We start from the raw sequence: 72,089 nt of genomic DNA, 5'->3' as shown, positions 1-72,089 counted from the left end.
TACACCAGCTCTGTCTGGAGGAATGTGCCAAAATTCACCCAACTTATTGTGGGAAGCTTGTGGAAGGCTACCTGAAACGTTTGACCCAAGTTAAACAATTTAAAGCCAATGCTACCAAATACTAATTGAGTGTATGTAAACTTCTGACCCACTGGGAATGTGATGAAAGAAATAAAATCTTAAATTCTCTACTATTATTCTGACATTTCACATTCTTAAAATAAAGTGGTGATCCTAACTGACCTAAGACAGGTAATTTTTTACTAGGATTAAATGTCAGAATTTGTGAAAAACGGAGTTTAAATGTATTTGGCTAAGGTTTATGTAAACTTCCGACTTCAACTGTATATGTGAATAACTCACGTCAGAGAGTTTAAATAAGTTCCGATCATAATCCTTTACTCGGGTGTTACACGTTACAGGTCACGACATCCTAATCAGACACTCATAATGCACCTGTTTATCTATCCTAGATAGGTGCCCCACTTGCGCCATCTCTGAGTTGGTATTATGCCTATTATCTCAACACCTACGACATTGTTATAGAATTTAACTCATGTACCGGTAATAACCCCCTCCCTTCTTGTGTCAGTCTGCAGATGGAGAGGCTGCAGGTCCTGGAGGATCGTCTCTGGTCAAGAAGGGGAGGACTGAAGTAGACGACCCACAACACAGCAGAGAAATCCAGACTGTAGACACGGGGGACCAATCTACCACCGCCATGCCCCAGCCCAGGACCAGACGCAGTATCACGGCGGTCAGTGGAATGCCGAACGCCGACCTCAAGTCAGAGACAGACAAAGAGACTTTAACTGTAACCAAAAGGCTTTTACACACCCAGAGAGACTGGGGCTGGGGCCGCTGGGCTGTCCTACTGTTCCTGGCTCAGAGTACTTACCATTATTTCGTCAGAGCCAGAGGACGGATCATTCCTGTGGAGATGGGGATCGTGACGCGTTAGACACAGGCAGTGATGATCCGTCTTGTTCTTACATTAAAGAGATGGACCCTGGCAACATGCCCTTGCGTTTAGAGACACAGACTGATCTGTCTAGAGGGGACTGGAACCGGTACAGTAGTAGTGTATACTCTGAAGGGTGCCTAGATAAGAAAGGGGAGGGTCTGGTCGTAGATGAAGTGACTGTGAAAGTGGAGGGCGACGTTCCTCCCACACGGAATGGAGATCGTCACCTTGGAGACGGACACTCACAGGACAGAGTCTTCTTAGATTACAGGGAAAGCTTAGAGACAAATCCAAATGTCACAACCCACTCCACTTTGCACGCATTCAGGGATGGTGACCCAGTGTACACGTCAATGGGGCCTTCCGATTCACATGGCCGTGTTCTATTTGATCAGATATTCAACTCAAACGACATGGCTAGAGCCCAGGCTGAGGGAGGGGAAGCCACATCAGGCAATAGCAAAGAGAAACAGTTCCTCTGCATGTTCTGTAACAAAGGCTTCAGCTGCCTCCAGAAGGTGGAGATCCACCAGAGGGTCCACACAGGGGAAAAACCCTTCAGCTGTACCCAGTGTCAGATGCGCTTTGCCCAGACTGGTGACCTGAAAAGGCATCAGAGGGTCCACACGGGGGAAAAGGCATCAGAGGGTCCACACGGGGGAGAAACCATTCGGCTGCCACTTGTGCCAGGCTAGTTTCTCCCACTCCTCCAGCCTGAAAAGGCACCAGAGGGTCCACACAGGGGAGAAACCCTACAGTTGCCCCCAGTGTGAGAAGAGGTTCTCCCACCAGCACCATTTGAAGATTCACCTGAAGGTCCACACGGGAGCGAGGTCGTTTGCCTCTACGCACTGCGGGAAAAGTTTCTCAGGGCGGAGCTACCTCAGAATGCACCAGCAGAAAAAACATTCCACTCTATAACATAGAAAGTAACCATTCTGCTCCAAGTTTAGATCAAACCTTGCATTAAAGACAAAGATGAATGTATTGTTGTCAGCAGAAAAGAACTAGAGATGCATTTGGTATAACGAGAGTTACAGATTTCGGTGTTGAATATTCCTGAGTAGAATATTGCATCCAGACAGTGTGTGATATATAAGTGCCTACGGGAAATATTCAGACCCCTTGACGTTTTCCACATTTTGTTACATTACGGCCTTATTATAAAATGGATTAAATAAAAACATCCTCAGCAATCTACACACAATAACCCATAATGTGAAAATAGGTTTTTAGACATTTTTGCAAATGTATTACAAATAAAAAACATACCTTATTTACATACAGTACCAGTCAAGTTTGGACACCTACTAATTCAAGGGTTTTTCTTTATTTTTACTATTTTCTAAATTGTAGAATAACAGTGAAGACATCAAAACTATGAAATAACACATGGAATCATGTAATAACCAAAAGAGTGTTAAACAAAGATTCTTCAAAGTAGAGACCCTTTGCCCTGATGACAGCTTTGCACAATCTTGACATTCTCTCAACCAGCTTCTCCTGGAATGCTTTTCCAACAGTCTTGAAGGAGTTCCCACATATGCTGAGCACTTGTTGGCTGCAGAGGCAGGGACTGGGAGACTAGTCAGTATCGAGGGAAAAGTTAACGGAGCATAGTACAAACAGATCCTTGATGAAAACCTGCTCCAGAGCGCTCGGGACCTCAAACTGGGGCGAAGGTGCACCTTCCAACAGGTCAACGACCCTATGCACACATCCAAGACAATGCAGGAGTGGCTTCGGGACAAGTCTCGAAATGTCCTTGAGTTGCCCAGCCAGAGCCCAGACTTGAACCCGATCAAACATCTCTGGAAAGACCTGAAAATAGCTGTGCATCAACGCTCCCCATCCAAACTGACAAAGCTTGAGGGGATCTGCAGAGAAGAATGGGAGAAACTCCCCAAATACAGGTGTGCCATGCTTGTAGTGTCATACCCAGGAAGACTCAAGGCTGTAATTGCTGCCAAAGGTGCTTCAACAAAGTACTGAGTAAAGGGTCTGAATACGTATGTAAATGTGATATTTCAGTTTTGTTTTTGTAATAAATTAGCAAACAGTTCTAAACCGGTTTTTGCTTCGTCATTATGGGGTATTGTGTGTAGATTGATGAAGGAAAAAACAATTTCATCAATTTTAGAATAAGGCTGTAACATAACAAAATGTGGAAAAAGTCAAGGGGTCTGAATACTTTCCAAAGGCACTCTAAGCCTAAAGTCTGTTAAATATTGTTTGTACTGTAAGCTAAACCATGTTCACGAATGCCTGTTTCATTACTTCCATTCAACTATGGTTTTGACATTTTTTAATAAGAAAATGAAGGCAATTTATCAAGTACATGCAGATTTTTAGTTCAAACATGTTTGTGTGGTTTTCATATGGTGTATTTAAACTAACTTTGTTTAATAAACACAAAATGGGATTTTTCATTCTAAGACTTACATCCAACAGCGCTTTATAACCATTATAGACTTACTAAATATACCTACACTAACAAACACCTACAATGCACATCAAAATAGTTTAGTCAGGTTTGTCTGACTTGACTTATCATAGCTGAATTATTTTTACCCACAACATATTTACAGTGCCTTCAGAAAGTATTCACACCCCTTGAATATTTCCACATTTTGTTGTGTTACAGCCTGAATTTAAAATTGATTAAATAGAGATGTATTGTCACTGGCTTACACATAATACCCCATGATGTCAAAGTGGAATTATGGTTTTTCTAAATGAAAAGCTGAAATGTCTTAAGTTAGTTTTCAACCCCTTTGTTATGGCAAGCCAAAATAAGTTCAGGAGTAAAAATTTGCTTAAAGTCACATAAGTTGCATGGACTCGCTGTGTGCAATAATAGTGTTGAACATGATTTTTGAATTACTACCTAATCTTTGTTCCGAACACATATAGTTATCTGTCATGTCCCACAGTAGAGCAGTGAATTTCAAACACAGATGAAACCACAAAGACCAGGGAGGTTTTCCAATGCCTCTGAAAGAAGGGCCCCTATTGGTAGCTGGGTAAAATATAAAACGCAGACATTGAATATCCCTTTCAGCATGGTGAAGTTATTAATTAGGTGTATACAATACACCCAGTCACTACAAAGATACGGGAAGGAAACCGCTCAGGGATTTCACCATGTGGCCAATGGTGACTTTAAAACAGTTAGAGTTTCATGGCTGTCATAGGAGAAAACTGAGGATGGATCAACAACATTGTAGTTACTCCACAATACTAGCCTAATTAACAGAGTGAAAAGGAGGAGGCTTGTACACAATAAAAATATCCTGAAACATGCACCCTGTTTGCAACAAGGCACTAAAGTAATACTGCAAAAATTGTGGCAAAGCAATGTCCTTAATACAAAGTGTTATGTTTGGAGCAAATACAACACATTACTGAGTACTACTCTCCATATTTTCAAGCAAGGTGGTTGCATTATGTTATGGGTATGCTTGTAATCGTTAAGGACTGGGGAGTTTTTCAGGATGAAACAGAAACGGAATGGAGCTAAGCACAGGCAAAATCCTAGAGGAATACCTAGTTCAGTCTGCTTTCCACCAGACACTTGGATATGACTTGACCTTTCAGCAGGACAATAACCTAAAACACAAGGCCAAATCTACACTGGAGTTTCTTACCAAGAAGACAATGAATGGCCGAGTTACAGTTTTGATTTAAAAAATCTATGGCAAGACCTGAAAATGGTTGTCTAGCAATGATCAACAACCAATTTCCAGAGCTTGAAGAATTTTGAAAATAATTATGGGCAAGTGTTGCACAATCCAGGTGTGGAAAGCTCTTCGAGACTTAACCAGAAAGACTCACAGCTGTAATCACTGCCAACGGTGATTCTACAAAGTATTGGCTCAGGGGGGTATTTTGTTTTTTGTATGAATATTCTTACATTGTTAGCGCAGAAAATATTAAGTGTTATTACATACAGCCGGGAAGAACTATTGGATATCAGAGCGACGTCAACTTACCAGCACTACGACCAGGAATATGACTTTCCAGAAGCGGATCCTTTGTCCGAACCACCCAAGGCATTTGAACTGATTCCAGAGGCTGACCCAAAACAACGTCGCCGCAGAAGAGGAAGACAGAGTGGCCTTCTGGTCAGACTTTGGAGGCACGCACACCACCCACCGCTTCCGAGTATATTACTTGTTAATGTCCAGTCTCTAGATAACAAGGTAGATGAAATTAGGGTTACTTTCCAGAGAGACATCAGGGATTGTAACATGCTCTGTTTCACGGAAACATGGCTCTCTCGGGATATGCTGTCAGAGTCGGTACAGCCACCGGGATTCTTTGTGCGTCGCGCCGACGGAAATAAACATCTCTCCGGGAAGAAGAAGGGCGGGGGTGTATGTTTCATGATTATATGTTTCATGATTAACGACTCAGGTGTAATTGTAACAACATACAGGAACTCAAGTCCTTTTGTTCACCTGACCTAGAGTTCCTCACAATCAAATTCAGACTATTATCTCCCAAGAGAATTCCCGTCTGTTATTGTTACAGCCGTGTATATCCCCCCTCAAGCCGATACCACGACGGCCCTCAAGGAACTTGACTGGACTCTATGCAAACTGGAAACCATATATCCTGATGCTGCATTTATTGTAGCTGGGGATTTTAACAAAGAAAATTTGAGAACAAGGCTACCTAAATTCTGTCAGCATATTGATTGTAGTACTCGCGCTGGCAAAACACTGGATCACTGCTACTCTAACTTCCGGGATGCATACAAGAACCTCCCCCGCCTTCCTTCGGCAAATCTGACCACGACTCCATTTTGCTCCTCCCTTCCTATAGGCAGAAACTCAAACAGGATGTACCCGTGACAAGGTCTATTCAACTCTGGTCTGACCAATCGGAATCCACGCTTCAAGATTGTTTTGATCACGCGGACTGGAACATGTTCCGGGTAGCCTCAGAGAATAATATTGATTTATATGCTGATTTGGTGAGTGAGTTTATAAGGAAGTGCATAGGACATGTTGTACCCACTGTGACTATTAAAACCTACCCTAACCAGAAACCGTGGATAGATGGCGGCATTCGCGCAAAACTGAAAGCGCGAACCACCGCTTTTAACAATGGAAAGGTGACTGGGAATATGGCCGAATATAAACAGTGTAGTTATTCCCTCCGCAGGGCAATCAAACAAGCGAAATGTCAGTATAGGGACAAAGTGGAGTCGTAATTCAACGGCTCAGACACGAGACGTATGTGGCAGTGTCTACACACAATCACGGACTACAAAAAGAAAACCAGACACGTCACGGACACCGACGTCTTGCTTCCAGACAAACTAAACACCTTCTTTGCCCGCTTTGAGGATAATACAGTGCCACCGACGCGGCCCGCTACCAAAAAGACAGGGGGACAGTGAGTTAAGCTAATTCTCATTGGCATAAACAGCTAGCAATTCGGGAGCCAGCACTGTTTATGATGCGGTGTAACGCAATACATCAGCACTGCCAACAACATAATCACCAGAGTGGATGTGAGCTTGTGCCATGGCATTGAATACATTACTGTGTGTAAAACAGTAAAGTTGAATGATTGGGTCATTGTGTGTCCTTTTCATATCATACTTACCACAATAAGATAGAAATCTTACATTATATCTTACATATCATACTTACTATAATAAATATGTAGATATTGAACTTTAAACTCCAAGCTAAGTAAATAAATAATCATACAAGTGCCATTCTTTGGTGTCACGCCATATCATACAAATATAATAATTCATCCTGATGATAATGTTGTCAATTGACCTCAAGACCTGAGCATTATGTTCCCATAGTGGGGTTTGCATGCAAAAGTTAGATCGTTGAGGTGTTGAAAATAAATTATGAAGCTATTAATGTATAACCTACCTGTCACTTTTGATAGTAAGATTAGTTATGTTTATTTCGAAGAGACACACTGTCAAGCCTTCATCTGACAGAGCTGTTGCAATTTAGAATTTTCTTCAGATGAAGGAGAAGAGCAGCTTTCACCGCCAATAATCTTTCTCATGGATAATGGCATTTCATTTGATGTTATATTCATAACATTGATTTAAAATGTTTTTCAACAGGCGAGTGACAGAGTAAGAAGATAATTTCATCAACAGCCTGCAAGCAAGCATTTTCGTTGAGCTAGCTAACACAGTTAGTTAGCTAGCTAGCTCCTATTTTAGCTTTTTACCACAATGTGCACTGTGACTGACAAAGGTAAGAATTGTTTTGGATATTAAAGTTCTGAGTTTATATGTCATATGGGCTAGATATAATTTAATTGCCAAAGCTAGTCAATATTAAATGATGCTTGCAAAGCAATGTGTTGCCCCTTACTAGCTAGCTAGCTTTATAGTGTTATATATATATATATTTTATTTTTATTTATTTAAAAAAAAATTTATGCAAAGCAAAGCTGTCATCAAGCCAAAGGGTGGCTACTTTGAAGAATCTCAAATATAAAATATATTTTGATTTGTGTAACACTTTTTTGGTTACTACATGATTCCATATGTTTATTTCAGAGTTTTGATGTCTTCACTATTATTCTACAATGTAGAAAATAGTAAAAATAAAGAAAAATCTTGGAATGAGTAGGTGTGAATGAATATATATATATATATAAAAATATGAGGGATTGGAAATTATGCAGACAATTAAAAAGAAATAAATAGTTTACTGACTCTCTGTCTCTGCATTATCCAATTTGGAATGTCATAGCCAAGGGGTGTGAATACTTATGTAAATAAGATACAGTATTTCTGTTTTTCATTTTCAATACATTTGCAAACATTTCTAAAAACATGTTTTCACTTTGTCATTATGGGGTATTGTGTGTAGATGGGTGAAAAACAAAATCAATTGAATCAATTTCTAAAAAAACATGACCCTTTTTCAAATGCAATTTTCTTGTTGTTTGCTTGTTTTAGTCAATTACAAACTACATTTAAGAAAAGTACAACATGTCTAAAGATTACTTTTCAGCATCGCCTGCTCCTGAGCGTTCTCACTACTTGGAAAAACGTAATATTCCCTCATGCCCCTTTTCATGACGGTGCTAGCAGCCACGAATGAGTGCTGGCTTGCGATCGACTGGAACATTAAGCTAGCCAAGACCGACCAACAACACAAACAAACGGACTATTCAAGTAGTGAGTGAAGTTACAAACTGCCTATATTAAACAAGTTAAATGTCTTACCTGTAATGAAATGTTTTAGTAACAGATAGTTACGTATAGCCTACATGGACACCGGGTCCCCACATTTCCAACTCTCCCTCCCATGCCGAATAGCCTGAAGCCAAAGGGCTCTTCTCGCAGGCTCTATTTTCCTATGTGGGAGCATTACGAAATGTAGGTCAGGACTTTTGACCTTGTTACATGTACATTGAACAACACAGCAGCTTTTCTGCATGTTTTGTTATTTCTGTATAACAAACAAATGAACAAAGTTCGCTCTTTTACAATGGGGGTCAATGGGAAAGAATGATAGTTTTCCTCGATTTGTGGGGGCGTGGTCGACTGGAATTCCTTCTTATGACATGAATACCGACACAGAGCATACTGTTGACATGTAACCAGGTCAGAAATCCCGAACCTACAGTTCGCAATGCTCCCATGTAGGGAATTATAGCATGTGAGAAGAGCCCTGTGACTTGAGGGTAGGCCTGCAACAGTTTCAGCTTAGGTCCAGTTGCAGAGTCAAAGAAAGTCATAGCTATGGTCCCACAGTTGTTGTAAAAGACGGAAGCGGGGAACAATGTCGGACAGAATGGAAATGCTAGCTAGCTACAACGAGAGGACTAGAAGGATAAAGGGCTACCATGCCTTTTTAACACTATCAACAAGGCAGGTTCTACAGGCTGTAGTTTTGTCTCACCTGGACTACTATTCAGCCATGTGGTCAGGTGCCACAAAGAGAGACCTCGGAAAATTGCAATTGGCTCAGAACAGGGAAGCCCTTAAATGTACTCGGGGAGCTAACATTAGCAATATGCATGTAAATCTCTCATGGCTCAAAGTGGAGGAGAGATTGACTTCGTCATTACTTGTTTTTTTAAGAAGTGTTGACATGCTGAATGCACCTAGGTGTCTGTTTAAACTACTAGCACACAGCTCGGAGACCCATACATACCCCACAAGACATGCCACCAGAGGTCTGTTTAAACTACTAGCACACAGCTCAGACACCCATACATACCCCACAAGACATGCCACCAGAGGTCTCTTCACAATCCCCAAGTCCAGAACAGACTATGGGAGGCGCACAGTGCTTCCACATCAGGTAACTGATGCAAGCAGTAGAATCCGATTTTTTTAAAACAGATTAAAATACACTTTATGGAACAGCGGGGACTGTGAAGAGACACACACACACGATAAGACACACTCTACACACAAGTACACAGATTTTGTATTGTAGATATGTGATAGTAGAGCAGTGGCCTGAGGGAATGTGTTATAATGTGTTATGAAATGTAATGTCATGTAATATTTTAAATTGTATATAAAACTGCCTTAATGTTGCTGGACCCCAGGAAGAGTAGCTGCTACCTTGGCAGCAGATAATGGGGATCCTTAATAAATAGAAATACTGAATTTGAGCCCTGGTTTTAACCAAACACAGTAAGCCCTTCCCTGATACGGACTATAATCAACTGACTGGCTTTCTTGACGTCTAAAGTATTCTCTCGGGTACGCAATCTGGTTTCCGCTCAGGTTATGGATGTGTCACTGCAACCTTAAAGGTCCTAAATAATGTCACCATTGACCTTGATTCTAAGCAATGTTGTGCTGCTATTTTTATTGATTTGGCCAAAGCTTTTGATACGGTAGACCATTCCATTCTTGTGGGCCGGCTAAGGAGTATTATTGTCTCTGAAGGGTCTTTGGCTTGGTTTGCTAACTACCTCTCTCAAAGAGCGTAGTGTATAAAGTCAGAACATCTGCTGTCTCAGCCACTGCCTGTCACCAAGAGAGTATCCCAAGGCTCGATCCTAGGTCCCACGCTCTTCTCAATTTACATCAACAACATAGCTCAAGCAATAGGAAGCTCTCATCCATTTATATGCAGATGATATAGTCTTATACTCAACTGGTCCCTCCCTGGATTTCGTGTTAAACACTCTACAACAAAGCTTTCTTAGTGTCCAACAAGTTTTCTCTGCCCTTCACCTTATTCCGAACACCTCCAAAACAAAGGTCATGTGGTTTGGTATGAAGAATGCCCCTCTCCCCACCAGTGTGATTACAACCTCTGAGGATTTAGAGCTTGAGGTAGTCACCTCATTCATGTACTTGGGAGTATGGCTAGATGGTACACTGTCTTTCTCTCAGCACATATCAAAGCTGCAGGCTAAAGTTAAATCTAGACTTGGTTTCCTCTATCGTAATCGCTCCTTTTTCACCCCAGCTGCCAAACTAACCCTGATTCAGATGACCATCCTACCCATGCTAGACTACGGAGATGTAATTTATAGATCGCCAGGAAAGGGTGCTCGAGAGGCTAGATGTTCTTTACCATTCGGCCATCAGATTTGCCACCAATACTACTTATAGGACACATCACTGCACTCTATACTACTCTGTATACACCTTGCAAGACCCACTGGTTGATGCTTATTTATAAAACCCTCTTAGGCCTCACTTCCCCCTCTTAAGCCTCACTTCCCCCTCTTAGGCCTCACTTCCCCCTCTGAGGCCTCACTCCCCCCTATCTGAGATATCTACTGCAGCCCTCATCTTCCACATACAACACCCGTTCTGCCAGTCACATTTTGTTAAAGGTCCCAAAGCACACACATCCCTGGGTCACTCCTCTTTTCAATTCGCTGCAGCTGGCGACTGGAATGAGCTGCAAAAAACACTCAAACTGGATCTCTTCATTCAAAGACTCAAGCTGAACTCCAAGGAGCTGTTGGAGATCAAGTGTCCTGTCATGGGGAAGGGCTGTGATTCTCTGGATGATGTCTTCAATGGGAAAGCCTGTGATGTGAAGGTGGTGGAGGGCACACCCCAACTGCAACCGCATGGGCCACGTGGCTACTACATGCAGATGCAAATTGGTATGTTTTGCACAAGACTGAGAGAAAGTAAGGTGTTCATCTGGACTCCGTCCCAGCAAGTTTCATCCCTGTTCCCTATGATGCACAGTTCTGTGCAGAGGCTGTCCTGAGGTTGAAGGCATTCTACTCAACACACATGCTGCAATTTATTGTTGAGGAGCATCAGGAAGGCAAAATATAGTGACAAATATATGCAGCTCTGTAGACGTATGTAGTCAGATGTCTCTCCTGTTTGCAGATACTATTAACAAATTGTTTTTCTATTAAAAAGCCTGACTTAATGCATCAACAGTCTCAGTATTGTGGAAATTGTTTTTTTATTTTTTTTATTTTTTTATTAATGAGTATGTAAAAAAAATAATTAAGTCGAGTTGTTATAGAATGAATTGACATTTATTTAACATAACTTTTGACAACTTGAATTCATATTGGGAAATCGACCTTGTAAATGGCATTTGACTAGTCAGTTCATTCAGCGTCTTCGTGATTGATATCACCACGCAGGTTACACAGGGCAGCACAGATTCAAAGTATTTTGTCCATTTTAGATGAGAGGTTGATTGGCACTGTCTGTGAGATGATTCTAAACCGTTTGAGCCTTTGAATTACGCGTTCCACATGAACCCTCACGTTAGCTATCCGTCGTGTACATGTGGTCTCCTCGTCTGACAGCTGTGCGCCTCTTTTTGTGAAGGCTGGAATTGTTCATTTGACTTTACTCTCGTGTAGCAGATCACGGATTGTGAAGCCCCGGTTCAGCCATGACCTTATCACCTGGACAGAGGTACTCCAGGAACCCAGAATCCATGTTATATCTTTGTCACTACATTTACCTCCATATGCTGAGGAGATGAACATCACAAGACCACAAGGTGTAATGGCCACCAGGTACTTGATAGTGTTCTGGGCGTGGTAATTGCTGAATGACTCCCCCCTTGAATTCAGATTGTTGCACTTCTGTAAAGCAGTTTCTGAGCAGTCAACAATGCAGGTTGTTCCTGGGTAGTGGTCGTTAAAACATTGTCACATTGTAGCATGGATTGTCTCCCTTGGCAACCATGGAATGTACTCCCTCAGATTCTCTTCTGTCAATCAAATCACTCGACAGACAATACTCTGGGAAACGCCTAACCTTTCTGCTAGGTACTGCTGCAGCAAGTTAAGCTTCAGATTCATCAGTGTCATCGAAAGTTGGTCTGTCAGGTCTTACTGAAAGCTGCCTTTGTAGAGTGGTAGAAGATGTTCTGCCAGTGTAGAAAAGGCAGCAAGAGACAAGCCTGTTTGCAGTCGACAGAGTGCTTCGTTCCTCAGCAGGGTTTTGTAGAGGTGCTGCTGGGCACTGTGTCCCTGCCTCACAGGTAGTGGGCTTTACATGATCACCTGAGCTATAGAGATGGGTCTTCCTATTGGGTTTGGGCATCCTTCTCTGAAGGCATATCCATTCCTTCTATCTGTGTTGGCCAATCGCTATTTTCAATTTGAGCCTGTCATCTGTTCAGAAATCAGTATGGCTTAATAAACAAGTCAATGGACAAAACCGTACAATAAAACACCATACTGCATGAACGCTCCTAATATTTAATAATCATAATAATTAAGTCGGACAACTTTTTTGGGCCACTATAACTATTTTGACAATTGGACTGGTCCCCCCTACCACACGGAACCCCACTAATCTACAGACGGAAACGCACGAGGTGGCTAAAAACAGACCTCCCTCCATCTTCTACCAGCTTGCTACCTATGGCTCGGCTAGCTATCTAATTCTCACTGGACCCTTTGATCACTCGGCTAAGCATGCCTCTGCTTAATGTCAATATGCCTTGTCCATTGCTGTTCTGGTTAGTGTTAATTGGCTTATTTCACTGTAGAGCCTCTAGCCCTGCTCATTATACCTTATCCAACCTCTCAGTTCCTCCACCCACACATGCTATGACATGTTCTGGTTTCAATGATGTTTCTAGAGACAATATCTCTCTCATCATCACTAAATGCCTAGGTTTACCTCCACTGTATTCACATCCTACCATACCTTTGTCTGTACATTATACCTTGAAGCTATTTTATCGCCCCCAGAAACCTGCTCCTTTTTCTCTCTATTCCGGACGTCACAGACAACCAATTCTTATAGCTTTTAGCCGTACCCTTATCCTCATCCTTCTCTGTTCCTCTGGTGATGTTGAGGTGAATCCAGGCCCTGCAGTGCCTAGCTCCACTCCTACTCCCCAGGTGCTCTCTTTTGATGACTTCTGTAACCGTAATAGCCTTGGTTTCATGCATGTTAACATTAGAAGCCTCCTCCCTAAGTTTGTTTTATTCACTGCTTTAGCACACTCTGCCAACCCGGATGTCCTAGCCGTGTCTGAATCCTGGCTTAGGAAGTCCACCAAAAACTCTGAAATCTTCATCCTTAACTACAACGTTTTCAGACAAGATAGAACGGCCAAAGGGGGCGGTGTTGCAATCTACTGCAGAGATAGCCTGCAGAGTTCTGTCCTACTATCCAGGTCTGTACCCAAACAATTTGAACTTCTACTTTTAAAAATCCATCTCTCTAAAAACAAGTCTCTTACCGTTGCTGCCTGCTGTAGACCACCCTCGGCCCTCAGCTGTGCTCTGGACACCATAGGTGAACTGATTGCCCCCCCATCTATCTTCAGAGCTTGTGCTACTAGGTAACCTAAACTGGGACATGCTTAACACCCCAGCCATCCTACAATCTAAGCTTGATGCCCTCAATCTCACACAAATTATTAATGAACCCACCAGGTACCACCCCAAAGCCGTAAACACTGGCACCCTCATAGATATCATCCTAACAAAATTGCCCTCTAAATACACCTCTGCTGTTTTTAACCAAGATCTCAGCGATCACTGCCTCATAGCCTGCATCCGTAATGGGTCAGCGGTCAAACGACCTCCACTCATCACTGTCAAACGCTCCCTGAAACATTTCAGCAAGCAAGCCTTTCTAATCGACCTGGTCCTGGTATCCTGGAAGGATATTGACCTCATCCCGTCAGTAGAGGATGCCTGGTTATTTTTTTTAAATGCCTTCCTCACCATCTTAAATAAGCATGCCCCATTCAAGAAATGTAGAACCAGGAACAGATATAGCCCTTGGTTCTCCCCAGACCTGACTGCCCTTAACCAACACAAAAACATCCTGTGCCGTTCTGCATTAGCATCGAACAGCCCCCGTGATATGCAACTTTTCAGGGAAGTTAGAAACCAATATACACAGGCAGTTAGAAAAGCCAAGGCTAGCTTTTTCAAGCAGAAATTTGCTTCCTGCAACACAAATTCAAAAAAGTTCTGGGACATTGTAAAGTCCATGGAGAATAAGAACACCTCCTCCCAACTGCCCACTGCACTGAGGATAGGAAACTCTGTCACCACCAATAAACCCACTATAATTGAGAATTTCAATAAGCATTTTTCTACGGCTGGCCATGCTTTCCACCTGGCTACCCCTACTGCAGTCAACAGCACTGCACCCCCCACAGCTACTCGCCCAAGCCTTCCCCATTTCTCCTTCTCCCAAATCCATTCAGCTGATGTTCTGAAAGAGCTGCAAAATCTGGACCCCTACAAATCAGACGGGCTAGACAATCTGGACAGTTTCTTTCTAAAATTATCTGCCGAAATTATTGCAACCCCTATTACTAGCCTGTTCAACCTCTCTTTCGTGTCGTCTGAGATTCCCATAGATTGGAAAGCAGCTGCTGTCATCCCCCTCTTCAAAGGAGGGGACACTCTTGACCCAAATTGCTACAGACCTATATCCATCCTTCCCTGCCTTTCTAAGGTCTTCAAAAGCCAAGTCAACAAACAGATTACCGACCATTTCGAATCCCACCGCACCTTCTCCGCTATGCAATCTGGTTTCAGAGCTGGTCATGGGTGCACCTCAGCCACGCTCAAGGTCCTAAACGATATTGTAACCGCCATCGATAAGAAACAATACTGTGCTGCCGTATTCATTGACCTGGCCAAAGCTTTCGACTCTGTCAATCACCACATCCTCATCGGCAGACTCAATAGCCTCAAATGATTGCATTGCCTGGTTCACCAATTACTTCTCTGATAGAGTTCAGTGTGTCAAATCTGAGGGCCTGTTGTCCGGACCTCTGGCAGTCTCTATGGGGGTGCCACAGGGTTCAATTATTGTGCCAACTCTTTTCTCTGTATACATCAATGATGTCGCTTTTGCTGCTGGTGAGTCTCTGATCCACCTCTACGCAGACGACACCATTCTGTATACTTCTGGCCCTTCTTTGGACACTGTGTTAACAACCCTCCAGACGAGCTTCAATGCCATACAACTCTCCTTCCGTGGCCTCCAACTGCTCCTAAATACAAGTAAAACTAAATGCATGCTCTTCAACCGATCGATGCCTGCACCTGCCCGCCTGTCCAGCATCACTACTCTGGACGGTTCTGACTTAGAATATGTGGACAACTACAAATACCTAGGTGTCTGGTTAGACTGTAAACTCTCCTTCCAGACTCACATCAAACATCTCCAATCCAAAGTTAAATCTAGAATTGGCTTCCTATTTCGCAACAAAGCATCCTTCACTCATGCTGCCAAACATACCCTCGTAAAACTGACCATCCTACCGATCCTCGACTTCGGCGATGTAATTTACAAAATAGCCTCCAATACCCTACTCAACAAACTAGATGCAGTCTATCACAGTGCCATCCGTTTTGTCACCAAAGCCCCATATACTACCCACCACTGCGACCTGTACGCTCTCGTTGGCTGGCCTTCGCTTCATAATCATCGCCAAACCCACTGGCTCTAGGTCATCTACAAGACCCTGCTAGGTAAAGTCCCCCCTTATCTCCGCTCACTGGTCACCATAGCAGCACCCACCTGTAGCACGCGCTCCAGCAGGTATATCTCTGGTCACCCCCAAAGCCAATTCCTCCTTTGGCCGTCTCTCCTTCCAGTTCTCTGCTGCCAATGACTGGAACGAACTACAAAAATCTCTGAACTGGAAACACTTATCTCCCTCACTAGCTTTAAGCACCAGCTGTCAGAGCAGCTCACAGATCACTGCACCTGTACATAGCCCATCTATAATTTAGCCCAAACAACTACCTCTTCCCCTACTGTATTTATTTATTTTGCTCCTTTGCACCCCATTATTTATTTCTACTTTGCACTTTCTTCTACTACAAATCTACCATTCCAGTGTTTTACTTGCTATATTGTATTTACTTTGCCACCATGGCCTTTTTTGCCTTTACCTCCCTTATCTCACCTCATTTGCTCACATTGTATATAGACTTATTTTTCTACTGTATTATTGACTGTATGTTTGTTTTACTCCATGTGTAACTCTGTGTTGTTGTATGTTGTCGAACTGCTTTGCTTTATCTTGGCCAGGTCGCAATTGTAAATGAGAACTTGTTCTCAACTTGTCTACCTGGTTAAATAAAGGTGAAATAAAATAAATAAAAATTAAAAAAGTATATATAAAATTTCCTTTTTTTTTTATTGAGTTGTAGAGGAAATAAATTGTGCTATTATGACTGTGCTTAGATGCAAGAGGGAGACACAATGAGAGCAGGCAAACTGCTCAAGCGTTTGGCTTAACTGTCACTGATGACTGCCTGACCAACCCTTCTTCATGAATGGAGCATCGTAGCTAAGCCAAGCCATTTTTCTTGGTAAGGATGCTCCACTGTAGGCTTCTTGTCAAAGAAGTGGTAGGAGCACAGAAAGAGACGTTTTGGAAGTTTATTTTGGTTCAACGCTTTGAGCCAGAGCCGCAAAGGTGGATGCAGGTCCTATGGGGCTCCACAGGTACATACAGATCGACGTAGTAGAGATGGTGTTCAAAACAATCTTGTTGTAAAAACTACCTCTTCATCCAATTATTGTAACAGCCTCGTACTGAACATATAATGCTTGTCATGTTGATCGATTTTAGGATTTTGTGCGGTTCTGTCATTGTAAAACTATCAAGCTCTCAACTAAAAGTTACCACTTTTGCCGCTTTCACCTCCCGCCTCTAGCAGGCGCTAACGTCGCGCGAATGATGACGGAAATATAAACACGATTGCAACTGATAACTCGCCGCGATCACTGACGTTCCAGAATAAGGCGATATGACGAATTGAACTGCACAGCATCACATACGTACCCCATGTAGTGTTTAATTTGCGTTGAAGACAGGACTTGGTTGATAGATGTTATCTATGTCACGTTAGCTAACAATGGCTAACTGTATGGTTTTTCACACTCAAATAGCCTCCATCATGGAGGTGTTAGCGAATGCTGCGGTGGCAGAGATCTGTAAACTCGTAGACGACGACTATGCAGTGTTTCGTTTGGAAATAACTCAAAGCCAGAAAGAAAACAGGACATTGCGGAGGAAACTACAGCTACTGGAACTGAAGGTGGCACGGGAGCGCGTCGTTGCCAGTCCCAGTAGTGTCAAGATCTTCGACCGAAACAGAAGAATGGCAAGAGGTACATTTAGCAGAAGGCCGAGGCTGCGCAGCCTGTCGCCGTTCATATATAGCTCAGTGACTGTCGCCCCAATCCGGCTCTGTGTTCAGATGTATTTCACAGAATTGGGTCTTGGTCAGTTGTTGGATAGTGTGTAATAATTCCCCTGATTAGTAAGCTATCTTGCGCAAAGACACAATCATATTCTAAGCAGATTCTTTATTTAATGCATATTCTATTTACACAATGAAAACAATGTTATGCATGGAATATAATACATCAATCAATAAATATTATATCAAGAAGTTATGAGAAGTGTTACTTTACATCCTTGTCAATTGTAGACAGTGTCAATAGTGTACAATATATCATTGACGGTACCTAAACCACCTCTTTTTCCCCCCAATCATTCTCTCAGGTGAAATACATCTCACTGGAGGCCACAGGAGCTTTGTGAAGCCAGCGGGACACAATACATGCAGAGATGACCAACCAATCACTGTTGATGAGGGGAGTGGAACCTCAACCCAGCAAGTTATCGTCATAGAGGTTAGTGTAATAGTGTTACATTAAATTACAGTGCATCATATGTGACCAGTTTATTTCAGAAAGGCTCCCCTCAGCTTTTCACTTGCTTACATGTACATCCTCTTTTATCTGCCATAGGGGAGCGTGTGACTTCCCTATGACATTGTTATCCGTTAATAACCTCCACTCTTGTTGTGTCAGTCTACAGAGGCTGCAGGTCCTGGGGTCAAACAGGAGAGGTCTGAAGGAAAGGAGGACCCACGGCATAGCAGAGACATCCAGAATGGAGCGGCTGGAGCGCCCCCTGTAGCCACGAAGGACCCCACCACTGCGCAGCCCAGGACCCGACACAGCATCACGGAGGTCAGTGGAACGCCGATCGCCGTCCTCAAGTCAGAGACAGACACCGAGACTTTAACTGTAACACAAATGCAATTACACAGAGGATCTGAACACAAATCTCTGGGCCTGGGTAGACTGGGCTGTCCTCCTGGCTCAGAGTATTTACCAGTATTTCACCAGGACCAGAGGACTGTTCATTCCCGTGGGGATGTTGATGGTGACTCGTTCGACACTGGTGGGGATGATCCCTCTTGTTCTTACACTACAGAGATGGACCGTGACAACATATCCTTGGGTTTAGAGACACAAACTGATCTGTCTAGAGGGGACTGGAACCAGTACAGTAGTAGTGTACACTCTGAAGGGTGCCTAGATGAGAAAGGCGAGGTTCTGGGCATAGATGAGGTGACGGTGAAAGTGGAGGGCGACGTTCCTCCCACATGGAATGCAGATAGTCACCTAGGAGATGGACTCACACAGGGCAGAGATTTCTTAGATTACAGGGAAAGCTTAGAGACAAATCCAAATGTCGCTACCCACTCCCCTTTACAAACGTTCAGGAATCGCGACCCAGTGTCCAGATCAATGGGGCCTACTGATCCACACCGCCTCGTCCTTTTCGATAAGGGATTGAACTCAAACGACAGGGCTAGAGCCCAGGCTCGGCGTGGAGGAGCAACATCAGTCAATAGTAAAGAGAAACGGTTCCTCTGCATGTTCTGTAACAAAGGCTTCAGCTGCCCCCAGAAGGTGGAGATCCACCAGAGGGTCCACACAGGGGTGAAACCCTTCAGCTGTACCCAGTGTCCCATGGCCTTCGCTCAGGCTGGTGACCTGAAGAGGCACCAGAGGGTCCATACTGGGGAGAAACCCTTCAGCTGTACCCAGTGTTCCATGGCCTTTGCCCAGGCTGGTCACCTGAAGAGACACCAGAGGGTCCACACAGGGGATAAATAATACAGCTGACCCCATTATCAGAAGAGATTCTTGCACCAGCTGAAGATGCACCTGAAGGTCCACACGGGAGAAAGGCTGTTTGTCTGTACGCACTGCCGGGAAGAGGTTCTCAGAGTGGAGATACCGGAAGAAAAAACATTCCGCTCGGTAGCTTCTGATGGTTAGATTAAACCCTGCATTAAAGACAAAGATGAATTGTCATTGTTGTCGGCACGAAAAAGATCCACAGACGCATTTGGAATTACGAGAGTTACCGATTTCAGTGTAGAATATTGCATCCAGACATTGTGTGATATATATAGGGCTGGGCGATATATCCAATTAATTCAAATTAATGTTTTAATGCAATGTTTCAAATGCATGTTTCGCAAGAATTTTGTTTTTATTTGTATATATTTTTTCATTCTATTGTGCCTTTAGAAAGTATTCATAGCCCTTGACTTATTCCACATTTTGTTATGGCCTGAATTCAAAATGGATAAAAAAAATAATAATTCTCGACCAACTACACAATACCCCATAATGAAAATAAACAATACCCCATTTTTGTGAATACAGAAATATCTCATTTACAAAAGTATTCACACCCCTAAGTCAATGCATATTAGAATCACAGCGATTACAGCTGTGAGTATCTAAGAGCTTTCCACACCTGGATTGTACAATATTTGCACATTTTTTAATTCTTCAAACTCTGGCAAGTTGGTTGTTGATAATTGCTAGACAGCCATTTTCAAGTCTTGCAATAGATTTTCAAGTAGATTTAAGTCAAAACTGTATTTCGGCCCCTCAGGAACATTCAACGTCATCTTGGTAAGCAATATATTTGGCCTTATGTTATGTTATTGTCCTACTGAAAGGTGAACTCTTTCCCAGTGTCAGTTGGAAAGCAAACTGAACCAGGTTTTCCACTAGGCATTTGCCTGTGCTTAGCTCTATTCCGTAGTCCTTTTGCCAATTTACAAGCGTACCCATAACATGATGCGGCCATCGCCATGCTTGAAAATATGAAGTGTTATTCAGAGATGTGTTGGATTAGATTTGCCCCAAACGTAACGCTTTGCATTCAGGACTTTTATTTCTTTGCCATATTTTTTTGCAGTATGACTTTAGTGCCTTATTGCAAACAGGAGGCATGTTTTGGAATATTTATATTCTGTACATGCTTCCTTCTTTTCACTCTGTCATTTGCATTAGTGTTGTGGATTAATTACAATGTTGTTGATCCATCCTCAGTTTTCTTCTATCACAGCCATTAAACTCTGTAACTGTTTAAAAGTCACAATTGGCCTCATGATGAAATCCCTGAGCGGTTTCCTTCCTCTCCAGCAACTGAATTAGGATGAACGCCTATATATTTGTAGTGACTGAGTGTATTGATACACTATCCAAAGTGTAATTAATAACTTCACCAAGCTGAAAGGTATATTCAATGTCTGCTTTTTAAAATGTTTTACCCATCTACCGGGGTGCTCTTATTTGCGAGGCATTGGAAAACCTCCCTGGTCTTTGTGGTTGAATCTGTGTTTGAAATTCACTGCTCGACTGTAGGACTTTATAGATGATTGTATGTGTGGGGTACAGAGATGTGATAGTCATAAAGATATATTGTTGAACACTATTATTGCACACAGAATGAGTTCATGCAAGTGATTATTTTTTATTTAACTAGGCAAGTCAGTTAAGAACAAATTCTTATTTCCAATGACGGCCTACTCTGTGCACTGTGCTAAGCACATTTTTACTCCTGAACTTATTTAGGCTTGCCATAACAAAGGCGTTGAATACTTATTGACTCAAGACATTTCAGCTTTTCATTTTCAATACATTTCTAAAAAAACATAATTTCACTTTGACATTATGGGGTGTTGTGTGTGTGACACAATCTTAAAATTCAGGCTGTAGCACAACAAAATGTTGGAAAAAGTCAAGGAGTGTGAGTACTTTCTGAAAGCACTGTCTTTTTGGTTTCGTGTCCTTCGTTTCTTCTGTGCTGTGTGCATTGTGCACCTTCCCACTCGCACACAGACACCAAGCCCCTCCCCCTGCCACTCACAACAACAATGATGAAAGATAACTGAACCTTTTGAACAATACCCCTTTTTATGTCTTAACTCCCAAATTGTAGAACAGAGCAGATCCTACTAAAACGAGAGGATCAATGAACATGATTGTGTCAGGGGCCTCCCGAGTGGCGCATTGGTCTAAGGCACTGCATCGCCACTAGAGATTCTGGGTTCGAGTCCAGGCTCTGTCGCAGCCGGCCGCAACCGGGAGACCCATGGGGCGGCGCACAATTGGCCCAGCGACGTCCGGGTTAGGTGAGGGTTTGGCCGGCAGGGATATCCTTGTCCCATCGCGCACTAGAGACTCCTGTGGCGGGCCGGGCACAGTGCACGCTGACACTCCTCCGGGTTAAGTGGGCATTGTGTCAAGAAGCAGTGCGGCTTGGTTGGGTTGCAGCGATGGGACAAGACTGTAACTACCAATTTGATACCACAAAATTGGGGAGAAAAAAGGGTCCAAAAAAAAAAAGAACATGATTGTGGAAAATTAATGTTCAGTTCTGTCGCGAGCTCAGTATTGTGGTACCACGTACCGCTAGCAGTATTTTAGCCACATAGTGTTATGTGCTTGCTGTCTAGTCTGTTTTATAAATGTGCAATGAGCATTAAAAAATACATTCATAAAAGGAATTGGCAACTCGTTCTCATTCCGAGAAATAAGCATCTTCTTGTCCAGGTAGGCCACTTGATTTCAATATCTAAACAAAGTGAACAGGCTATGTTGTTCCAACAGTTGGAGATGGATAGGAGGGTGCAATCATCACAGTTCAACTGTTCTACCTTGGTAGCAAGCAAATGGATCCAAGTGAACCAATAACTTTGATTTGAAGTTGGCTAGACTTGAACTATAAAGATTAGCTGGCTACTCATTAGAATGTGGGCTTGTGCTTGAGAGATTGTTTATGAGACCTGTGTTAATTTTCACCTACAAGATGATAGTCATTATTAGTGAATGCGCGTTATGCAGGGTTCTGGTTAAATTTGTAACATAAATTGCATTTTCATAGACTTGAAAGCTAGATCAGTGATTATTGCAAAAAAAAAGCAGTTTAAAATATTTTGATAAAATAATTACATTATTTGTGGGTCTTATGGTTGTGGAAGGTCATATATTTAGCCTAGGTATAATTTTACAAACCCTGAATTCATTAGATTATTTATGACTGTTTGAAATTAATTGTATTGCCCTTTAATTGTGCAACAAAGATTATTTAGAGAGAACTTTAGAACATCAAGTTGTATATCATGAATCATCCATAAATTTGAAAAAAATCAAGAAGATTTTTAGGCCCTATCGCCCAGCCCTAGGCATATAAGCCTAAAAGGCATGTTTTATATATTGTGTTTGTACTGTATAGGCTCTGATGCCTATTTCATTACTTCCATTTAACTACTTAATTTCTTTCCCAAGACACTTTTTAAGGAGAAAATGTATGTAGTTTATCATGTAGATTTTTAGTTGAGACGTGTATGTGTGGTTTTCATATGGTATATTTAAAACTTGTGTTTAATAAACACAAAATGGGACTTTTCATGCAGACTTTAATTGAGACTCTTCAGTATACATCTGATCTCACCCTATTCTGCATACACACAACAGCGCTTTATAAACATTATACACTTACTAAATATACCTACACATACCCACATACTAACAAACACCTACTGTACACATCAAATAGTTTAGTCAGGTTTGTCTGATGGTGACTTAGAACTGATGGTGACCACAACATGTTTATGTCCACTATGATGGGTTTAACAACAATGAAATCATTCTGTAACTACAGTACAGGACTCAAACATCGTCGGGAAGGGTAAAGACTCCATGTTGAAAGTGTTTATTATCTGTGTGAACACACATGAGGGAGTGTATGTCTGTGTAATCTGTATCACCTGTCACTTCCAGGAGGAGGGTTCAGAGGTGCTGCTGGTGAAGGATGAGGGGTGTGAGGAGAGTCTGGGGAACACTGAGGGGACCATGGTCATGGAGGACAACCAGACTACACCTCCTCCTGAACCCACAGAGGAACCAGCTGAGCAGCACAGGTCTATACACAGTCTCACTGAGGTGAGCCCACTGTGAACTACTGTCTGAATGTTATTAGGTCAGGGCTCGTATCCACAAAGCCTCTCAGAGCAGGAGTGCTGATCTAGGATCTGTTTAGCCTTTTAGATTATAATGAATAAAGATATGTAGACAGATGGGGACCTAATCCTAGATCAGCATTATTACGCTGAGACGTACAAGTATTTCACGACAACCGCAATAACATCTGCTGTGTATGTGACCAATAAAATTTGATCCTAGATGAGCCCTCCTACTGTGAGACACCTTCTAGATACCGGCCCTGATGTTGACTTAGTCATCATTACGACCAGGGTCTCTTTCACAAGGAGGCCCTGCTTATACAATTTATAAGACAACATCTAATCAAATCCAATACAATGTAAAACAAACAAAAATACAGCATTACACAAATATTCAAGAAAAAGTTACGAAGGTTCCCCAATCAATATTTTAAATTGCCCGAGCGGCACCAGAACATCCAATTGTAATGTATTTTGTAGTTGGATCTAGCAATGAGGTGCATTATAACAAAAAGTGGATTTATCTAGTTTGGCGGAGACCCGAGGAAACTCAAGAGTTAACCAACCCTATGAACGGGTTTGTTATCTCATGATTTTTATACTTTAACAACAAAGTTAGGTAAGTTGGAAGCTTGTGTAGTAGAGCTTTGTAAACAAACAAACAAACAAAAAAGGAGTAATGAAGTGATCTACTGGACTTTAATGAGGACCAGCCAATTTGATACAGGATGCCGTGGTGAATATTAAAACTGTCACCTGTGATAAAACAAATGGCGCTATGGTAGACGGCATCTAAAGGTTTAAAACTAGTGGCTGCTGCAATCTTGTAAATGGTGTCACCATAGTCAAAAACTATCAGGAAAGTTGACTGTACAATCTGCTTTCTGCTATTCCGGGAAAGGAAAGATCTATTTCTAGAAAATAATCCCACTTTCAAGCTTAGCTTTTTAACTAGCTCATCCATAACTTTTTTTTTTAAACATTTAAATCTTTGTCAATCCAAATGCCCAGATATTTACAAGCGGGAACCTAATCGATGGGAGAACCAACAATCCAATTAATAGAAATGTGGTCCATCTGAAATATTTTTGCGAGAATTAGAGAACATGTATTTAGTCTGGCCTACAATTAAGTACACATTTTAAACCAACCAGGTTTTCTGTAAGGCATCAAGGTCAGATTGCAGCATTTACAGCCTGCTCAAGTGGCAATGGCACACCCGAGTGCTTGCAGAGTGACGTCATCAGAGTGCAACGCATGCTGAAAGCGGAATGAGAGAGCGCTCAGTAAAAAAAAAAAAAAGTGTTACTGAAAAATGTCCCTTTTTTTTTTTTTTTTAAACTAGCCTACCTGTTTAATTTGGATCCTGCGACGTGGTTAGCGCAGTTGCTGTGGACCGCTACTATCTGTTCCGGGACACTGCCAAACCCTGAAGTCTGAAGAGCTGCTGCTTGGCGACGCAGCTAGCCTAGTTGCTAGCTATTAAGCTAGCCAGGTTTCTTTGACAATTTGAACACAGCATGCAACGCGGTTAGCCCTTGTGGCTGGGACCGCGGATAGTCCTGAGCTTGTGGCTGTTTAAATCCCTGCTGTTTGTTGCTGTTCCCATCGGCCCTGCGAGCTGTGCTGGCTGAAATTGTGTGGAGTACCAGCGTTAGCCTACGTTGCTACTATCATGCCGCCCAAAGTCAAAGAAGGTTGGAGAGGACAGTGTAAATCAACAAAAATGTCTACAGGCAATTGTTACAGCAACAGAAAAATGGCTTCAAGAGCTTTGTCCAAATACTGGTGGACTCGACTAACAAAATAATGGACGATCTGACCAGGGAGAGGTGAATGTCATGGAAGAGACTTGCAGCAAGATGACAACAAACTAAGTCCACATGAGATGACCTCAGCGAATCATTATTACAGATGACTGGGAAAAAAGACTTATCTAGGGACAATCCAGGAGGAATAACATTGTTGTGGATGGCATACCAGAGTCTACACATGAGACCTGGATGGAGTTTGAGGAGAAAGTGAGAAAACGATCACTGAAAAGCTGCAGATGGATCAAAAGAAAGTTGAGGTGGAGCCACGCCCACAGGTCTGGAAAACATGTAACTAGCCCAGGTGACAGACCCAGGCTGATAGTGGTCAAGTTCCTAAGGTTCAAGGACAAGATGGCTGTTCTGGAGAGACCCAAGAACTTGAGAGGAACCAACATCTTCCTCAATGAGGACTTCTCTGAAGTTGTGTGCCAGAGGCAGAAAGAACTTATCCCAGCCATATGAAAGCTGCCAGATAGCATGGGGACATTGCTTACATCTGCTACGACAAGCTCATTGTCCACCCTCCGTCTCAAAAGCCCGGGAGGAGTGAGAGAGCCAAGCTTCCGGGTCAGTAGCTTCAGCCCAACATCACATACATACACCAACTGTCACTCACAGGTGCCTGATTGACTGACTCTTAGCAAAATAATAATAATTTCTCTCTCCATATTATGTCCATCTCAGGTAAGCTACCCAGGAAAGGGCTAAGATTGGCCCATATTAATTACAGTGCCTTCGGAAAGTATTAATACCTATTGACCCATTCCACATTGTTGTTACAGCCTGAACTCAAAATGGATTGAATGTATTTTTTTCTCAGTCATGTACACACAATATCCCATAATGACAAAGAGAGAACATATTTTTCAGACATTTTTTGCTCATTTATTTTAGATGAAATACGGAAATAACTCATTTCCATAGCTATTCAAACCCCTGAGTTGAAACTTTGTAGAAGCACCTTTGGCTGAGATTATAGCTGTATTAAAGAGTATTTCTTTAGTACCTTGGATGCGTGTTTTGGAATATTTTTATTCTGTACAGGCCTCCTTTTCACTCTGTCAATTAGGTTAGTATTGTGGAGTAACTATGTTGTTGATCCATCCTCAGTTTTCTCCTATCAGAGCCATTAAACTCTAACTGTTTTAAAGTCACCATTGGCCTAGGAAGGACCCCTGTATCTGTGTAGTGACTGGGTATATTGATTCACCATCCAAAGAGTAATTAATAACTTCACCATGCTCAAAGACATAGTCAATGTCTGTTTGTTTTTTTTTTTTTTCTACCAATCTACCAATAGGTGCTCTTCTTTGCGAGGCATTGGAAAAACCTCCCTGGTCTTTGTGGTTGAATCTGTGTTTGAAATTCACTTGCTCGACTGAGGGACCTTACAATTATCTGTAAGTGTAGGGTACAGAGATAGTAGTCATTCAATAAGCATGTTAAACACTTATTGCACACAGAGTGTCTTGTATAAGCAGGTCCAGTAATAACCACTCAGCTTTCATGGGCAAATCACATCAGCCAGCTGCATCCCCTACCAGCCCTCACTCAGCTGCTTCAGTCCGTCTGCTCTTCATGCGTGTCTATAACTGTCAGTTTTATTTATATATATATATATATATATATATATAAGCAATGTTGATACATTGTATAATTTCCTCGCCTTTTATAACCAAGAGCACAGACCAGTCTGAGTAGACTTTGCACTTCACTGTCACGCAGCCTCTGAGTGTCGGGGAGGGAAAATCGAGCAGTGCTTCGCGACACGCATGCGTACAGCTTTACAGCAAAGAAAACGGCTCATCTCTAGCCTAAACGGTTACAAAAAAATATTACCGGGGATGCCTTTTTTTCTTTCTATCGGGATTCGCACACATTTGACATAAATTCACAAATCGTGTCGCGGGCCATTTTAAACGAAACCCTGGTCGCAAATTTTTGCGTTGATAAGTAACAGCGTTGTTCGGTCATGTTACCTACTGTGGCTAGCTAACAACCTGGTAACTTGACAGTAAGTTTAGGCAAATTTGATTGGCACAGGAAGAAAGGAAAGGGTCTGCTACTCATGAGATGTGCTTCAAAAGGTAGGATTCATATAGCCTAATGTAAGCCTAAACTATATAAAAAAATCAATTTATTTCTGGTGCTCCTTAAATTCAGTTTGGTGCCTAACTTGTAAAAGTTGGGAGCAGTGTGTGTTTGTAGGGGAGAGAGAGTGGTATGTGTGTTTTTGAGAGTGAGGGCGACAGTGTGTGTGTGCCTGTTAACTACAGAGTAAAGGTTTCATGCAGTGTTTTTCCCCTTACTGACACAATGACATGCAGATTATTATGCATGTACGGTATATTCCTTCCTCCCATTCCTCCAGCTAAATCACAGGTAGGCCTTTGCAAATATGAGCAAATCAGCCGTTCTATGCCGTATTATATTATACACTGTGAAGTTAAATTCAATGTGTTGTATTGAGTCGAAGTCTGAGTTTCAGTGACCGATATTTGGAGAGATTTTTGAAAACGTGAACAAGCGTCCGATGAACGGGGCGCACAGGATGCTAAAACACAGATCATTTTTTCCTACCAAGGTATCGCGATACTATTCGGTGTCGTGGTACCCTGGCCTGGTATCGTTTGTAAAATGTTGGTATCATGACAACACTAGTTCAAATAAATTATGCAAAATAGGTGGCAAAAAAGTCAGCCAGGCTGCTCAGCTGATTGGTTGACATACTGTAAATGTTCTTTTTTACAAAAATTAACAAAATTATGAAATTATATTACCAAACCAAGATAAATGACATAAAACACAATGGAAAAATACTTTGGAGTACCTTAAGTTACATCATGGGCAGAAATCCTAATTCTTCTCCATCGTTCATTTTGATGGGTAATTTATAATAAAACCTTTTGATATTGCCAATCATTTCAATGACTAATCAGGGCATAACTACAATCTGTCTCCTTAATTAGCCTAGTGCACATGTGCACTAGCCCGAGCTCATTTTCCCTGGCTAAACCGTTCTTATTATACCTCAGTGGGCTAAACTAGCTGGCTAGCTGAACTATGCCAAACTTCATAAATACTGCACCCTCAACTTCAAAACTCCTTTGCTCGTTATACAATCATGTCATGTAACTAAGAAATTAGCTGGGTGAAAAACTTAAATGATGAATTGTTTTGTTGAACAGTCATATCTGGTTTGAGATGTCTGTCATAAGACGACGGTGGTGAAGGATATCATTGCTACTTAATGTGGATTCAAGTTCAGTTTTGAGATCCACCGACATCATTGGCGTAGGTTTAGCTGGAAGTTTCTGACTGGTCTGGGAACTGTAACAACGGGCAGCCTCTCCCCGCTCGGCTCAATGGGTTATGTAGTGATTTTGCCAACACAGCCAGATATTTACAGTCTTGTACCCTTTACCATTTTTTTTAACTGACTATTGAATTACTTGATTAAATCTGACTTTATCAGTATAATGAGTAATCCAGGAATGTCACGTGTCAATTAACTTGAGAAAACTCGCATAAATAGCAAATCTACAGATCGCTATGACTACACTGAATGGCTAAATTACTTCCGGACTCTCAGGTTCCGCGGAGCTCCTCTTCACCACTCTGATCGTGGTCAAGTCATAATGACAGAGTTGTTGTGAAGATGAGGGGCATGTCTGTTGTTCTGTGTTACAGTACAAATCAACTGTACTGTAAAATCAACTGTTACGGGGCTGGTCTTGGCCCATCTTGATTATGGTCAGGTAGTATGGTCAAGTGCAGCAAAGAAAGACCTAGCAAAGCTGCATCTGGCTCAAAGCACTGAGATGCAGTGCCTCAGATCGCTGCGCCACTCAGGAGCACTAAAGGGTTGACGAGACAGGAACTGCTTCTATTCTAGTTTTCATCCGAAAATATTACTGTGATGAAAATTCCCAATTGTCTGCATAATCAAATAACATTCAGCTCAGACACCCGTACATACCCCCCACAAGACATGCCACCACGGGTCTCTTCACAGTCCCCAAGTCCAAAACAAATTCACGGCAACGCACAGTATTATACTGAGCCGTGATCGCATGGAACTCCCATCTCCTATTACTCAAGCATCTCATTGACCGGCGGGGTCTGTGAGGCGACACACTAACACACCCATTTTTTTTTGTTTATGTATCGTTTGTATATCGTATTTTAAATGTGTGTGACTGTCCTTGTCTATCACTAAGTGTTTTGTTACTTGTCGTCCTTTGTGTTTTTTTGTGGACCCCAGCTGCTGCTTTGGCAAAAGCTGATGGGGATCCAAATACTGTTGTCTGCGTAAATGCCTTTCAATGATACAAGTCCAACCCAAATAGTGCCAACTAAACCAAACCTTTACTATTGCAGTCAATAGACATGGAGGATGGGAAGCCTGATCTGCTGCTGGTCAAAGAGGAGACAATAGAAAACGAAGCAGAGAGCATTGATCTGCTGAGTGGAGTAAAGATGAGGGAGCAAGGTAAGGGAGAAATACATATAGCCTACATACAGTAATAGATCTTCAATGAGAATAGTGATGCACCTGGCTATTATTTTGTCCATACAACTCCATATGTAGAGTTTTCTTTGCCATATTTTTTAAGTCTATTTTGTAACCTATTCCTGCAGATAGTTGGCTGGAGGCTAACAAAGGAGACTGGGTGGCCATCTTGGATTCGCAGGCCAGGACCAGAGGTGACATAGTGGATGTCAGTGGATGGGACAGTGTCCTCAACTCTGGGTTGGGGAACAACACTCTTAACCAGAAACAGACTGTCGAACCCAAAACAATAACCAAACTTAGTCTCCATGACAACAGACTGGCTGAGACCAGGACGAGGCGTAGATTTGGTCGAGGAGGTGTACATATGCAGCAGGAGAGAACAGACACAGATTCGGCTAGCGATGCTCCGTCCTGCTCCTATAGTTGTGATTCAGAGAGACTGATGGGGCCTCAGGTTAACCCCCTAACAGATGCTGCCTTCAGCCTGCCTTCTATAGGATCTATCAACTGGAACATGGACCCTGCGACAACACAGACACTCCCTGGCCTTCATCCTCCTCACACTCTCCTAATGTTAAACCAGACCTCAGACAATGCCAGTGCCTCAACACTTAATGGCTACACAAGCCCATTGACAAATGACAGTAGTGGAAACAGCATTAGTAAAGGTGGCGGCGCCAAAGAGAAGCGCTTCCTGTGTTCGTTCTGTGGGAAAGCCTTCCGTTTCCCCCAACAGGTGGCAGTCCACCAGAGGTTGCACATGGGGGAGAAACCGTTCGGCTGCCACCTGTGCCGGGCTAGTTTCTCCCACTCGTCCAACCTGAAGAGGCACCAGAGGGTCCACACAGGGGAGAAACCATTCGGCTGCCACCTGTGCCGGGCGAGTTTCTCCCACTCCTCCAACCTGAAGAGGCACCAGAGGGTCCACACAGGGGAGAAACCCTACAGCTGCCCCAGTGTGAGGATAAGTTCTCCCACCAGCTGAAGATGCAGTTGAAGGTCCACAAGGGAGAGAGGCCGTTTGCCTGTATGCACTGCAGGAAAAGGTTCTCAGAGAGGAGCTACCTCAGGATACACCAGCAGAAAATGCACATGAATAGTGGTAACGTAGTACTAGTTAGTCAGTTTGTAGTTCATTCTGTTGGTTTTGGATGTAGTAGGGAACTGAATGAGGAGAACTTAGGAAAGAAAAAGTATGATGAGGCAGAGTAGATAATATGGTGATGGCTGGTGTGATGGTGTTTTAAAAAATGCTTCAATGATGAAGAGTGACAAACTTTGTGTCTTTAGGTGTTTTATAGTGAGATAATGATAGTGCCTTAATTCATGTTTACTTGAGGAAGTAGTGAAGATGTATGTAGCGTGCAATTCCACGGTAACAGTGACACTGATGCTCACTTTTTCACTTTAAAATCTATGCTAAGCAAAAACCATTGATTGCAAAGTTTAACAAACCATACATACACCTACAGTTGAGGTTGAAAGTTTACATACACCTTAGCCAAATACATTTAAACTCCGTTTTTCACAATTCCTGACATTTAATCCTAGTAAAAATTCCCTGTCTTAGGTCAGTTAGGATCACAACTATATTTTAAGAATGTGAAATGTCTGAATAATAGTAGCGAGAATGATTTATTTCAGCTTTTATTTCATTCGTCACATTCCCAGTGGGCCAGAAGTTTACATACACTCAATTAGTATTTGGCAGCATTTGGCACACGCTTTTTCAGTTCTGCCCACAGATTCTCTATAGGATTGAGGTCAGGGCTTTGTGATGGCCACTCCAGTACCTTGACTTTGTTGTCCTTAAGCCATTTTGCCACAACTTTGGAATAATGCTTGGGGTCATTGTCCATTTGGAGGACTCATTTGCGACCAAGCTTTAACTTCCTGATTGATATCTTGAGATGTTGCTTCAATATATCCACATAATTTTCCTGCCTCATGATGCCATCTATTTTGTGAAGTGCACCAGTCCCTCCTGCAGCAAAGCACCCCACAACATGATGCTGCCATCCCCGTGCTTCACAGTTGGGATGGTGTTCTTCGGCTTGCAAGCCTCCCCCCTTTTTCCTCCAAACATAACGATGGTCATTATGACCAACAGTTCTATTTTTGTTTCATCAGACCAGAGGACATTTCTCCAAAAAGTACGATCTTTGTCCCCATGTGCAGTTGCAAACCATCGTCTGGCTTTTTTATGGCGGTTTTGGAGCAGTGGCTTCTTCCTTGCTGAGCGGCCTTTTAGGTTATGTTGATATAGGACTCGTTTTACTGTGGATATAGATACTTTTGTACCTGTTTCCTCCAGCATCTTCACAAGGTCCTTTGCTGTTGTTCTGGGATTGATTTGCACTTTTCACCCAAAGTATGTTCATCTCTAAGCGACAGAACGCGTCTCATTCCTAAGCGGCATGACGGCTGCGTGGTCTCATGGTGTTTATACTTGCGTACTATTGTTTGTACAGATGAATGTGGTACCTTCAGGCGTTTAGAAATTGCTCCTAAGGATGAACCAGACTTGTGGAGGTCAACAATTATTTTATTTTTTTCTGAGGTCTTGGCTGATTTCTTTTGATTTTCCAAAGAGACACTGAGTTTGAAGGTAGGCCTTGAAATACATCCACAGGTACACCTCCAATTGACTCAAATGATGTCAATTAGCCTATCAGAAGCTTCTAAAGCCATGACATCATTTTCTGGAATTTTCCAAGCTGTTTAAAGGCACAGTCATCTTAGTGTATGTAAACTTCTGACCCACTGGAATTGTGATACAGTGAATTATAAGTGAAATAATCTGTAAACAATTGTTGGAAAAATGACTTGTGTCATGCACACAGTAGATGTTCTAGCCGACTTGCCAAAACTATAGTTTGTTAACAAGAAATTTGTGGAGTGGTGGAAAAATTAGTTTTAATGTCTCCAACCTAAGTGTATGTAAACTTCCGACTTCAACTGTATATGCAGAAGTTTACTTTTAACAATTTCCACTGACAATTTTACTAAAACACATTTATTTGAGGAGCAGTGCGGATGCAAATTTTGATAAAAGAATGGCAGTTTTGTGACCACTTTTTTCCAAAAACTCTTAAATATCTATTCCGAATTAAGATTCAAATATGTCTGCAGAAAGAATGTGCCAGCTATGATATGACACCTTGAGTTAGAAAAAAAACAATGTAGGTGATTGAACTACAGTCAGTGAAGTGGAACAACACCCAGAAACAGAATGACATCATGGGTACTTGATCTGTACTATATAGAAATGCATAATTATGAGTGTAATTCTCTTCATGGTGATGTATTCTGAATAGGTACCAAGGTAGAAAAATGTAATCCTCCTTTGCATGTTTGAGTATTATACTACACACTGGCTATTATTCTAATGAGCTCCGCACCCAAACAAGACCAAATTTGGTTGGTCAAGACCGGACCAAATCTGTCCCAATCATAGACTTCTATGTTTAACAAGTTTGGACATTACAGTATAGTTCAGTAGAGTACAGTAAAGAAAAGTATAGTACAGTACATTATACTGTACTGAACTATAATTTTCTTTGCTGTGGTCTACTGTGCTTTACTGTAACTGTTTTGAGACTACTATGATTTCCTATTGGGGCCAATTCAATTGCAGTCATTCTGTTACTGATAGCGATTTGGTTAGAGAGGGTAGCGTCTCTGGCAACCTAACCGATAGAATGAACAACCAGCCCGATTGGGTAGCAACACTAGATTTGTGTCAGGACTATAGCCCGTGGAAGGGTGAATAATTAAAGTTTTTTATTTGTATATGTTGGTAACCCGTTGTTTAAAAGTGGTAATGACCTCAAACCCAGTGTTTGGAGGATATGTTGGGAGGGTGTTATAAACTCAGCAAAAAAAGGAAATGTCCTCTCCCTGTCAACTGCGTTTTATTTAGAGCAAACTTAACATGTGCAAATATTTGTATGAACATAAGATTCAACAACTGAGACACAAACTGAACAAGTTCCACAGACATGTGACTAACATAAATGGAATAATGTGTCCCTGAACAAAGGGGGGGTCAAAATCAAAAGTAACAGTCAGTATCTGGTGTGCCCACCAGTTGCATTAAGTACTGCAGTGCATCTCCTCCCCATGGACTGCACCAGATTTGCCAGTTCTTGCTGTGAGTTGTTACCCCACTCTTCCACCAAGGCACCTGCAAGTTCCTGGACATTTCTGGGGGGAATGGCCCTAGCCCTCACCCTCCGATCCAACAGGTCCCAGACATGCTCAATGGGATTGAGATCCGGGCTCTTCGCTGGCCATGGCAGAACACTGACATTCCTGTCTTGCACGAACTCACGCACAGAACAAGCAGTATGGCATTGTGGCATTGTCATGCTGGAGGGTCATGTCAGAATGAGCCTGCTGGAAGGGTACCACATGAGGGAGGAGGATGTCGTCCCTGTAACGCACAGCGTTGAGATTGCCTGCAATGACAACAAACTTAGTCCGATGATGCTGTGACACACTGCCACAGACCATCTCCAAATCGATCCCGTTGCAGAGTACAGGCCTCGGTGTAACGCTCATTCCTTCGACGATAAACGCATATCTGACCACCCCTGGTGAGACAAAACCACGACTCTTCAGTGAAGAGCACTTTTTGCCAATCCTGTCTGGTCCAGCGACGGTGAGTTTATGCCCATAGGCGACGTTGTTGCCGGTGATGTCTGGTGAGGACCTTCCTTACAACAGGCCTACAAGCCCTCAGTCCAGCCTCTCTCAGCCTATTGCGGACAGTCTGAGCACTGATGGAGAGATTGTGAGATCCTGGTGTAACTCGGGCAGTTGTTGCCATCCTGTGCCTGTCCCGCAGGTGTGATGTTCGGATGTACCGATCCTGTGCAGGTGTTGTTACACTTGGTCTGCCACTGCGAGGACGATCAGCTGTCTTCCTGTAGCACTGTGTTAGGCCTCTCACAGTACAGACATTGCAATTTATTGCCCTGGCCACATCTGCAGTACTCATGCCTCCTTGCAGCATGCCTAAGGCACGTTCATGCAGATGAGCGGGGACCCTGGGCATCTTTCTTTTGGTGTTTTTCAGAGTCAGTAGAAAGGCCTCTTTAGTGTCCTAAGTTTTCAGAACTGTGACCTTAATTGCCTACCGTCTGTAAGCTGTTAGTGTCTTAACGTCCATTCCACTGGTGCATGTTCATTAATTGTTTATGGTTCATTGAACAAGCATGGGAAACAGTGTTTAAACCCTTTACAATGAAGATCTGTGAAGTTATTTGGATTTTTACGAATTATCTTTGAAAGACAGGGTCCTGAAAAAGGGATGTTTCTTTTTTTGCTGAGTTTACATAGGCATTTCATCATTAAGACCTCTAGGAAATCATGTCTGGAGGATGAAAATCCCCAAAACATTATTTTGATCAGAGTATTATTTATATCACCTCCCCTGTCTGATATCTTAACTTTCTCTATGCCACAAAATCAAAAAATGTAGAAATGTCATGTTTCAGGTCATTAAAATGTACTGCGACTGGATAATCCTGGTTGTTTCTCCTGATTGAACTTTTACGTTCACAAATTATCTTTTTGAGAGAATGAGAGGTTTTACCTACATGGACATTTAATAATGTAGATAACATGGGTGGTGGAGCACATCATTTATTCAATTGTTACCATGCACCTGCAAAAAAGATAGCTCAGATGTGCGAGTGCCTTTTGAATTTTGAAGCATACCAAACATAACAAATCATACTAATTTGAGTGTCCCGGATTTACATTTACTATGTTACTTCTAGTCTGAGACCAGGCTGTTCAAATCGATACTCTTGCAGAGTTTCTCATGACTCTCCGTCATTTGCTTGGAGCAGATGTGCTTGTGCCCTCACCCCTGGAATGCCTCCCAAAACTTTCAGAATTCAGCATCACATAGCAGTTTTTCACCCATACGTACTGCGGTCAAGTTTGAGACCGGTCTGCAAGTCAGTAGTTTCAGACTGTAGTAACTTGTTAAGAGGTTCAAGGAGCCCCAGGATTTTGTGAGTCGTGTTAGCAATAAACTTAAAGCTCGGCTTTGTCACTTATTTCAGTATGTCTGACTTCAAGTCTCACATATCAGCACCATATGCGCGAGTAGATTCTATTTCACCGAGCATCTCTGTGATGTCACTTGATTTAAAAATGACTGATACCATGGCAAGGTGGCCATTCCGTCTCTGATCAAGCAGTCTTTTCAGTTTTTCCCCACTGTAGTGTGCAGCCACCGTGGGATTCCTAAAGAAATAGTACAGGGAGCTACATACATTGAAAAAGTAATTATCGCCTCCTCAGGCGACATAGCGTACACCACAACCAACTGCAGACCTTGAACCAGGCGCTACAAAAAGCCTGTTTTCTCCCACTGAAAATGCGGCTTGGGTAAGTGTCAAGACAAACCTGCGCTGCCTCGTCACTGGGGTCGTCGATAGCAGTGGTGTATATTCATGGATGCAATATATGAACCAAGAAAAAAAAAAAAAAAGATCAGGTAGCCAAGGACAACAAAAACTTAAAGGATGTACTGTATGACAGAGTCATAGACCGTTTCGGCCACATGAGAGAGGAGGATGGCATTGGCGTTTCTCTACAAGTAGGGTGAGTCAACATGTTTGGGGCGGCAGCGTAGCCTAGTGGTTGGAGCGTTGGACTAGTAACCGAAAGGTTGCAAGATCGAATCCCTGAGCTGACAAGGTACAAATCTGTCGTTCTGCCCATGAACAAGGCAGTTAACCCACTGTTCCTAGGCCGTCATTGAAAATAAGAATTTGTTCTTAACTGACTTGCCTAGTTAAATAAAGGTTAAAAAAAAAACATGTTCTTCTACTTTCAAGCACGCACGAACACACATGAAATCAGTACCATGGACAGCCAAATCATACTGTATTTAGCTTACGTTGGACTAAATTGTTTTTGGTATCTGTTGTCACTGTATTAGACTAAGCATAGGTGATTTGATGTTGAAATGGTAACGTTCAAATGGTGTTGGAACAGTGTTTTATTTGTGACTTGCGGTAGCAATGGTTCTAAATCAATAGTTGTTAGTAGTCCAAAAATGTGGGAAACATTGACTTGCTTGACCATGCTGTAGGTCACAGGCAGCATTCTTCCTCCTCCAAACATGGCGATTTGAGTTGATGTCAAAGAGCTCCATTTTGGTCTCATCTGACCACAACACTTTCACCAGTTGTCCTCTGAGTCATTCAGATGTTCATTGGCAAACTTCAGATGGGCATGTATATGTATTCTTGAGCAGGGGGACCTTGCGGGCGCTGCAGGATTTCACTCCTTCACGGCGTAGTGTGTTACCAATTGTTTTCTTGGTGACTATGGTCCCAGCTGCCTTGAGATCATTGACAAGATCCTCCCGTGTAGTTCTGGGCTGATTCCTCACCGTTTTCATGATCATTGCAGCTCCACGAGGTGAGATCTTGCATGGAGCCCCAGGCCGAGGGATATTGACAGTTCTTTTGTGTTTCTTCCATTTGCGAATAATCGCACCAAATGTTGTCACCTTCTCACCCAGCTGCTTGGCGATGGTCTTGTAGCCCATTCTAGCCTTGTGTAGGTCTACAATCTTGTCCCTGGCATCCTTGGAGAGCTCTTTGGTCTTGGCCATGGTGGAGAGTTTGGAATCTGATTGATTGATTGCTTCTGTGGACAGGTGTCTTTTTTACAGGTAACAAGCTGCGGTTAGGAGCACTCCCTTTAAGAGTGTGCTCCTAATCTCAGCTCGTTACTTGTATAAAAGACACCTGGGAGCCAGAAATCTTTCTGATTGAGAGGGGGTCAAATACTTATTTCCCTCATTAAAATGCAAATCAATTTATAACATTTCTGACATGTGTTTTTCTGGATATTTTTGTTATTCTGTCTCTCACTGTTCAAATAAACCTACCATTAAAATTATAGACTGATCCTTTCTTTGTCAGTGGGCAAACATACAAAATCAGCAGGGGATCAAATACTTTTTTCCCCCACTGTATCACGTTGTCAAGGCATATGAACTAACAGGTTATAGAGCAAACAATGCTATTATCACAACACAGTTTGTAATATGGTATTTTTTTTCCTGGCTTGGCTTCCCCAAGGATTTTACCCACGCACCGCTAAGTTCAGGTGCTAGTGGCTGGAGTAACAGAGGTGCAGATGCGTTTGGTGATGTTACCCTCGTGCTGTCGGTGCTAGGCCATGGCTATTTTCAATATTGTTGGGTCAGCAGGCAATGTGGGGGATGGGCAGGTATTGCATTTGCTGCTAGGCTCCTCAACCTTGGTGGTCGGGCTAGCAGGCTGCTCAGTGAGCTCTGCATCAGTCGCGACATGGTTGTCTGCGGAAGGCCCTAAAAATTCCACCCAAGTCGTATTGTAATCTCCAGTACCGCACGGCAAGCGGTACCAATGCACGAAGTCTGGAACCAACAGGACCATGAACAGCTTTTATACCCAAGCCATAAAACTGCTAAGTAGTTAGTTAAATAGTTAGCCAAATAGCTACCTGTACTTTGTGCATTGACCCTTTTTGCACTAGCTTTTTATACTCATCACACAAGCTGCTGCTATGTCACTTTATTCGTAATTATATGTACATATTTTTTATTTATTTTATTTCACCTTTATTTAACCAGGTAGGCTAGTTGAGAACAAGTTCTCATTTACAACTGCGACCTGGCCAAGATAAAGCATAGCAGTTCGACACATACAACAGAGTTACACATGGAGTAAACGAATATACAGTCAATAATACAGTAGAAAAAGTCTATATATAGTGTGTGCAAATGGGGTAAGATAAGGGAGGTAAGGCAATAAATAGACCATGGTGGCGAAGTAATTACAATATACCAATTAAACACTGGAGTGATAGATGTGCAGAAAATGAATGTGCAAGTATAGATACTGGGGTGCAAAGGAGCAAGATAAATAAATAAAATATGGGGATTAGGTATTTGGATGGGCTATTTACAGATGGGCTATGCACAGGTGCAGTGATCTGTGAGCTGCTCTGACAGCTGGTGCTTAAAGTTAGTGAGGGAGATATGGGTCTCCAGCTTCAGTGATTTTTGCAGTTCGTTCCAGTCATTGGCAGCAGAGAACTGGAAGGAAAGGCGGCCAAAGGAGGAATTGGCTTTGGGGGTGACCAGTGAGATATACCTGATGGAGCGGGTGCTACGGGTGGGTGCTGCTATGGTGACCAGTGAGCTGAGATAAGGTGGGGCTTTACCTAGCAAAGACTTGTAGATGACCTGGAGCCAGTGGGTTTGGCAACGAGTATGACACGAGGGCCAGCCAACGAGAGCGTACAGGTCGCAGTGAAATCGGAGTAGATAGCCAGAGTTAATTTACGAACGCACCCTATGGCTCTATTTTCTTTCTCTCTACATTGTTGGGAAGGGCCCATAAGTGAGCATTTCACTGTTAGTCCACACCTGTTGTTTACGAAGCATGTGACTAATACAATTCGATTTAGATGGTATAAAGTTGTTCTATTCTTATTAACACATTTATTTCTAAACAAGTATGTTCTGCGAAAAAATAATATGAAATTTCGAATGCACCATTTCGTTGATGAAAAATGACTATGTTTTTTCTTGTCAGAAAATCGGCTATGTTTTTTCTTCTCAGAAATTGCACTATGTTTTGGTGGGGACGTGTCCGTAGCATTTGGGTTACCAGGGGTGAAATTTTACAACTGTTTTAAATACTTTTAAAGGCCATCACCACCCCCAGGACACCTGTTTCAGCACCCCACTGTGGTCCCAAGTCAGTGGGATGAAGAATGAGTGTTTTATGGAAGTTTTTAAAAATCCTCTGAAAATATTATATGTTTTTTCTTCTCAGAAATTGCACTATGTTTTGGTGGGGACGTGTCCGTAGCATTTGGCTTACCAGGGGTGACATTTTTAAAAGGCTCTAAATTACTTTTAAAGGCCATCACCACCCCCAGGACACCTGTTTCAGCACCCCACTGCTGTCCCATGTCAGTGGGATGAAGAATGAGTGTTTTATGGAAGTTTTTAAAAATCCTCTGAAAATATTCTATGTTTTTCTTCTCAGAAAATCGGCTATGTTTTTTCTTCTCAGAAAATATTCTATGTTTTGGTGGGGACGTGTCCGTAGCATTTGGGTTACCAGGGGTGAAATTTTATAACTGTTTTAAATACTTTTAAAGGGTATAGGGACCTCCATACCCACCCTGACAGCACCCTACTACGGGCCCAAGTCAATGGGGGCCGGCCTGGCTGATTTATGGAAGTTTGAAAAAATCTTCAGAAAATATTCTATGTTTTTCTTCTCAGAAAATCGGCTATGTTTTTCTTCTCAGAAATTGCACTATGTTTTTGGGTTACCACAACCATTTTTGAAAAACGGTTTTAAATACTTATAGAGGGTATAGGGACCTCCATACCCACCCTTAGAGCACCATGCTAAGGGCCCAACTCAATGAGATTCTTCTCAGAAAATCGGCTATGTTTTTCTTCTCAGAAATTGCACTATGTTTTTGGGTTACCACAACCATTTTTGAAAAACGGTTTTAAATACTTATAGAGGGTATAGGGACCTCCATACCCACCCTTAGAGCACCATCCTAAGGGCCCAACTCAATGAGATACAGCAAGAGGGAATTATATAGCTTTTCAAAAAATCTTCAGAAAATATTCTATGTTTTGGTGGGGACGTGTCCGTAGCATTTGGGTTACCAGGGGTGAAATTTTATAACTGTTTTAAATACTTTTAAAGGGTATAGGGACCTCCATACCCACCCTGACAGCACCCTACTACGGGCCCAAGTCAATGGGGGCCGGCCTGGCTGATTTATGGAAGTTTGAAAAAATCTTCAGAAAATATTCTATGTTTTTCTTCTCAGAAATTGCACTAAGTCCAAACTGGCACCTGGTTTTATTCTGGGTTACCAGAACCATTTTTGAAAAACGGTTTTAAATACTTATAGAGGGTATAGGGACCTCCATACCCACCCTTAGAGCACCATCCTAAGGGCCCAACTCAATGAGATACAGCAAGAGGGAATTATATAGCTTTTCAAAAAATCTTCAGAAAATATTCTATGTTTTGGTGGGGACGTGTCCGTAGCATTTGGGTTACCAGGGGTGAAATTTTATAACTGTTTTAAATACTTTTAAAGGGTATAGGGACCTCCATACCCACCCTGACAGCACCCTACTACGGGCCCAAGTCAATGGGGGCCGGCCTGGCTGATTTATGGAAGTTTGAAAAAATCTTCAGAAAATATTCTATGTTTTTCTTCTCAGAAAATCGGCTATGTTTTTCTTCTCAGAAATTGCACTATGTTTTTGGGTTACCACAACCATTTTTGAAAAACGGTTTTAAATACTTATAGAGGGTATAGGGACCTCCATACCCACCCTTAGAGCACCATGCTAAGGGCCCAACTCAATGAGATTCTTCTCAGAAAATCGGCTATGTTTTTCTTCTCAGAAATTGCACTATGTTTTTGGGTTACCACAACCATTTTTGAAAAACGGTTTTAAATACTTATAGAGGGTATAGGGACCTCCATACCCACCCTTAGAGCACCATCCTAAGGGCCCAACTCAATGAGATACAGCAAGAGGGAATTATATAGCTTTTCAAAAAATCTTCAGAAAATATTCTATGTTTTGGTGGGGACGTGTCCGTAGCATTTGGGTTACCAGGGGTGAAATTTTATAACTGTTTTAAATACTTTTAAAGGGTATAGGGACCTCCATACCCACCCTGACAGCACCCTACTACGGGCCCAAGTCAATGGGGGCCGGCCTGGCTGATTTATGGAAGTTTGAAAAAATCTTCAGAAAATATTCTATGTTTTTCTTCTCAGAAATTGCACTAAGTCCAAACTGGCACCTGGTTTTATTCTGGGTTACCAGAACCATTTTTGAAAAACGGTTTTAAATACTTATAGAGGGTATAGGGACCTCCATACCCACCCTTAGAGCACCATCCTAAGGGCCCAACTCAATGAGATACAGCAAGAGGGAATTATATAGCTTTTCAAAAAATCTTCAGAAAAATGACTATGTTTTTTCTTGTCAGAAAATCGGCTATGTTTTTTCTTCTCAGAAATTGCACTATGTTTTGGTGGGGACGTGTCCGTAGCATTTGGGTTACCAGGGGTGAAATTTTACAACTGTTTTAAATACTTTTAAAGGCCATCACCACCCCCAGGACACCTGTTTCAGCACCCCACTGTGGTCCCAAGTCAGTGGGATGAAGAATGAGTGTTTTATGGAAGTTTTTAAAAATCCTCTGAAAATATTATATGTTTTTTCTTCTCAGAAATTGCACTATGTTTTGGTGGGGACGTGTCCGTAGCATTTGGCTTACCAGGGGTGACATTTTTAAAAGGCTCTAAATTACTTTTAAAGGCCATCACCACCCCCAGGACACCTGTTTCAGCACCCCACTGCTGTCCCATGTCAGTGGGATGAAGAATGAGTGTTTTATGGAAGTTTTTAAAAATCCTCTGAAAATATTCTATGTTTTTCTTCTCAGGATATCGGCTATGTTTTTTCTTCTCAGAAAATATTCTATGTTTTGGTGGGGACGTGTCCGTAGCATTTGGGTTACCAGGGGTGAAATTTTATAACTGTTTTAAATACTTTTAAAGGGTATAGGGACCTCCATACCCACCCTGACAGCACCCTACTACGGGCCCAAGTCAATGGGGGCCGGCCTGGCTGATTTATGGAAGTTTGAAAAAATCTTCAGAAAATATTCTATGTTTTTCTTCTCAGAAAATCGGCTATGTTTTTCTTCTCAGAAATTGCACTATGTTTTTGGGTTACCACAACCATTTTTGAAAAACGGTTTTAAATACTTATAGAGGGTATAGGGACCTCCATACCCACCCTTAGAGCACCATCCTAAGGGCCCAACTCAATGAGATACAGCAAGAGGGAATTATATAGCTTTTCAAAAAATCTTCAGAAAATCTTCTATGTTTTGGTGGGGACGTGTCCGTAGCATTTGGGTTACCAGGGGTGAAATTTTATAACTGTTTTAAATACTTTTAAAGGGTATAGGGACCTCCATACCCACCCTGACAGCACCCTACTACGGGCCCAAGTCAATGGGGGCCGGCCTGGCTGATTTATGGAAGTTTGAAAAAATCTTCTGAAAATATTCTATGTTTTTCTTCTCAGAAAATCGGCTATGTTTTTCTTCTCAGAAATTGCACTATGTTTTTGGGTTACCACAACCATTTTTGAAAAACGGTTTTAAATACTTATAGAGGGTATAGGGACCTCCATACCCACCCTTAGAGCACCATCCTAAGGGCCCAACTCAATGAGATACAGCAAGAGGGAATTATATAGCTTTTCAAAAAATCTTCAGAAAATATTCTATGTTTTGGTGGGGACGTGTCCGTAGCATTTGGGTTACCAGGGGTGAAATTTTATAACTGTTTTAAATACTTTTAAAGGGTATAGGGACCTCCATACCCACCCTGACAGCACCCTACTACGGGCCCAAGTCAATGGGGGCCGGCCTGGCTGATTTATGGAAGTTTGAAAAAATCTTCAGAAAATATTCTATGTTTTTCTTCTCAGAAATTGCACTAAGTCCAAACTGGCACCAGGTTTTATTCTGGGTTACCAGAACCATTTTTGAAAAACGGTTTTAAATACTTATAGAGGGTATAGGGACCTCCATACCCACCCTTAGAGCACCATCCTAAGGGCCCAACTCAATGAGATACAGCAAGAGGGAATTATATAGCTTTTCAAAAAATCTTCAGAAAAATGACTATGTTTTTTCTTGTCAGAAAATCGGCTATGTTTTTTCTTCTCAGAAATTGCACTATGTTTTGGTGGGGACGTGTCCGTAGCATTTGGCTTACCAGGGGTGAAATTTTTAAAAGGCTCTAAATTACTTTTAAAGGCCATCACCACCCCCTGGACACCTGTTTCAGCACCCCACTGCTGTCCCATGTCAGTGGGATGAAGAATGAGTGTTTTATGGAAGTTTTTAAAAATCCTCTGAAAATATTCTATGTTTTTCTTCTCAGAAAATCGGCTATGTTTTTTCTTCTCAGAAAATATTCTATGTTTTGGTGGGGACGTGTCCGTAGCATTTGGGTTACCAGGGGTGAAATTTTATAACTGTTTTAAATACTTTTAAAGGGTATAGGGACCTCCATACCCACCCTGACAGCACCCTACTACGGGCCCAAGTCAATGGGGGCCGGCCTGGCTGATTTATGGAAGTTTGAAAAAATCTTCAGAAAATATTCTATGTTTTTCTTCTCAGAAAATCGGCTATGTTTTTCTTCTCAGAAATTGCACTATGTTTTTGGGTTACCACAACCATTTTTGAAAAACGGTTTTAAATACTTATAGAGGGTATAGGGACCTCCATACCCACCCTTAGAGCACCATCCTAAGGGCCCAACTCAATGAGATACAGCAAGAGGGAATTATATAGCTTTTCAAAAAATCTTCAGAAAATCTTCTATGTTTTGGTGGGGACGTGTCCGTAGCATTTGGGTTACCAGGGGTGAAATGTTATAACTGTTTTAAATACTTTTAAAGGGTATAGGGACCTCCATACCCACCCTGACAGCACCCTACTACGGGCCCAAGTCAATGGGGGCCGGCCTGGCTGATTTATGGAAGTTTGAAAAAATCTTCAGAAAATATTCTATGTTTTTCTTCTCAGAAATTGCACTAAGTCCAAACTGGCACCTGGTTTTATTCTGGGTTACCACAAACATTTTTGAAAAACGGTTTTAAATACTTATAGAGGGTATAGGGACCTCCATACCCACCCTTAGAGCACCATCCTAAGGGCCCAACTCAATGAGATACAGCAAGAGGGAATTATATAGCTTTTCAAAAAATCTTCAGAAAATATTCTATGTTTTGGTGGGGACGTGTCCGTAGCATTTGGGTTACCAGGGGTGAAATTTTATAACTGTTTTAAATACTTTTAAAGGGTATAGGGACCTCCATACCCACCCTGACAGCACCCTACTACGGGCCCAAGTCAATGGGGGCCGGCCTGGCTGATTTATGGAAGTTTGAAAAAATCTTCAGAAAATCTTCTATGTTTTTCTTCTCAGAAAATCGGCTATGTTTTTCTTCTCAGAAATTGCACTATGTTTTTGGGTTACCACAACCATTTTTGAAAAACGGTTTTAAATACTTATAGAGGGTATAGGGACCTCCATACCCACCCTTAGAGCACCATCCTAAGGGCCCAACTCAATGAGATACAGCAAGAGGGAATTATATAGCTTTTCAAAAAATCTTCAGAAAATATTCTATGTTTTGGTGGGGACGTGTCCGTAGCATTTGGGTTACCAGGGGTGAAATTTTATAACTGTTTTAAATACTTTTAAAGGGTATAGGGACCTCCATACCCACCCTGACAGCACCCTACTACGGGCCCAAGTCAATGGGGGCCGGCCTGGCTGATTTATGGAAGTTTGAAAAAATCTTCAGAAAATCTTCTATGTTTTTCTTCTCAGAAAATCGGCTATGTTTTTCTTCTCAGAAATTGCACTATGTTTTTGGGTTACCACAACCATTTTTGAAAAACGGTTTTAAATACTTATAGAGGGTATAGGGACCTCCATACCCACCCTTAGAGCACCATCCTAAGGGCCCAACTCAATGAGATACAGCAAGAGGGAATTATATAGCTTTTCAAAAAATCTTCCGAAAATATTCTATGTTTTGGTGGGGACGTGTCCGTAGCATTTGGGTTACCAGGGGTGAAATTTTATAACTGTTATAAATACTTTTAAAGGGTATAGGGACCTCCATACCCACCCTGACAGCACCCTACTACGGGCCCAAGTCAATGGGGGCCGGCCTGGCTGATTTATGGAAGTTTGAAAAAATCTTCAGAAAATATTCTATGTTTTTCTTCTCAGAAATTGCACTAAGTCCAAACTGGCACCTGGTTTTATTCTGGGTTACCAGAACCATTTTTGAAAAACGGTTTTAAATACTTATAGAGGGTATAGGGACCTCCATACCCACCCTTAGAGCACCATCCTAAGGGCCCAACTCAATGAGATACAGCAAGAGGGAATTATATAGCTTTTCAAAAAATCTTCAGAAAATATTCTATGTTTTGGTGGGGACGTGTCCGTAGCATTTGGGTTACCAGGGGTGAAATTTTATAACTGTTTTAAATACTTTTAAAGGGTATAGGGACCTCCATACCCACCCTGACAGCACCCTACTACGGGCCCAAGTCAATGGGGGCCGGCCTGGCTGATTTATGGAAGTTTGAAAAAATCTTCAGAAAATATTCTATGTTTTTCTTCTCAGAAATTGCACTAAGTCCAAACTGGCACCTGGTTTTATTCTGGGTTACCAGAACCATTTTTGAAAAACGGTTTTAAATACTTATAGAGGGTATAGGGACCTCCATACCCACCCTTAGAGCACCATCCTAAGGGCCCAACTCAATGAGATACAGCAAGAGGGAATTATATAGCTTTTCAAAAAATCTTCAGAAAATATTCTATGTTTTGGTGGGGACGTGTCCGTAGCATTTGGGTTACCAGGGGTGAAATTTTATAACTGTTTTAAATACTTTTAAAGGGTATAGGGACCTCCATACCCACCCTGACAGCACCCTACTACGGGCCCAAGTCAATGGGGGCCGGCCTGGCTGATTTATGGAAGTTTGAAAAAATCTTCAGAAAATCTTCTATGTTTTTCTTCTCAGAAAATCGGCTATGTTTTTCTTCTCAGAAAATCGGCTATGTTTTTCTTCTCAGAAATTGCACTATGTTTTTGGGTTACCACAACCATTTTTGAAAAACGGTTTTAAATACTTATAGAGGGTATAGGGACCTCCATACCCACCCTTAGAGCACCATCCTAAGGGCCCAACTCAATGAGATACAGCAAGAGGGAATTATATAGCTTTTCAAAAAATCTTCAGAAAATATTCTATGTTTTGGTGGGGACGTGTCCGTAGCATTTGGGTTACCAGGGGTGAAATTTTATAACTGTTTTAAATACTTTTAAAGGGTATAGGGACCTCCATACCCACCCTGACAGCACCCTACTACGGGCCCAAGTCAATGGGGGCCGGCCTGGCTGATTTATGGAAGTTTGAAAAAATCTTCAGAAAATATTCTATGTTTTTCTTCTCAGAAAATCGGCTATGTTTTTCTTCTCAGAAATTGCACTATGTTTTTGGGTTACCACAACCATTTTTGAAAAACGGTTTTAAATACTTATAGAGGGTATAGGGACCTCCATACCCACCCTTAGAGCACCATCCTAAGGGCCCAACTCAATGAGATACAGCAAGAGGGAATTATATAGCTTTTCAAAAAATCTTCCGAAAATATTCTATGTTTTGGTGGGGACGTGTCCGTAGCATTTGGGTTACCAGGGGTGAAATTTTATAACTGTTTTAAATACTTTTAAAGGGTATAGGGACCTCCATACCCACCCTGACAGCACCCTACTACGGGCCCAAGTCAATGGGGGCCGGCCTGGCTGATTTATGGAAGTTTGAAAAAATCTTCAGAAAATATTCTATGTTTTTCTTCTCAGAAATTGCACTAAGTCCAAACTGGCACCTGGTTTTATTCTGGGTTACCAGAACCATTTTTGAAAAACGGTTTTAAATACTTATAGAGGGTATAGGGACCTCCATACCCACCCTTAGAGCACCATCCTAAGGGCCCAACTCAATGAGATACAGCAAGAGGGAATTATATAGCTTTTCAAAAAATCTTCAGAAAATATTCTATGTTTTGGTGGGGACGTGTCCGTAGCATTTGGGTTACCAGGGGTGAAATTTTATAACTGTTTTAAATACTTTTAAAGGGTATAGGGACCTCCATACCCACCCTGACAGCACCCTACTACGGGCCCAAGTCAATGGGGGCCGGCCTGGCTGATTTATGGAAGTTTGAAAAAATCTTCAGAAAATATTCTATGTTTTTCTTCTCAGAAATTGCACTAAGTCCAAACTGGCACCTGGTTTTATTCTGGGTTACCAGAACCATTTTTGAAAAACGGTTTTAAATACTTATAGAGGGTATAGGGACCTCCATACCCACCCTTAGAGCACCATCCTAAGGGCCCAACTCAATGAGATACAGCAAGAGGGAATTATATAGCTTTTCAAAAAATCTTCAGAAAAATGACTATGTTTTTTCTTGTCAGAAAATCGGCTATGTTTTTTCTTCTCAGAAATTGCACTATGTTTTGGTGGGGACGTGTCCGTAGCATTTGGGTTACCAGGGGTGAAATTTTACAACTGTTTTAAATACTTTTAAAGGCCATCACCACCCCCAGGACACCTGTTTCAGCACCCCACTGTGGTCCCAAGTCAGTGGGATGAAGAATGAGTGTTTTATGGAAGTTTTTAAAAATCCTCTGAAAATATTCTATGTTTTTTCTTCTCAGAAATTGCACTATGTTTTGGTGGGGACGTGTCCGTAGCATTTGGCTTACCAGGGGTGAAATTTTTAAAAGGCTCTAAATTACTTTTAAAGGCCATCACCACCCCCTGGACACCTGTTTCAGCACCCCACTGCTGTCCCATGTCAGTGGGATGAAGAATGAGTGTTTTATGGAAGTTTTTAAAAATCCTCTGAAAATATTCTATGTTTTTCTTCTCAGAAAATCGGCTATGTTTTTTCTTCTCAGAAAATATTCTATGTTTTGGTGGGGACGTGTCCGTAGCATTTGGGTTACCAGGGGTGAAATTTTATAACTGTTTTAAATACTTTTAAAGGGTATAGGGACCTCCATACCCACCCTGACAGCACCCTACTACGGGCCCAAGTCAATGGGGGCCGGCCTGGCTGATTTATGGAAGTTTGAAAAAATCTTCAGAAAATATTCTATGTTTTTCTTCTCAGAAAATCGGCTATGTTTTTCTTCTCAGAAATTGCACTATGTTTTTGGGTTACCACAACCATTTTTGAAAAACGGTTTTAAATACTTATAGAGGGTATAGGGACCTCCATACCCACCCTTAGAGCACCATCCTAAGGGCCCAACTCAATGAGATACAGCAAGAGGGAATTATATAGCTTTTCAAAAAATCTTCAGAAAATATTCTATGTTTTGGTGGGGACGTGTCCGTAGCATTTGGGTTACCAGGGGTGAAATTTTATAACTGTTTTAAATACTTTTAAAGGGTATAGGGACCTCCATACCCACCCTGACAGCACCCTACTACGGGCCCAAGTCAATGGGGGCCGGCCTGGCTGATTTATGGAAGTTTGAAAAAATCTTCAGAAAATCTTCTATGTTTTTCTTCTCAGAAAATCGGCTATGTTTTTCTTCTCAGAAATTGCACTATGTCTTTTTGGGTTACCACACCCATTTTTGAAAAACGGTTTTAAATACTTATAGAGGGTATAGGGACCTCCATACCCACCCTTAGAGCACCATCCTAAGGGCCCAACTCAATGAGATACAGCAAGAGGGAATTATATAGCTTTTCAAAAAATCTTCCGAAAATATTCTATGTTTTGGTGGGGACGTGTCCGTAGCATTTGGGTTACCAGGGGTGAAATTTTATAACTGTTTTAAATACTTTTAAAGGGTATAGGGACCTCCATACCCACCCTGACAGCACCCTACTACGGGCCCAAGTCAATGGGGGCCGGCCTGGCTGATTTATGGAAGTTTGAAAAAATCTTCAGAAAATATTCTATGTTTTTCTTCTCAGAAATTGCGGCTAAGTTTTTCTTCTCAGAACTGGCACCTGGTGTTATTCTGGGTTACCAGAACCATTTTTGAAAAACGGTTTTAAATACTTATAGAGGGTATAGGGACCTCCATACCCACCCTTAGAGCACCATCCTAAGGGCCCAACTCAATGAGATACAGCAAGAGGGAATTATATAGCTTTTCAAAAAATCTTCAGAAAATATTCTATGTTTTGGTGGGGACGTGTCCGTAGCATTTGGGTTACCAGGGGTGAAATTTTATAACTGTTTTAAATACTTTTAAAGGGTATAGGGACCTCCATACCCACCCTGACAGCACCCTACTACGGGCCCAAGTCAATGGGGGCCGGCCTGGCTGATTTATGGAAGTTTGAAAAAATCTTCAGAAAATATTCTATGTTTTTCTTCTCAGAAATTGCACTAAGTCCAAACTGGCACCAGGTTTTATTCTGGGTTACCAGAACCATTTTTGAAAAACGGTTTTAAATACTTATAGAGGGTATAGGGACCTCCATACCCACCCTTAGAGCACCATCCTAAGGGCCCAACTCAATGAGATACAGCAAGAGGGAATTATATAGCTTTTCAAAAAATCTTCAGAAAAATGACTATGTTTTTTCTTGTCAGAAAATCGGCTATGTTTTTTCTTCTCAGAAATTGCACTATGTTTTGGTGGGGACGTGTCCGTAGCATTTGGGTTACCAGGGGTGAAATTTTACAACTGTTTTAAATACTTTTAAAGGCCATCACCACCCCCAGGACACCTGTTTCAGCACCCCACTGTGGTCCCAAGTCAGTGGGATGAAGAATGAGTGTTTTATGGAAGTTTTTAAAAATCCTCTGAAAATATTCTATGTTTTTTCTTCTCAGAAATTGCACTATGTTTTGGTGGGGACGTGTCCGTAGCATTTGGCTTACCAGGGGTGAAATTTTTAAAAGGCTCTAAATTACTTTTAAAGGCCATCACCACCCCCTGGACACCTGTTTCAGCACCCCACTGCTGTCCCATGTCAGTGGGATGAAGAATGAGTGTTTTATGGAAGTTTTTAAAAATCCTCTGAAAATATTCTATGTTTTTCTTCTCAGAAAATCGGCTATGTTTTTTCTTCTCAGAAAATATTCTATGTTTTGGTGGGGACGTGTCCGTAGCATTTGGGTTACCAGGGGTGAAATTTTATAACTGTTTTAAATACTTTTAAAGGGTATAGGGACCTCCATACCCACCCTGACAGCACCCTACTACGGGCCCAAGTCAATGGGGGCCGGCCTGGCTGATTTATGGAAGTTTGAAAAAATCTTCAGAAAATATTCTATGTTTTTCTTCTCAGAAAATCGGCTATGTTTTTCTTCTCAGAAATTGCACTATGTTTTTGGGTTACCACAACCATTTTTGAAAAACGGTTTTAAATACTTATAGAGGGTATAGGGACCTCCATACCCACCCTTAGAGCACCATCCTAAGGGCCCAACTCAATGAGATACAGCAAGAGGGAATTATATAGCTTTTCAAAAAATCTTCAGAAAATATTCTATGTTTTGGTGGGGACGTGTCCGTAGCATTTGGGTTACCAGGGGTGAAATTTTATAACTGTTTTAAATACTTTTAAAGGGTATAGGGACCTCCATACCCACCCTGACAGCACCCTACTACGGGCCCAAGTCAATGGGGGCCGGCCTGGCTGATTTATGGAAGTTTGAAAAAATCTTCAGAAAATCTTCTATGTTTTTCTTCTCAGAAAATCGGCTATGTTTTTCTTCTCAGAAATTGCACTATGTCTTTTTGGGTTACCACACCCATTTTTGAAAAACGGTTTTAAATACTTATAGAGGGTATAGGGACCTCCATACCCACCCTTAGAGCACCATCCTAAGGGCCCAACTCAATGAGATACAGCAAGAGGGAATTATATAGCTTTTCAAAAAATCTTCCGAAAATATTCTATGTTTTGGTGGGGACGTGTCCGTAGCATTTGGGTTACCAGGGGTGAAATTTTATAACTGTTTTAAATACTTTTAAAGGGTATAGGGACCTCCATACCCACCCTGACAGCACCCTACTACGGGCCCAAGTCAATGGGGGCCGGCCTGGCTGATTTATGGAAGTTTGAAAAAATCTTCAGAAAATATTCTATGTTTTTCTTCTCAGAAAATCGGCTATGTTTTTCTTCTCAGAAATTGCACTATGTTTTTGGGTTACCACAACCATTTTTGAAAAACGGTTTTAAATACTTATAGAGGGTATAGGGACCTCCATACCCACCCTTAGAGCACCATCCTAAGGGCCCAACTCAATGAGATACAGCAAGAGGGAATTATATAGCTTTTCAAAAAATCTTCAGAAAATATTCTATGTTTTGGTGGGGACGTGTCCGTAGCATTTGGGTTACCAGGGGTGAAATTTTATAACTGTTTTAAATACTTTTAAAGGGTATAGGGACCTCCATACCCACCCTGACAGCACCCTACTACGGGCCCAAGTCAATGGGGGCCGGCCTGGCTGATTTATGGAAGTTTGAAAAAATCTTCAGAAAATCTTCTATGTTTTTCTTCTCAGAAAATCGGCTATGTTTTTCTTCTCAGAAATTGCACTATGTTTTTGGGTTACCACAACCATTTTTGAAAAACGGTTTTAAATACTTATAGAGGGTATAGGGACCTCCATACCCACCCTTAGAGCACCATCCTAAGGGCCCAACTCAATGAGATACAGCAAGAGGGAATTATATAGCTTTTCAAAAAATCTTCAGAAAATATTCTATGTTTTGGTGGGGACGTGTCCGTAGCATTTGGGTTACCAGGGGTGAAATTTTATAACTGTTTTAAATACTTTTAAAGGGTATAGGGACCTCCATACCCACCCTGACAGCACCCTACTACGGGCCCAAGTCAATGGGGGCCGGCCTGGCTGATTTATGGAAGTTTGAAAAAATCTTCAGAAAATATTCTATGTTTTTCTTCTCAGAAAATCGGCTATGTTTTTCTTCTCAGAAATTGCACTATGTTTTTGGGTTACCACAACCATTTTTGAAAAACGGTTTTAAATACTTATAGAGGGTATAGGGACCTCCATACCCACCCTTAGAGCACCATCCTAAGGGCCCAACTCAATGAGATACAGCAAGAGGGAATTATATAGCTTTTCAAAAAATCTTCCGAAAATATTCTATGTTTTGGTGGGGACGTGTCCGTAGCATTTGGGTTACCAGGGGTGAAATTTTATAACTGTTTTAAATACTTTTAAAGGGTATAGGGACCTCCATACCCACCCTGACAGCACCCTACTACGGGCCCAAGTCAATGGGGGCCGGCCTGGCTGATTTATGGAAGTTTGAAAAAATCTTCAGAAAATCTTCTATGTTTTTCTTCTCAGAAAATCGGCTATGTTTTTCTTCTCAGAAATTGCACTATGTTTTTGGGTTACCACAACCATTTTTGAAAAACGGTTTTAAATACTTATAGAGGGTATAGGGACCTCCATACCCACCCTTAGAGCACCATCCTAAGGGCCCAACTCAATGAGATACAGCAAGAGGGAATTATATAGCTTTTCAAAAAATCTTCAGAAAATATTCTATGTTTTGGTGGGGACGTGTCCGTAGCATTTGGGTTACCAGGGGTGAAATTTTATAACTGTTTTAAATACTTTTAAAGGGTATAGGGACCTCCATACCCACCCTGACAGCACCCTACTACGGGCCCAAGTCAATGGGGGCCGGCCTGGCTGATTTATGGAAGTTTGAAAAAATCTTCAGAAAATATTCTATGTTTTTCTTCTCAGAAAATCGGCTATGTTTTTCTTCTCAGAAATTGCACTATGTTTTTGGGTTACCACAACCATTTTTGAAAAACGGTTTTAAATACTTATAGAGGGTATAGGGACCTCCATACCCACCCTTAGAGCACCATCCTAAGGGCCCAACTCAATGAGATACAGCAAGAGGGAATTATATAGCTTTTCAAAAAATCTTCCGAAAATATTCTATGTTTTGGTGGGGACGTGTCCGTAGCATTTGGGTTACCAGGGGTGAAATTTTATAACTGTTTTAAATACTTTTAAAGGGTATAGGGACCTCCATACCCACCCTGACAGCACCCTACTACGGGCCCAAGTCAATGGGGGCCGGCCTGGCTGATTTATGGAAGTTTGAAAAAATCTTCAGAAAATATTCTATGTTTTTCTTCTCAGAAATTGCACTAAGTCCAAACTGGCACCTGGTTTTATTCTGGGTTACCAGAACCATTTTTGAAAAACGGTTTTAAATACTTATAGAGGGTATAGGGACCTCCATACCCACCCTTAGAGCACCATCCTAAGGGCCCAACTCAATGAGATACAGCAAGAGGGAATTATATAGCTTTTAAAAAAATCTTCAGAAAATATTCTATGTTTTGGTGGGGACGTGTCCGTAGCATTTGGGTTACCAGGGGTGAAATTTTATAACTGTTTTAAATACTTTTAAAGGGTATAGGGACCTCCATACCCACCCTGACAGCACCCTACTACGGGCCCAAGTCAATGGGGGCCGGCCTGGCTGATTTATGGAAGTTTGAAAAAATCTTCAGAAAATATTCTATGTTTTTCTTCTCAGAAATTGCACTAAGTCCAAACTGGCACCTGGTTTTATTCTGGGTTACCAGAACCATTTTTGAAAAACGGTTTTAAATACTTATAGAGGGTATAGGGACCTCCATACCCACCCTTAGAGCACCATCCTAAGGGCCCAACTCAATGAGATACAGCAAGAGGGAATTATATAGCTTTTCAAAAAATCTTCAGAAAAATTACTATGTTTTTTCTTGTCAGAAAATCGGCTATGTTTTTTCTTCTCAGAAATTGCACTATGTTTTGGTGGGGACGTGTCCGTAGCATTTGGGTTACCAGGGGTGAAATTTTACAACTGTTTTAAATACTTTTAAAGGCCATCACCACCCCCAGGACACCTGTTTCAGCACCCCACTGTGGTCCCAAGTCAGTGGGATGAAGAATGAGTGTTTTATGGAAGTTTTTAAAAATCCTCTGAAAATATTCTATGTTTTTTCTTCTCAGAAATTGCACTATGTTTTGGTGGGGACGTGTCCGTAGCATTTGGCTTACCAGGGGTGAAATTTTTAAAAGGCTCTAAATTACTTTTAAAGGCCATCACCACCCCCAGGACACCTGTTTCAGCACCCCACTGCTGTCCCATGTCAGTGGGATGAAGAATGAGTGTTTTATGGAAGTTTTTAAAAATCCTCTGAAAATATTCTATGTTTTTCTTCTCAGAAAATCGGCTATGTTTTTTCTTCTCAGAAAATATTCTATGTTTTGGTGGGGACGTGTCCGTAGCATTTGGGTTACCAGGGGTGAAATTTTATAACTGTTTTAAATACTTTTAAAGGGTATAGGGACCTCCATACCCACCCTGACAGCACCCTACTACGGGCCCAAGTCAATGGGGGCCGGCCTGGCTGATTTATGGAAGTTTGAAAAAATCTTCAGAAAATATTCTATGTTTTTCTTCTCAGAAATTGCACTAAGTCCAAACTGGCACCTGGTTTTATTCTGGGTTACCAGAACCATTTTTGAAAAACGGTTTTAAATACTTATAGAGGGTATAGGGACCTCCATACCCACCCTTAGAGCACCATCCTAAGGGCCCAACTCAATGAGATACAGCAAGAGGGAATTATATAGCTTTTCAAAAAATCTTCAGAAAATATTCTATGTTTTGGTGGGGACGTGTCCGTAGCATTTGGGTTACCAGGGGTGAAATTTTATAACTGTTTTAAATACTTTTAAAGGGTATAGGGACCTCCATACCCACCCTGACAGCACCCTACTACGGGCCCAAGTCAATGGGGGCCGGCCTGGCTGATTTATGGAAGTTTGAAAAAATCTTCAGAAAATATTCTATGTTTTTCTTCTCAGAAAATCGGCTATGTTTTTCTTCTCAGAAATTGCACTATGTTTTTGGGTTACCACAACCATTTTTGAAAAACGGTTTTAAATACTTATAGAGGGTATAGGGACCTCCATACCCACCCTTAGAGCACCATCCTAAGGGCCCAACTCAATGAGATACAGCAAGAGGGAATTATATAGCTTTTCAAAAAATCTTCAGAAAAATGACTATATTTTTTCTTGTCAGAAAATCGGCTATGTTTTTTCTTCTCAGAAATTGCACTATGTTTTGGTGGGGACGTGTCCGTAGCATTTGGGTTACCAGGGGTGAAATTTTACAACTGTTTTAAATACTTTTAAAGGCCATCACCACCCCCAGGACACCTGTTTCAGCACCCCACTGTGGTCCCAAGTCAGTGGGATGAAGAATGAGTGTTTTATGGAAGTTTTTAAAAATCCTCTGAAAATATTCTATGTTTTTTCTTCTCAGAAATTGCACTATGTTTTGGTGGGGACGTGTCCGTAGCATTTGGCTTACCAGGGGTGAAATTTTTAAAAGGCTCTAAATTACTTTTAAAGGCCATCACCACCCCCAGGACACCTGTTTCAGCACCCCACTGCTGTCCCATGTCAGTGGGATGAAGAATGAGTGTTTTATGGAAGTTTTTAAAAATCCTCTGAAAATATTCTATGTTTTTCTTCTCAGAAAATCGGCTATGTTTTTTCTTCTCAGAAAATATTCTATGTTTTGGTGGGGACGTGTCCGTAGCATTTGGGTTACCAGGGGTGAAATTTTATAACTGTTTTAAATACTTTTAAAGGGTATAGGGACCTCCATACCCACCCTGACAGCACCCTACTACGGGCCCAAGTCAATGGGGGCCGGCCTGGCTGATTTATGGAAGTTTGAAAAAATCTTCAGAAAATATTCTATGTTTTTCTTCTCAGAAAATGCACTAAGTCCAAACTGGCACCTGGTTTTATTCTGGGTTACCAGAACCATTTTTGAAAAACGGTTTTAAATACTTATAGAGGGTATAGGGACCTCCATACCCACCCTTAGAGCACCATCCTAAGGGCCCAACTCAATGAGATACAGCAAGAGGGAATTATATAGCTTTTCAAAAAATCTTCAGAAAATCTTCTATGTTTTGGTGGGGACGTGTCCGTAGCATTTGGGTTACCAGGGGTGAAATTTTATAACTGTTTTAAATACTTTTAAAGGGTATAGGGACCTCCATACCCACCCTGACAGCACCCTACTACGGGCCCAAGTCAATGGGGGCCGGCCTGGCTGATTTATGGAAGTTTGAAAAAATCTTCAGAAAATATTCTATGTTTTTCTTCTCAGAAAATCGGCTATGTTTTTCTTCTCAGAAATTGCACTATGTTTTTGGGTTACCACAACCATTTTTGAAAAACGGTTTTAAATACTTATAGAGGGTATAGGGACCTCCATACCCACCCTTAGAGCACCATCCTAAGGGCCCAACTCAATGAGATACAGCAAGAGGGAATTATATAGCTTTTCAAAAAATCTTCAGAAAAATGACTATATTTTTTCTTGTCAGAAAATCGGCTATGTTTTTTCTTCTCAGAAATTGCACTATGTTTTGGTGGGGACGTGTCCGTAGCATTTGGGTTACCAGGGGTGAAATTTTACAACTGTTTTAAATACTTTTAAAGGCCATCACCACCCCCAGGACACCTGTTTCAGCACCCCACTGTGGTCCCAAGTCAGTGGGATGAAGAATGAGTGTTTTATGGAAGTTTTTAAAAATCCTCTGAAAATATTCTATGTTTTTCTTCTCAGAAAATCGGCTATGTTTTTTCTTCTCAGAAAATATTCTATGTTTTGGTGGGGACGTGTCCGTAGCATTTGGGTTACCAGGGGTGAAATTTTATAACTGTTTTAAATACTTTTAAAGGGTATAGGGACCTCCATACCCACCCTGACAGCACCCTACTACGGGCCCAAGTCAATGGGGGCCGGCCTGGCTGATTTATGGAAGTTTGAAAAAATCTTCAGAAAATATTCTATGTTTTTCTTCTCAGAAATTGCACTAAGTCCAAACTGGCACCTGGTTTTATTCTGGGTTACCACAACCATTTTTGAAAAACGGTTTTAAATACTTATAGAGGGTATAGGGACCTCCATACCCAACCTTAGAGCACCATCCTAAGGGCCCAACTCAATGAGATACAGCAAGAGGGAATTATATAGCTTTTCAAAAAATCTTCAGAAAATATTCTATGTTTTGGTGGGGACGTGTCCGTAGCATTTGGGTTACCAGGGGTGAAATTTTATAACTGTTTTAAATACTTTTAAAGGGTATAGGGACCTCCATACCCACCCTGACAGCACCCTACTACGGGCCCAAGTCAATGGGGGCCGGCCTGGCTGATTTATGGAAGTTTGAAAAAATCTTCAGAAAATATTCTATGTTTTTCTTCTCAGAAATTGCACTAAGTCCAAACTGGCACCTGGTTTTATTCTGGGTTACCACAACCATTTTTGAAAAACGGTTTTAAATACTTATAGAGGGTATAGGGACCTCCATACCCACCCTTAGAGCACCATCCTAAGGGCCCAACTCAATGAGATACAGCAAGAGGGAATTATATAGCTTTTGAAAAAATCTTCAGAAAAATGACTATGTTTTTTCTTGTCAGAAAATCGGCTATGTTTTTTCTTCTCAGAATTTGCACTATGTTTTGGTGGGGACGTGTCCGTAGCATTTGGGTTACCAGGGGTGAAATTTTACAACTGTTTTAAATACTTTTAAAGGCCATCACCACCCCCAGGACACCTGTTTCAGCACCCCACTGTGGTCCCAAGTCAGTGGGATGAAGAATGAGTGTTTTATGGAAGTTTTTAAAAATCCTCTGAAAATATTCTGTTTTTCTTCTCAGAAAATCGGCTATGTTTTTTCTTCTCAGAAAATATTCTATGTTTTGGTGGGGACGTGTCCGTAGCATTTGGGTTACCAGGGGTGAAATTTTATAACTGTTTTAAATACTTTTAAAGGGTATAGGGACCTCCATACCCACCCTGACAGCACCCTACTACGGCCCAAGTCAATGGGGGCCGGCCTGGCTGATTTATGGAAGTTTGAAAAAATCTTCAGAAAATATTCTATGTTTTTCTTCTCAGAAATTGCACTAAGTCCAAACTGGCACCTGGTTTTATTCTGGGTTATCACAACCATTTTTGAAAAACGGTTTTAAATACTTATAGAGGGTATAGGGACCTCCATACCCACCCTTAGAGCACCATCCTAAGGGCCCAACTCAATGAGATACAGCAAGAGGGAATTATATAGCTTTTCAAAAAATCTTCAGAAAAATGACTATGTTTTTTCTTGTCAGAAAATCGGCTATGTTTTTTCTTCTCAGAAATTGCACTATGTTTTGGTGGGGACGTGTCCGTAGCATTTGGGTTACCAGGGGTGAAATTTTATAACTGTTTTAAATACTTTTAAAGGGTATAGGGACCTCCATACCCACCCTGACAGCACCCTACTACGGGCCCAAGTCAATGGGGGCCGGCCTGGCTGATTTATGGAAGTTTGAAAAAATCTTCAGAAAATCTTCTGTTTTTCTTCTCAGAAAATCGGCTATGTTTTTCTTCTCAGAAATTGCACTATGTTTTTGGGTTACCAGAACCATTTTTGAAAAACGGTTTTAAATACTTATAGAGGGTATAGGGACCTCCATACCCACCCTTAGAGCACCATCCTAAGGGCCCAACTCAATGAGATACAGCAAGAGGGAATTATATAGCTTTTCAAAAAATCTTCAGAAAATATTCTATGTTTTGGTGGGGACGTGTCCGTAGCATTTGGGTTACCAGGGGTGAAATTTTATAACTGTTTTAAATACTTTTAAAGGGTATAGGGACCTCCATACCCACCCTGACAGCACCCTACTACGGGCCCAAGTCAATGGGGGCCGGCCTGGCTGATTTATGGAAGTTTGAAAAAATCTTCAGAAAATATTCTATGTTTTTCTTCTCAGAAAATCGGCTATGTTTTTCTTCTCAGAAATTGCACTATGTTTTTGGGTTACCACAACCATTTTTGAAAAACGGTTTTAAATACTTATAGAGGGTATAGGGACCTCCATACCCACCCTTAGAGCACCATCCTAAGGGCCCAACTCAATGAGATACAGCAAGAGGGAATTATATAGCTTTTCAAAAAATCTTCAGAAAAATGACTATATTTTTTCTTGTCAGAAAATCGGCTATGTTTTTTCTTCTCAGAAATTGCACTATGTTTTGGTGGGGACGTGTCCGTAGCATTTGGGTTACCAGGGGTGAAATTTTACAACTGTTTTAAATACTTTTAAAGGGTATAGGGACCTCCATACCCACCCTGACAGCACCCTACTACGGGCCCAAGTCAATGGGGGCCGGCCTGGCTGATTTATGGAAGTTTGAAAAAATCTTCAGAAAATATTCTATGTTTTTCTTCTCAGAAATTGCACTAAGTCCAAACTGGCACCTGGTTTTATTCTGGGTTACCAGAACCATTTTTGAAAAACGGTTTTAAATACTTATAGAGGGTATAGGGACCTCCATACCCACCCTTAGAGCACCATCCTAAGGGCCCAACTCAATGAGATACAGCAAGAGGGAATTATATAGCTTTTTAAAAAATCTTCAGAAAATATTCTATGTTTTGGTGGGGACGTGTCCGTAGCATTTGGGTTACCAGGGGTGAAATTTTATAACTGTTTTAAATACTTTTAAAGGGTATAGGGACCTCCATACCCACCCTGACAGCACCCTACTACGGGCCCAAGTCAATGGGGGCCGGCCTGGCTGATTTATGGAAGTTTGAAAAAATCTTCAGAAAATATTCTATGTTTTTCTTCTCAGAAATTGCACTAAGTCCAAACTGGCACCTGGTTTTATTCTGGGTTACCAGAACCATTTTTGAAAAACGGTTTTAAATACTTATAGAGGGTATAGGGACCTCCATACCCACCCTTAGAGCACCATCCTAAGGGCCCAACTCAATGAGATACAGCAAGAGGGAATTATATAGCTTTTCAAAAAATCTTCAGAAAAATTACTATGTTTTTTCTTGTCAGAAAATCGGCTATGTTTTTTCTTCTCAGAAATTGCACTATGTTTTGGTGGGGACGTGTCCGTAGCATTTGGGTTACCAGGGGTGAAATTTTACAACTGTTTTAAATACTTTTAAAGGCCATCACCACCCCCAGGACACCTGTTTCAGCACCCCACTGTGGTCCCAAGTCAGTGGGATGAAGAATGAGTGTTTTATGGAAGTTTTTAAAAATCCTCTGAAAATATTCTATGTTTTTTCTTCTCAGAAATTGCACTATGTTTTGGTGGGGACGTGTCCGTAGCATTTGGCTTACCAGGGGTGAAATTTTTAAAAGGCTCTAAATTACTTTTAAAGGCCATCACCACCCCCAGGACACCTGTTTCAGCACCCCACTGCTGTCCCATGTCAGTGGGATGAAGAATGAGTGTTTTATGGAAGTTTTTAAAAATCCTCTGAAAATATTCTATGTTTTTCTTCTCAGAAAATCGGCTATGTTTTTTCTTCTCAGAAAATATTCTATGTTTTGGTGGGGACGTGTCCGTAGCATTTGGGTTACCAGGGGTGAAATTTTATAACTGTTTTAAATACTTTTAAAGGGTATAGGGACCTCCATACCCACCCTGACAGCACCCTACTACGGGCCCAAGTCAATGGGGGCCGGCCTGGCTGATTTATGGAAGTTTGAAAAAATCTTCAGAAAATATTCTATGTTTTTCTTCTCAGAAATTGCACTAAGTCCAAACTGGCACCTGGTTTTATTCTGGGTTACCAGAACCATTTTTGAAAAACGGTTTTAAATACTTATAGAGGGTATAGGGACCTCCATACCCACCCTTAGAGCACCATCCTAAGGGCCCAACTCAATGAGATACAGCAAGAGGGAATTATATAGCTTTTCAAAAAATCTTCAGAAAATATTCTATGTTTTGGTGGGGACGTGTCCGTAGCATTTGGGTTACCAGGGGTGAAATTTTATAACTGTTTTAAATACTTTTAAAGGGTATAGGGACCTCCATACCCACCCTGACAGCACCCTACTACGGGCCCAAGTCAATGGGGGCCGGCCTGGCTGATTTATGGAAGTTTGAAAAAATCTTCAGAAAATCTTCTATGTTTTTCTTCTCAGAAAATCGGCTATGTTTTTCTTCTCAGAAATTGCACTATGTTTTTGGGTTACCACAACCATTTTTGAAAAACGGTTTTAAATACTTATAGAGGGTATAGGGACCTCCATACCCACCCTTAGAGCACCATCCTAAGGGCCCAACTCAATGAGATACAGCAAGAGGGAATTATATAGCTTTTCAAAAAATCTTCAGAAAATATTCTATGTTTTGGTGGGGACGTGTCCGTAGCATTTGGGTTACCAGGGGTGAAATTTTATAACTGTTTTAAATACTTTTAAAGGGTATAGGGACCTCCATACCCACCCTGACAGCACCCTACTACGGGACCAAGTCAATGGGGGCCGGCCTGGCTGATTTATGGAAGTTTGAAAAAATCTTCAGAAAATCTTCTATGTTTTTCTTCTCAGAAAATCGGCTATGTTTTTCTTCTCAGAAATTGCACTATGTTTTTGGGTTACCACAACCATTTTTGAAAAACGGTTTTAAATACTTATAGAGGGTATAGGGACCTCCATACCCACCCTTAGAGCACCATCCTAAGGGCCCAACTCAATGAGATACAGCAAGAGGGAATTATATAGCTTTTCAAAAAATCTTCCGAAAATATTCTATGTTTTGGTGGGGACGTGTCCGTAGCATTTGGGTTACCAGGGGTGAAATTTTATAACTGTTTTAAATACTTTTAAAGGGTATAGGGACCTCCATACCCACCCTGACAGCACCCTACTACGGGCCCAAGTCAATGGGGGCCGGCCTGGCTGATTTATGGAAGTTTGAAAAAATCTTCAGAAAATATTCTATGTTTTTCTTCTCAGAAATTGCACTAAGTCCAAACTGGCACCTGGTTTTATTCTGGGTTACCAGAACCATTTTTGAAAAACGGTTTTAAATACTTATAGAGGGTATAGGGACCTCCATACCCACCCTTAGAGCACCATCCTAAGGGCCCAACTCAATGAGATACAGCAAGAGGGAATTATATAGCTTTTCAAAAAATCTTCATAAAAATTACTATGTTTTTTCTTGTCAGAAAATCGGCTATGTTTTTTCTTCTCAGAAATTGCACTATGTTTTGGTGGGGACGTGTCCGTAGCATTTGGGTTACCAGGGGTGAAATTTTACAACTGTTTTAAATACTTTTAAAGGCCATCACCACCCCCAGGACACCTGTTTCAGCACCCCACTGTGGTCCCAAGTCAGTGGGATGAAGAATGAGTGTTTTATGGAAGTTTTTAAAAATCCTCTGAAAATATTCTATGTTTTTTCTTCTCAGAAATTGCACTATGTTTTGGTGGGGACGTGTCCGTAGCATTTGGCTTACCAGGGGTGAAATTTTTAAAAGGCTCTAAATTACTTTTAAAGGCCATCACCACCCCCAGGACACCTGTTTCAGCACCCCACTGCTGTCCCATGTCAGTGGGATGAAGAATGAGTGTTTTATGGAAGTTTTTAAAAATCCTCTGAAAATATTCTATGTTTTTCTTCTCAGAAAATCGGCTATGTTTTTTCTTCTCAGAAAATATTCTATGTTTTGGTGGGGACGTGTCCGTAGCATTTGGGTTACCAGGGGTGAAATTTTATAACTGTTTTAAATACTTTTAAAGGGTATAGGGACCTCCATACCCACCCTGACAGCACCCTACTACGGGCCCAAGTCAATGGGGGCCGGCCTGGCTGATTTATGGAAGTTTGAAAAAATCTTCAGAAAATATTCTATGTTTTTCTTCTCAGAAATTGCACTAAGTCCAAACTGGCACCTGGTTTTATTCTGGGTTACCAGAACCATTTTTGAAAAACGGTTTTAAATACTTATAGAGGGTATAGGGACCTCCATACCCACCCTTAGAGCACCATCCTAAGGGCCCAACTCAATGAGATACAGCAAGAGGGAATTATATAGCTTTTCAAAAAATCTTCAGAAAATATTCTATGTTTTGGTGGGGACGTGTCCGTAGCATTTGGGTTACCAGGGGTGAAATTTTATAACTGTTTTAAATACTTTTAAAGGGTATAGGGACCTCCATACCCACCCTGACAGCACCCTACTACGGGCCCAAGTCAATGGGGGCCGGCCTGGCTGATTTATGGAAGTTTGAAAAAATCTTCAGAAAATATTCTATGTTTTTCTTCTCAGAAAATCGGCTATGTTTTTCTTCTCAGAAATTGCACTATGTTTTTGGGTTACCACAACCATTTTTGAAAAACGGTTTTAAATACTTATAGAGGGTATAGGGACCTCCATACCCACCCTTAGAGCACCATCCTAAGGGCCCAACTCAATGAGATACAGCAAGAGGGAATTATATAGCTTTTCAAAAAATCTTCAGAAAAATGACTATATTTTTTCTTGTCAGAAAATCGGCTATGTTTTTTCTTCTCAGAAATTGCACTATGTTTTGGTGGGGACGTGTCCGTAGCATTTGGCTTACCAGGGGTGACATTTTACAACTGTTTTAAATACTTTTAAAGGCCATCACCACCCCCAGGACACCTGTTTCAGCACCCCACTGTGGTCCCAAGTCAGTGGGATGAAGAATGAGTGTTTTATGGAAGTTTTTAAAAATCCTCTGAAAATATTCTATGTTTTTCTTCTCAGAAAATCGGCTATGTTTTTTCTTCTCAGAAAATATTCTATGTTTTGGTGGGGACGTGTCCGTAGCATTTGGGTTACCAGGGGTGAAATTTTATAACTGTTTTAAATACTTTTAAAGGGTATAGGGACCTCCATACCCACCCTGACAGCACCCTACTACGGGCCCAAGTCAATGGGGGCCGGCCTGGCTGATTTATGGAAGTTTGAAAAAATCTTCAGAAAATATTCTATGTTTTTCTTCTCAGAAATTGCACTAAGTCCAAACTGGCACCTGGTTTTATTCTGGGTTACCAGAACCATTTTTGAAAAACGGTTTTAAATACTTATAGAGGGTATAGGGACCTCCATACCCACCCTTAGAGCACCATCCTAAGGGCCCAACTCAATGAGATACAGCAAGAGGGAATTATATAGCTTTTCAAAAAATCTTCAGAAAATATTCTATGTTTTCGTGGGGACGTGTCCGTAGCATTTGGGTTACCAGGGGTGAAATTTTATAACTGTTTTAAATACTTTTAAAGGGTATAGGGACCTCCATACCCACCCTGACAGCACCCTACTACGGGCCCAAGTCAATGGGGGCCGGCCTGGCTGATTTATGGAAGTTTGAAAAAATCTTCAGAAAATATTCTATGTTTTTCTTCTCAGAAATTGCACTAAGTCCAAACTGGCACCTGGTTTTATTCTGGGTTACCACAACCATTTTTGAAAAACGGTTTTAAATACTTATAGAGGGTATAGGGACCTCCATACCCACCCTTAGAGCACCATCCTAAGGGCCCAACTCAATGAGATACAGCAAGAGGGAATTATATAGCTTTTCAAAAAATCTTCAGAAAAATGACTATGTTTTTTCTTGTCAGAAAATCGGCTATGTTTTTTCTTCTCAGAATTTGCACTATGTTTTGGTGGGGACGTGTCCGTAGCATTTGGGTTACCAGGGGTGAAATTTTACAACTGTTTTAAATACTTTTAAAGGCCATCACCACCCCCAGGACACCTGTTTCAGCACCCCACTGTGGTCCCAAGTCAGTGGGATGAAGAATGAGTGTTTTATGGAAGTTTTTAAAAATCCTCTGAAAATATTCTGTTTTTCTTCTCAGAAAATCGGCTATGTTTTTTCTTCTCAGAAAATATTCTATGTTTTGGTGGGGACGTGTCCGTAGCATTTGGGTTACCAGGGGTGAAATTTTATAACTGTTTTAAATACTTTTAAAGGGTATAGGGACCTCCATACCCACCCTGACAGCACCCTACTACCGGCCCAAGTCAATGGGGGCCGGCCTGGCTGATTTATGGAAGTTTGAAAAAATCTTCAGAAAATATTCTATGTTTTTCTTCTCAGAAATTGCACTAAGTCCAAACTGGCACCTGGTTTTATTCTGGGTTACCACAACCATTTTTGAAAAACGGTTTTAAATACTTATAGAGGGTATAGGGACCTCCATACCCACCCTTAGAGCACCATCCTAAGGGCCCAACTCAATGAGATACAGCAAGAGGGAATTATATAGCTTTTCAAAAAATCTTCAGAAAAATGACTATGTTTTTTCTTGTCAGAAAATCGGCTATGTTTTTTCTTCTCAGAATTTGCACTATGTTTTGGTGGGGACGTGTCCGTAGCATTTGGGTTACCAGGGGTGAAATTTTACAACTGTTTTAAATACTTTTAAAGGCCATCACCACCCCCAGGACACCTGTTTCAGCACCCCACTGTGGTCCCAAGTCAGTGGGATGAAGAATGAGTGTTTTATGGAAGTTTTTAAAAATCCTCTGAAAATATTCTGTTTTTCTTCTCAGAAAATCGGCTATGTTTTTTCTTCTCAGAAAATATTCTATGTTTTGGTGGGGACGTGTCCGTAGCATTTGGGTTACCAGGGGTGAAATTTTATAACTGTTTTAAATACTTTTAAAGGGTATAGGGACCTCCATACCCACCCTGACAGCACCCTACTACCGGCCCAAGTCAATGGGGGCCGGCCTGGCTGATTTATGGAAGTTTGAAAAAATCTTCAGAAAATATTCTATGTTTTTCTTCTCAGAAATTGCACTAAGTCCAAACTGGCACCTGGTTTTATTCTGGGTTACCACAACCATTTTTGAAAAACGGTTTTAAATACTTATAGAGGGTATAGGGACCTCCATACCCACCCTTAGAGCACCATCCTAAGGGCCCAACTCAATGAGATACAGCAAGAGGGAATTATATAGCTTTTCAAAAAATCTTCAGAAAAATGACTATATTTTTTCTTGTCAGAAAATCGGCTATGTTTTTTCTTCTCAGAAATTGCACTATGTTTTGGTGGGGACGTGTCCGTAGCATTTGGGTTACCAGGGGTGAAATTTTACAACTGTTTTAAATACTTTTAAAGGCCATCACCACCCCCAGGACACCTGTTTCAGCACCCCACTGTGGTCCCAAGTCAGTGGGATGAAGAATGAGTGTTTTATGGAAGTTTTTAAAAATCCTCTGAAAATATTCTATGTTTTTCTTCTCAGAAAATCGGCTATGTTTTTTCTTCTCAGAAAATATTCTATGTTTTGGTGGGGACGTGTCCGTAGCATTTGGGTTACCAGGGGTGAAATTTTATAACTGTTTTAAATACTTTTAAAGGGTATAGGGACCTCCATACCCACCCTGACAGCACCCTACTACGGGCCCAAGTCAATGGGGGCCGGCCTGGCTGATTTATGGAAGTTTGAAAAAATCTTCAGAAAATATTCTATGTTTTTCTTCTCAGAAATTGCACTAAGTCCAAACTGGCACCTGGTTTTATTCTGGGTTACCACAACCATTTTTGAAAAACGGTTTTAAATACTTATAGAGGGTATAGGGACCTCCATACCCAACCTTAGAGCACCATCCTAAGGGCCCAACTCAATGAGATACAGCAAGAGGGAATTATATAGCTTTTCAAAAAATCTTCAGAAAATATTCTATGTTTTGGTGGGGACGTGTCCGTAGCATTTGGGTTACCAGGGGTGAAATTTTATAACTGTTTTAAATACTTTTAAAGGGTATAGGGACCTCCATACCCACCCTGACAGCACCCTACTACGGGCCCAAGTCAATGGGGGCCGGCCTGGCTGATTTATGGAAGTTTGAAAAAATCTTCAGAAAATATTCTATGTTTTTCTTCTCAGAAATTGCACTAAGTCCAAACTGGCACCTGGTTTTATTCTGGGTTACCACAACCATTTTTGAAAAACGGTTTTAAATACTTATAGAGGGTATAGGGACCTCCATACCCACCCTTAGAGCACCATCCTAAGGGCCCAACTCAATGAGATACAGCAAGAGGGAATTATATAGCTTTTGAAAAAATCTTCAGAAAAATGACTATGTTTTTTCTTGTCAGAAAATCGGCTATGTTTTTTCTTCTCAGAATTTGCACTATGTTTTGGTGGGGACGTGTCCGTAGCATTTGGGTTACCAGGGGTGAAATTTTACAACTGTTTTAAATACTTTTAAAGGCCATCACCACCCCCAGGACACCTGTTTCAGCACCCCACTGTGGTCCCAAGTCAGTGGGATGAAGAATGAGTGTTTTATGGAAGTTTTTAAAAATCCTCTGAAAATATTCTGTTTTTCTTCTCAGAAAATCGGCTATGTTTTTTCTTCTCAGAAAATATTCTATGTTTTGGTGGGGACGTGTCCGTAGCATTTGGGTTACCAGGGGTGAAATTTTATAACTGTTTTAAATACTTTTAAAGGGTATAGGGACCTCCATACCCACCCTGACAGCACCCTACTACGGCCCAAGTCAATGGGGGCCGGCCTGGCTGATTTATGGAAGTTTGAAAAAATCTTCAGAAAATATTCTATGTTTTTCTTCTCAGAAATTGCACTAAGTCCAAACTGGCACCTGGTTTTATTCTGGGTTATCACAACCATTTTTGAAAAACGGTTTTAAATACTTATAGAGGGTATAGGGACCTCCATACCCACCCTTAGAGCACCATCCTAAGGGCCCAACTCAATGAGATACAGCAAGAGGGAATTATATAGCTTTTCAAAAAATCTTCAGAAAAATGACTATGTTTTTTCTTGTCAGAAAATCGGCTATGTTTTTTCTTCTCAGAAATTGCACTATGTTTTGGTGGGGACGTGTCCGTAGCATTTGGGTTACCAGGGGTGAAATTTTATAACTGTTTTAAATACTTTTAAAGGGTATAGGGACCTCCATACCCACCCTGACAGCACCCTACTACGGGCCCAAGTCAATGGGGGCCGGCCTGGCTGATTTATGGAAGTTTGAAAAAATCTTCAGAAAATATTCTGTTTTTCTTCTCAGAAAATCGGCTATGTTTTTCTTCTCAGAAATTGCACTATGTTTTTGGGTTACCAGAACCATTTTTGAAAAACGGTTTTAAATACTTATAGAGGGTATAGGGACCTCCATACCCACCCTTAGAGCACCATCCTAAGGGCCCAACTCAATGAGATACAGCAAGAGGGAATTATATAGCTTTTCAAAAAATCTTCAGAAAATATTCTATGTTTTGGTGGGGACGTGTCCGTAGCATTTGGGTTACCAGGGGTGAAATTTTATAACTGTTTTAAATACTTTTAAAGGGTATAGGGACCTCCATACCCACCCTGACAGCACCCTACTACGGGCCCAAGTCAATGGGGGCCGGCCTGGCTGATTTATGGAAGTTTGAAAAAATCTTCAGAAAATATTCTATGTTTTTCTTCTCAGAAAATCGGCTATGTTTTTCTTCTCAGAAATTGCACTATGTTTTTGGGTTACCACAACCATTTTTGAAAAACGGTTTTAAATACTTATAGAGGGTATAGGGACCTCCATACCCACCCTTAGAGCACCATCCTAAGGGCCCAACTCAATGAGATACAGCAAGAGGGAATTATATAGCTTTTCAAAAAATCTTCAGAAAAATGACTATGTTTTTTCTTGTCAGAAAATCGGCTATGTTTTTTCTTCTCAGAATTTGCACTATGTTTTGGTGGGGACGTGTCCGTAGCATTTGGGTTACCAGGGGTGAAATTTTACAACTGTTTTAATACTTTTAAAGGCCATCACCACCCCCAGGACACCTGTTTCAGCACCCCACTGTGGTCCCAAGTCAGTGGGATGAAGAATGAGTGTTTTATGGAAGTTTTTAAAAATCCTCTGAAAATATTCTGTTTTTCTTCTCAGAAAATCGGCTATGTTTTTTCTTCTCAGAAAATATTCTATGTTTTGGTGGGGACGTGTCCGTAGCATTTGGGTTACCAGGGGTGAAATTTTATAACTGTTTTAAATACTTTTAAAGGGTATAGGGACCTCCATACCCACCCTGACAGCACCCTACTACCGGCCCAAGTCAATGGGGGCCGGCCTGGCTGATTTATGGAAGTTTGAAAAAATCTTCAGAAAATATTCTATGTTTTTCTTCTCAGAAATTGCACTAAGTCCAAACTGGCACCTGGTTTTATTCTGGGTTACCACAACCATTTTTGAAAAACGGTTTTAAATACTTATAGAGGGTATAGGGACCTCCATACCCACCCTTAGAGCACCATCCTAAGGGCCCAACTCAATGAGATACAGCAAGAGGGAATTATATAGCTTTTCAAAAAATCTTCAGAAAATATTCTATGTTTTCGTGGGGACGTGTCCGTAGCATTTGGGTTACCAGGGGTGAAATTTTATAACTGTTTTAAATACTTTTAAAGGGTATAGGGACCTCCATACCCACCCTGACAGCACCCTACTACGGGCCCAAGTCAATGGGGGCCGGCCTGGCTGATTTATGGAAGTTTGAAAAAATCTTCAGAAAATATTCTATGTTTTTCTTCTCAGAAATTGCACTAAGTCCAAACTGGCACCTGGTTTTATTCTGGGTTACCACAACCATTTTTGAAAAACGGTTTTAAATACTTATAGAGGGTATAGGGACCTCCATACCCACCCTTAGAGCACCATCCTAAGGGCCCAACTCAATGAGATACAGCAAGAGGGAATTATATAGCTTTTCAAAAAATCTTCAGAAAAATGACTATGTTTTTTCTTGTCAGAAAATCGGCTATGTTTTTTCTTCTCAGAATTTGCACTATGTTTTGGTGGGGACGTGTCCGTAGCATTTGGGTTACCAGGGGTGAAATTTTACAACTGTTTTAAATACTTTTAAAGGCCATCACCACCCCCAGGACACCTGTTTCAGCACCCCACTGTGGTCCCAAGTCAGTGGGATGAAGAATGAGTGTTTTATGGAAGTTTTTAAAAATCCTCTGAAAATATTCTGTTTTTCTTCTCAGAAAATCGGCTATGTTTTTTCTTCTCAGAAAATATTCTATGTTTTGGTGGGGACGTGTCCGTAGCATTTGGGTTACCAGGGGTGAAATTTTATAACTGTTTTAAATACTTTTAAAGGGTATAGGGACCTCCATACCCACCCTGACAGCACCCTACTACGGCCCAAGTCAATGGGGGCCGGCCTGGCTGATTTATGGAAGTTTGAAAAAATCTTCAGAAAATATTCTATGTTTTTCTTCTCAGAAATTGCACTAAGTCCAAACTGGCACCTGGTTTTATTCTGGGTTACCACAACCATTTTTGAAAAACGGTTTTAAATACTTATAGAGGGTATAGGGACCTCCATACCCACCCTTAGAGCACCATCCTAAGGGCCCAACTCAATGAGATACAGCAAGAGGGAATTATATAGCTTTTCAAAAAATCTTCAGAAAAATGACTATGTTTTTTCTTGTCAGAAAATCGGCTATGTTTTTTCTTCTCAGAATTTGCACTATGTTTTGGTGGGGACGTGTCCGTAGCATTTGGGTTACCAGGGGTGAAATTTTACAACTGTTTTAAATACTTTTAAAGGCCATCACCACCCCCAGGACACCTGTTTCAGCACCCCACTGTGGTCCCAAGTCAGTGGGATGAAGAATGAGTGTTTTATGGAAGTTTTTAAAAATCCTCTGAAAATATTCTGTTTTTCTTCTCAGAAAATCGGCTATGTTTTTTCTTCTCAGAAAATATTCTATGTTTTGGTGGGGACGTGTCCGTAGCATTTGGGTTACCAGGGGTGAAATTTTATAACTGTTTTAAATACTTTTAAAGGGTATAGGGACCTCCATACCCACCCTGACAGCACCCTACTACCGGCCCAAGTCAATGGGGGCCGGCCTGGCTGATTTATGGAAGTTTGAAAAAATCTTCAGAAAATATTCTATGTTTTTCTTCTCAGAAATTGCACTAAGTCCAAACTGGCACCTGGTTTTATTCTGGGTTACCACAACCATTTTTGAAAAACGGTTTTAAATACTTATAGAGGGTATAGGGACCTCCATACCCACCCTTAGAGCACCATCCTAAGGGCCCAACTCAATGAGATACAGCAAGAGGGAATTATATAGCTTTTCAAAAAATCTTCAGAAAAATGACTATGTTTTTTCTTGTCAGAAAATCGGCTATGTTTTTTCTTCTCAGAAATTGCACTATGTTTTGGTGGGGACGTGTCCGTGGCATTTGGGTTACCAGGGGTGAAATTTTACAACTGTTTTAAATACTTTTAAAGGCCATCACCACCCCCAGGACACCTGTTTCAGCACCCCACTGTGGTCCCAAGTCAGTGGGATGAAGAATGAGTGTTTTATGGAAGTTTTTAAAAATCCTCTGAAAATATTCTATGTTTTTCTTCTCAGAAAATCGGCTATGTTTTTTCTTCTCAGAAAATATTCTATGTTTTGGTGGGGACGTGTCCGTAGCATTTGGGTTACCAGGGGTGAAATTTTATAACTGTTTTAAATACTTTTAAAGGGTATAGGGACCTCCATACCCACCCTGACAGCACCCTACTACGGGCCCAAGTCAATGGGGGCCGGCCTGGCTGATTTATGGAAGTTTGAAAAAATCTTCAGAAAATATTC

General features: G+C 41.4%; 2 pseudogenes across 2 annotated transcripts in view; both read left to right on the top strand.

Annotated features, from left to right (window-relative positions):
* Positions 1–3,399, top strand: part of LOC106609870 (uncharacterized) — a 6,078-nt pseudogene extending 2,679 nt beyond the window's left edge. Inside the window, exon 3 of the transcript XR_014393039.1 lies at positions 593–3,399. The product of XR_014393039.1 is annotated as an uncharacterized LOC106609870 (transcript). The remainder of the gene's footprint in view (positions 1–592) is intronic.
* Positions 3,400–17,109: 13,710 nt separating this feature from the next.
* LOC106609869 (uncharacterized) lies at positions 17,110–37,537 on the top strand (annotated as a pseudogene). The gene is made up of 6 exons (XR_014393037.1): positions 17,110–17,537; positions 17,935–18,065; positions 18,246–18,407; positions 23,316–23,477; positions 29,692–29,803; positions 29,953–37,537. The product of XR_014393037.1 is annotated as an uncharacterized LOC106609869 (transcript).
* Positions 37,538–72,089: the final 34,552 nt, after the last annotated feature.

Source organism: Salmo salar, chromosome 08 (genome assembly GCF_965601325.2).
Source record: "Salmo salar chromosome 08, fSalSal1, whole genome shotgun sequence".
NCBI classification, from domain to species: domain Eukaryota; kingdom Metazoa; phylum Chordata; class Actinopteri; order Salmoniformes; family Salmonidae; genus Salmo; species Salmo salar.
Note: the sequence above shows the minus strand (reverse complement) of the source record. Positions and strands in the feature narration are given on the sequence as shown.